Raw genomic sequence first — 60948 nt, 5'->3', positions numbered from 1 at the left:
TCAGCTGAAAAAATTTTTTTCCCCTCATTAGGCTCCTTGCTAATTTTCCTGCTAATTTCTGAAATTACTGGGGAGGTCAAAATGGATTGGTGAATGGGTTTTGGAAAAATGTCATAAAATATGTAAATGTGAGAGGTGATTAATTCTCAATGAAACAGTAGGAGCATAAACTACAGAAGCTACAGATAAACACAAACTACTCCATGATGTATATATAGACATATCTATTTAAATGAAATGGTTGTCATGTGTTGCTTTGTCAAATTCAAGCTCCAAAAGTTTTATGATGGATAATTTCCTTCCTCAGGATGAAAATTTATAGGAATTCAGAGGAAAATATTTTCGTGATCATACTGAAAATTTAGCGTCAGATGCGTTTAGCATCATGCTGTGAGTGCTGTTAGTCAAAGCATAAACAGCCTTTGGGCCGGATGTGGCTTTCTTCAAGTAGGCTGGCTCTTTGACGGGGGGGATTCATTCTGTAACAGGCGGAGAGAGGGATCAAGGCAGGATGAAGAGGTTATTTGTGCTTGTGCTGTCTCTCACCTTACTGATTTTCTTCTCAGGTGAGCATTAACTCCTGAAACCTATTTCTATGCTGACAAGATAAACTGGAATAAGTCTATTTTATATTTTTAAAGTATTTTTTCAAAATTTCAAATAATATGTAATGTATAATAATTCAATGCTTCTTTTTTATTTTTCTTCCTCAGAGCAGGCTCCTGGAATTGGTATAATTAGGGATAAATTATTTTTTTAATCTTTAAACATATTGAACACTAATTCTCAAAAATGCTGATAAATCTTCAAGGATACCATCTTTTAGAGTTTATCTGAGATCATCAGAATTTGATATACTTTCTTTTTTCCTTTTTTTTTTTTTGGCCACGCCGCGTGGCTTGTGGGATTTTAGTTCCCCAACCAGGGATTGAACTCGGGCCCACTGCAGTGAAAGCAGGAGTCCTAATCACTGGACCGCCAGAGAATTCCCTTGATATACTTTTATTATAATAGTATCTTTTAGAGTTTGTGTGTGATTATCAAAACTTGACTTAACTTTAATTATAATATTTTCTTTGAGGGATCGTGGGTGCTTATCAAGTTTAATATAATCTTATTGTCATGGGGGAATTTTCTAATAACAACTTAAACTTGATTTAGTGTATTGAGGATTTAAAAGAATCCCACCAAAGCAACCCTGAGGGACAATAAACACACTGACCAGAGAACTGAAGAAAATATGTTTAAAGAAACATGTTCATTAAATTAACGGCCACTTTTAGAGGAATGAGCCATGGCGGCAGCAGGTAAATATGCTTCAGTTGTGCAGTGTTTACTCTGAGTTAACCATATTAGAAACAATTAAAAATTCCCCTCTGAGCCCTCTGGAATGCCACGTCCTTTGGGACAGGTCCCTTTGAAAGAACTTTTGTGCGTTGACCCAAATTGGACTTGCAAATGCTTCGCCTTGGACGGTGAGATGGAGCATGGATGCGTGTGTCTGAGAGTCCCTAAGGTCCCTTCCTGACTTTTTCAGGGGCCTCCCCGATTCTGACGGAAAAGCGGGCCAAACAGGTCCTGAGATCCCGGCGCCAGGACAGGCCGAGCAAACCCGGGTTCCCTGATGAACCCATGTGGGTGAGTTCTGGGCTCTGGCTCTTTGAAGGGAGAGAGAGATCATTTGAATGCTTGTTCATTATGAAACCAAATGAGATGCTGGTCCCAGCCCAGCATGGGTGCTGGATGAAGGTTCTGTAGAGTCTCAGGTGTAAGGTGATCTCACCTTCTTATTCACGCCTTTTCTTCTCCGGAGGTGCCAGCTCTGCTCCCCTACTGTTCGAACAGTATTTAAAGTGGAAACAGTGGGGCCGATGGTGGGAGTCCAGAATCCCGTGTGGGCGGCTGGGTGGCTCCCCTGAACGGGTTGCTAGGGAGCTGTGCCCTGAGGCTGGTGCCAACCCCATCTTCTCCCTCTTCCCTTGGGTGCCGGGCAAGCTGGACCAGCATCCCCGGCTAGTGATGCTCTGTCTGGGTAGGCGGAATCTCTGCCCCTGCTGCCACCAGGCTCCACCCTCACCTCGTGCCTCTGAGTTTGGTCTTTGGCCTCAGCTCTGCCCTGTAGGTTTGTGGAATCCACCTGATCTTTCTGAACCAGGGCACCCTCCCCTGCCTTCATTCTGTGACTTGTGGTGGGTGCTACTAGACCCTGCCACCCTGGCCTCAGGCCAGTTCGGGCCCGGCTTGTCTCTCCCTCCCATGACGGAAGTGCTGACATTCCTGGTATTCTTACCCCACTCAGGTGAAGGTAAGTAGCAGGGACCCAGGCAGAGTCAGCATGTCTGTGAAGCCGTGTCTGTGGTCAAGGCTGGTCTCCCACCTGTGCCCACATCAGCTGGGCCGCATGCCCACCCTCTGTTCATTGCGTCTCTGTGTTGAGGCCCAGAGGATGTGCAGCAGTACTGGCCTTTGCTCCCTGCAGAATTGTGGGGATAGTTGGATTAGTTCATTTCAAAGTCTCTCAGTATGATGCCGGGTCGCACGGTGGTGAAGAGTACTGGCTGTGGGCAGACTGTCCCGGTTTGAATCTCCCCATTTTCAAACTATATAACTTTGAAGAAGTCTCCTCACATTTCTGTACCTCAGTACTCTCGACTATGAAAAGGGGGTAAACAATATTATTACTTATATTTCTATAATATTATTATAAGAGCATGAAACAGCTACTTTATGAGAATAAAGTAATTCATAGTAAGGCACTTAAAATAGTACTCAGCAAGCAGTAACAACTCCTTTGAGTATTAAGTAGCGGGGACAGGGGGAGGGGGGGCGAGGCTGCAGACAGTCACCTGGGTTTCTGCTCAGAGTTGGTGGCAGACACAGAAGAATCAGCAAATCACTGTTTCACAGAATGGCTTAGAAACGAGCAAGCGATTCAGGCTGTTAAGGGTGGACGTGGCTTTGTTCTCCTTGGTAGGAGAAGTCACAGGTGGCTGGAATCTCCACACACAGGTGGAAGGGGGCTGGGAGGTGGGCCGGCGCAAGAGCAGGAAGGGTTCGGGTACGTTGGACTTTACCTTGTGTTCAGTAGAGGACAATCAAAGGATGTCTCGAATGGGGGAGTGCACAGTCGGGTTTTAGACAGATGGTTTGAGATGCATTTAGAAGAGGCCCAGGATTGAAGTCTGAGCACACCAGGGCTCAGAGGTGAGCAGAGACAGAGGATCCTGAGGGGATGAGAAGGAATGTGAGGGGATATTGGGGGAAACCAAGCCTCCAGCACAGGGGATGAGGGTTGGGAAGGGGCGGGGTGGATGGTGAGGGAGCCAATGGGGAGCAGGATGCCTGGCTCAAGGGTCCCTGGGGAGCTCCAACTGGCTCTTTGCTCTTTTGGGGTGATGTCTGGAGGGGCCGTTCCAGAGGCTCTTCCTCGGGGGCCCTGGAGGCTGTGGGAGGCTGGTTCAAGGGGCTCTGAAGCAGCAAGGCCCCTCCAGGTGCTCAGGAGACAGGCTCTGCTCAGCTCCAGAGTTGGCTGGGTGTTTTCTCTGCCAGCATCTGGCCCTGGCTGTGCTGAGCTCTGGTTGCGGAACGGCGGCCTGGGCAGGGACTGGAGTGGTTTAGGCATCAGGCAGCATGTGGGTGTGGGTGTTACGGCTCCGCTTCCGCCCCCAGCTTCCTTCCTCCCCCCATGCCAGCTACACACCGTGCTACACTTTATCCCCAAACGCTGCTTGGTGTGGTCCTTCCCTGCCCAGAACTTCCAAGAGCTCCTTCTCTGACCATTTCCCTCTTCCTGGCTCCTGGTCATCACCTGCCTTCATCTGTGACAACCCTCTGCTTGCCTCTGGCGTTGCTATTTTACTGAATATCTGGCTTTTTGGGTTTTGTTGGTTTTGGTCATCTTTTATAGGCTTAACCACCACTGACTCATCTTAGCTGCCTTGAACCTGCCTGGTCTAGTTTCTGTGATTCTCTCTAGACTCACCCACCATTTCCCACCCATCCCGTGTATGGTACAGTCCTGTATGTCCGTCACAAAGACACTGACCTGTGTCCAGAATCCTCAGCCACTCCGTCAAGTTTGGAAAAATGCCTGTGTGACCTACAATTGAAATGTGAACATAAATATACAATAAGTTATTTGGCGGCTAGTCTATACCTATAGTTCTCATCCAGGGGTGATTTTGCTCCCCCGCCCCGGGGACATCTGGCAATGTCTGGAGACGTTTTTGGTTGTCACACCTGGTGGGAGGAGGGTTTGCTATTGGCATCTAATGGGTTAAGGTCAGGAATGCTGCTAAACATCCTACAATGCACAGGGCAGCTCTCACAACAAAAATGATCTGGCCTGAAATGTAATAGTGCCAGGGGTGAGGAACACTGTCTATGATGATGGACAGCCTCTTTCTCTTTTACTGCGTGTGTCACTCTGCGTGTCTCTCGCACTGTCATACATCCACCCACACGCAGTACTGGCTGAACCAACACATAGTTTCTGGAATCACATTTTTCTTAGGAGCATGTTTCTTAACCTTGGCCACATGCTGGAACCAAATGGGGAGGTTAAAAATCTGATGCCTGGGTCCCCCTCACAGAGGGGTGCCCTGCGGTGTGGCCTAGGCATGGGGGGGGGGCGAGGGCCCCCTAGGTGGCATCAATGTGCAACCGAAGCTGAGAACCAATGGGCCAAGCCTTCTGGGGGAGACCCGCCGTGGGTAACAGCAGCTCCCGTGGTCCGGTTGGGAATGCATTTAGCTGAGTGTTGAACTGAGGGTCTGGAGAGTAGATGGGATAGTTGTTCAGATGCAGGACAGAGAGAGAGAGAGTGAGAGGGTCAGGTGGTCGATCAGAGAGCACTCCTTGCTGACCAAGATGGGCACTTAATTATACTTTACCTCGACTGTGCCCTGCTGAGCACCAGGCACTGAGGACATAGACTAGACGTTCTTCGTTCGTTTGAGATGCTTGTGTCCACTGCATGGCGACGGACGAGCCAGAGCATTCCAGCCTGTTTCCAGTCCTCTAACAAGGTTATCTGGCACACGGGGTCTGAGGAGAGGGCCTTCAAGCTCCACCCGGAAGGAGGAGAGAGGCTGGTCAGGCTTCTTGGAGGAGGCGCCACCAAGCTGAGGCTTGAAGGATGCGGAGTTTGCAGGTAGTACAGCGGTGGGCGAGGTGGGAAGAGAGTTCCCCCCTCAGTGTGATTCCAGGCGGTGTTCTGCACAAACTGGCTGTGGACTTTGGGCTTTAGAACGAGGATGAGTCCCTTCCTTTTCCAGGAACCCAGTTTTCTCTGTAAAATGCAGAGTTTGGCCCAGAGTCTGACTGGAAGGTTCATCCCAGGTCTCATGTAGAATATGAGGGTCTGGCTAGAGCTTCAGGACGACCGGGTTCTTGGTGCCAGTCAGCAACTGGGAGGAAGAGCCCTGGCAGCCGGCTGTGGACTTGGTGAGGGCCAGAGGGGTTTATCTGGAGGCCCTGGAGGGGCTTGTGTGGGCGTCCTTCTCAAACACCAGGGCCTCCCCTCCTCCTGCTGCCATGCACCCGGCCTCCTGCCCTTGCTGTCTGACCTGGTTCCCCCTTGTGGCTTGTTGTTGACTTTTCCTTTTAAGGGATTTACTGAGAGCAAGATGAATAATACGAATCACTTGTTATATAAAAAGAAGCAATTTAAAAAAATTGCAGTATTTTTTATTGAAGTACAGTTGATTTACAATGTTGTGTTAATTGCTGCTGTACAGCAAAGTGACTCATTTATATATATATATAACTCATTTATATATATATATTCTTTTTCATATTCTTTTCCATTATGGTTTATCACAGGATATTGAATGTAGTTCCCTGTTCTATACAGTAGGACCCTGTTTCGATTCACCCCTTTTATCTGAGCGGCTGACAGATGTCACAGCCATCCCAGCCTGCATCACTGCTGAATGTAAGCGTTGGACGCAGTGACCCCACGTTTGTCAGCAGGTCACCAGGAGGCCATGAGGTGGGACCTCTGGCCAAGGGAACCACCCTTCCCTGCTTTTTACCTCTTGCCGAGACCACCTTCTACTCTCCTTTCTTTGTGCAAACCATCTGCTTACATATCCCTTTGCTAGAGATGGACACACCATCCTGTGTGTTCAGGATGGTACATATTGCGTGTATGTGTGGATTGTGTGTGTGAGTGTGTGTGAAGGTTTGTGTGTGACTGTGCATGTATGAGGATATATATGTATGTGAGGGTGTGTGTGTGAGGATATGTATGTGTGTGTGACTGTACATGTGTGAGGGTGTGTGTGTGTGTGTGTATGTGAGCGTTTTGTGTATGGGTGTGTGTATGATTCTGTGTGTGCATGTGTGTTTTGGAAAAGGCCTTGCAGGATAATTTTTTCAGAAGCTCTGGATTCCAGTTTCCTCTCTTTTGACCTTCACTTGAGTGTCTGGGATTTATGGGATGATGGGTGACGGGCACAGAAGGTCCTCTCGGGGCCAGGTTGGAAGGACCTGGCTGTCATAGTGGAGGGGACTTTCATTCTGTACTCAGTGGGAGCCACCAAAGGACTTGAAGTGGGGGAATGATGTGATTAGGGCTGGCGTGCAGGAGCCGTTTAGAGGCTCAGGACACAGCCTCTTGAACGCTGGCCTTCAGTTACCATTATACATGGGACATGGGAAATTACATTTTTGGACATGTTATTGTACCTCCTTCCCATGGCAGCCTGGAGACAGACAGGTGGGCTGGGATGGATGAGTAGAGGTAGTGATCTCTGGGAATGCGTGTGCCCTCGGGAGCTGAGCTTTGCGACTCCACTAACTCAAAATTACCGAGGGATGACCGGGTGGGTTATTTCATTTCGCTTCTCCCCTCTGAGGGACTGAGCGGAAGAAAACCCTTTCAGAGAGGGGAGAGGCCATTGACGAGAGTAAATGGATGGTGCTTTGGGGAGGTATTAAGAATTCAAAATGAAAGCACACATGAAGATTTGCTGTAGTCTCTCCTCAGGAGTATCTATAAAACAATGTTATATTCTTGACACTTGGCTTTAATATTGGCAGATGTTGGCTTCTGCGGGATGATAGGTGTTTCGGAAACAGGTTCAGACAAGCTGTGCCCACACATGCAAGGGGCTGGACCGTTTTGACAGCTTATATCCTGCCTATTCATGGCAACAACCGTTCTTTTTTTTTTTTTTTTTTTTAAACATCTTTATTGAAGTATAATTGCCTTACAATAGTGTGTTAGCTTCTGCTTTATAACACAGTGAATCAGTTATACATATACAATATGTTCCCATTTCTCTTCCCTCTTGCATCTCCCTCCCTCCCACCCTCCCCATCCCACCCCTCTAGGTGGTCACAAAGCACCGAGCTGATCTCCCTGTGCTATGCGGCTGCTTCCCACTAGCTATCTATTTTACATTTGGTAGTGTATATATGTCCATGACACTCTCTCACCCTGTCACATCTCACCCCACCCCCTCCCCATATCCTCAAGTCCATTCTCTAGTAGGTCTGTGTCTTTATTCCCGTCTTGCCACTAGGTTCTTCATGGCCTTTTTTTTTTTCCCCTTAGATTCCGTATATATGTGTTAGCATACTGTATGTGTTTTTCTCTTTCTGACTTACTTCACTCTGTATGACAGACTCTAACTCCATCCACCTCACTACAAATACCTCCATTTCATTTCTTTTTATGGCTGAGTGATATTCCGTTGTATATATGTGCCACATCTTCTTTATCCATTCGTCTGTCGATAGACACTTAGGTTGCTCCCAGGTCCTGGCTATTGTAAATAGAGCTGCAATGAACATTGTGGTACATGACGCTTTTTGACCTATGGTTTTCTCAGGGTATGTGCCCAGTAGTGGGAGTGCTGGGTCGTATCAACCGTTCTTTTTTGACGGTGTGGTGGGTAACGCATTGAAAAGATCGCTGCTGTGCCCTGCATTGTGGGGAGGGCTGGCTTCCACCCCCGAGGAGTGGGAACACCTTGCTGGCACCCTTGATGGAGAAAGGTGGGGCCTCAGTGAGGATGGGGGGAGAGAGGAAGAGGAGACCCGGCTCCGGGGAAGAAAGCAGGAGGGGTTCTGAGTGCATGGAGGCAGCCGGGGAGGAAGAGGATGAAAGGCCCAGAGCTGGGGGATGTGAGCAAGGGTCAGAGAGAGGGGGCAGGTGGGGAGGTAGAGAGGGCCCAGACCTGACAGATTCCCTGTGGCAGGAAATAGCTAACACATTTATTTTATGGCAACGCCTTGACATTGAGTTAGAACTTGTTCTCAGCTCTGTGCTGTGACTACCCTCTGCGGCCTCCAAACCGTAGGAAAAGTCTGCTGTGCACAGCAACCTTGTGTTAGTGGTTCTTTGGGGGAATGACAGATGGCAGGTGTGTGCTGAAGGGGGCTGACGAAAGAGGAAGGTAATCGCTCAGATCTGGACGCTGCAGTGGTGGAGAAACACGAGTCCCAGATCTTCAGAGATTTTGGGGAATTGGGTTCTAGATGTCACAGGAGTGGGATGGGCACTCCAGGAAGCCTGGGATTCATGTGGGGACACCCCATCTGGAGACATCCGGGTCTCAGCTGAATTCATTTACTACTCTAGGACTTAGGACTTCAGTTTGTGAAGACATCATGTTAGAAGAGCTTGTAACAAAGCCTCAAGATCCTAATGGAGGAGAAACAATCTGAGAATCTGATGAAGACAGGGCTGTGTGAGAAGAAGGGCTGGGCTTGTGGTTAGAGGGAAGAAGCTAGGAAAAAGAATCCTGAGCTTTCCCTGGAATGTGTCCTCAGTCATGACTGTGCTTCTGTTGATTTTCAGGGATTAGGGCTGAACTCTTGCAACTCAAAAAGTGGTCCCCAGCCCGGCCGCTGGGCTTCACTTGGGAGCCCAGAGCCTCAGGCTCCTCGCCACACCTGAAGGCGGATCTGGACCCCAAGGCTGGGTGACCGAGGTGCACATTTAAGTTTAAGAAGTGCTGTCCCAGAGAAGTGGCTCTTAGCCTCCGCTCCCGGCGTCCTGGGGACTGAGAACCAGCCTGCGCTTGTTTTGTTTTGACACAAGGATCCCTCTCCCTTCCTCTGGACGCTCTGCTCACGTGGATTCCTGTTTTCCAGGACCCCTGGCTCCTGGTTTCTCCTCCTGCTTTGTAGTTTTTGCTGCTCAGTTTCCTTTGCTGGGTTCTTAGCCCTTGACGGTCCTTTAAATGTCAGAGCATCCCAGGACTCTGCTCTCTGCCTTTTCTAGTCCCCGAGCTTAAATATCACCTCTGTGCTGATGGCTACACATTCGTGTCTGTAGCCTGGACTCTGTCTGTGAGCTCCCTCACACAACTGTCCACTTGGCTGTTTGCACTGGAACATTTAACCAGCACCTCGGACTTAACAGCCTCGAGAGGAATTCCAGATTGTTGCCTTACACCAGCCCTGCCCTTGCCTTCCACGTTGGGGTAAGGGGGACCACCTCCTCCTAGTTGCAGGGGCCCCAGATCCAGAATCTGACCACTTCTCACCCTCCCCTGCCACCACCCCAGTCCCTAGAGTGGACTGAGCAATACTCTCTTACCCTGCCTCCCTCTTCCTCTCTAGATCCCTCTGCATCTGTTCTCAGCAGAGCAGCAATAGTCAGTTCTTTTTTTTGTTTAAATTAATTAATTAATTAATTAATTAATTAATTAATTTATGGCTGTGTTGGGTCTTCGTTTCTGTGCGAGGGCTTTCTCCAGTTGCGGCAAGCGGGGGCCACTCTTCATCGCAGTGCGCGGGCCTCTCACTATCATGGCCTCTCTTGCTGCGGAGCACAGGCTCCAGATGCGCAGGCTCAGTAGTTGTGGCTCACGGGCCTAGTTGCTCCGCGGCATGTGGGATCTTCCCAGACCAGGGCTCGAACCCGTGTCCCCTGCATTAGCAGGCAGATTCTCAACCACTGCGCCACCAGGGAAGTCCAATAGTCAGTTCTTAAAAACGTAAACCGGATCCCATCTTTCTCCTGCTCAAAACCTTCCAATGACCTCCTGCCTTACTCCAAAAACATCCATGGTCCTATAGTGGCCTACGAGGCCCTAGAGGTCTGTCCACTCCCTCTCTCCCTCCTTGGCCTCTACCTGCATCTCATCCCCGCCCCCCCACCCCTGCCGCCGTTCCAGCCATGCTGGCCTCCTCATTGCGCCTTGAATGTGTCAGGCTTGCTTGTCCCTTCACTGATGTAGTTCAGGCTATGTGGAAAGCAGTGTTGCGTTTATTCTGTAACTTGCTTTTTTTCACTCAATAATACGTCTTGTTCTAGCTCATTTTAAATTGAAGCATAGGGTAAATGTATTATGTTATGGTCCGAACGTTTGTGTCCCCCCCCGACCCCAAATTCATATGTTGAAATCTTAACTCGCAAGTGATGGTATTAAGGAGTGGGGCCTTTGGGAGGTACTTAGGCCATGAAGGCTCTGCTCTCGTGGATTGTAAGTGGGATTAGCACCCTTATAAAAGAGGCGCCCCCAAAGCTCTCTAGTCCCACCAGCCACGTGAAGATATAACGAGAAGTCTGTGACCTGAAAGAGAGCCCTCACCCACCCGTACTGGTACCCTGATCTTGTACTTCCACCTTCTCAGCTGTGAGAAATAAATTTCTGCTGTTTATAAGCTGCCCAGTTTGTGGTATTTCAGGTTATAGCAGCCCGAATGGACTGAGACATATTACAACTTATTTATTTAGCCCTTTCTGGAACAATGGCCATTTTACTTATTTCCAATGATGAAGATCCTTGTACACATGTGTGTTTTGCAGAGTTCAGTGATAAGAAATGAAATTTCTGAGTCAGAGGGTCTACGTACTTCCAGTTGAAATGGGTACTGCCAAATTGTCAAACTGACTTAGCAATTCGCACCAGTAGTGTGTATAAGAACACCTAGATCCCTGTACTCTTGTCAACACTTGATATTATGAAAGTTTTGTGTGGACAACTTTCAAAATGGAAAGAAATCCTATCTCCTCTTCTATCTTCATATGTATATGGAGACATGTTGCCAAACAATAATGACATTATTTTCTCCATGATAAAATTTGGGACAAATTTATACTTTTTATTTTCATGCTTTTTGCTATTACTTAGTATATTAGTTTCTTAAGGCTGCCATGACAAAGTACCACAAACTGGATTGCTTGAAACAATAGAAATCTATTTATTTATTTATCTATCAATTAATTAATTAATTAATTAATTAATTTTTAATGGTCGTGCTAGGCAGTGTGTGGGATCTTAGTTTCCCCACCAGGGATTGAACCTGCACCTGCTGCAGTGGAAGTGCAGAGTCTTAACTACTGGACCACCAAGGAAGTCCAACAATAGAAATTTATTCTCTCACAGTTTGGGAGGCTAGAAGTTTGAAATCAAGGAGCTGGCAAGGTTGATTCCTTCTGGGAGCTTGGAGGGAGAATCTGTCCCATGCTTCTCTCCTAGCTTCTGGTGTTTGCTGGCAATCTTTGGCATTTCTTGGCTTGTAGCTACATTACTCCAATCTCTGCATCTGTCTTTACATGGCCTTCTTCCCTGTGTGTCCCTGTGTCCAAATTTCCTTTTTCTAAGGATGCTAGTCTTTGGATTTAGGGCCTACCCTACTCCAGTGTGACCTTGTTTCCAAATAAGACCACATTCACAGGATTCAGGTGGACATGAAATTTTGGGGGACATTATTCAATTCAGGACATTCAGTTTTTTATTTTTAATAAATGTATGTGTAGTTTTCACCAAAAACAACAGAGGAGAGGGTTTAAGAGTGGGGCAGCAGAGTGCTGAGTCTGAATCCCAGCTCACCACTTACTGGCTATCACATCCTGGCCAGGTTGCTTAAACTCTGTAAGTCTCAGTTTTCTTATCTATAAAATGGGATATGATAATCAAACCTACCTCAGAGACTTACTGTGAGAGAAGGCATGCAAAGCACAGTGCCTGAGTGATGACATTGGCTCTCATTCTTCTTGTTTTTTACAAAGCAGCAGCTGAATAAATACTTTTTAAAATATAACAAAACAAAAACCTCTTTGGCTCCCCACTGCTTATACGATAAGGGCCAAGTATCTTGGCCTGGGAGACAGACCAGCCCTAAGCCACCATTGTGTCCCATTTCCTGCCACTTGTCCAAGGCCATTTATGCTCCAACCACCTGGAACTTCTCATTGTTTTTCAAAATAAACCATCCTCTCCCTGGTCTCAGCATCCTTTCACAAATGATTCCCTTTGCCTGCAGAGCTATTCTCCATTATTTATGCCTGGTACCCTCCTCTTCATTCTCAATGTCACTTTTTCTATCTCCCCTGAGTTGGTCCTGCCCTCCTAGTACTCACTCACAAAACAATACTGTATATAGGTACATCTATATGTATGTAAATTTCTAGAGAAAGGTCTAGAAATATGATCAGTTGACTCTTAATTGTGTCATCTCATTCAGGAGGTTAAGATTGCAGGTACTGATCTAGGAACTTTATATTTGACGTTTAAATTTTAAACAGTAACAATATGTTCATGTGTTACTTGTGTAATTACAAATAAAAATTTAAGCCATTTATATTTATTATACAAAACTTGGAAACCAAGAAAGGGTCAAAAGAAGAAAAAAAAAAATCAGGTGTAGTCTTACTCTCTCTCCCCAAAGACAGCATTGCCATTTTTGATGTATTTCTTTTTAGTCTTTTTGTGTGTATTTTTAAAAAGTATAATCACACTCTACAATTTTGTATCCTGGTTTTTCTCTTAATATTATAACATACACATTTCCTCACATTATTAGAAACTCTTTATAACCATAATGATAGTGAATTACCCTCTTTTGTTAGTTAGATCATTTCCACTATTTTTTTAAATTTAATTTTTATTTTATGTTGGGGTATATTTGATTTACAATGTTGTGTTAGTTTCAGGTGTATAGCAAAGTGATTCAGTTATACATATATCCATTCTTTTCAGATTCTTTTCCCATATAGGTTATTACAGAAGAGTAGAGTTCCCTGTGCTATACAGTAGGTCCTTGTTGGTTATCTATTTTATATATAGTAGTGTGTATATGTTAATTCCAAACTCCTAATTTATCCTTCCCCCCGCCTTTCCCCTTTGGTAACCATAAGTTTCTTTTCAAAGTCTGTGAGTCTGTTTCTGTTCTGTAAATAAATTCGTTTGTATCATCTTATGAGATTCCACATATAAATGATATTATATAATATTTGTCTTTGACTTACTTCACTTAGTATGATAATCTCTAGGTCCATCCATGTTGCTGCAAATGACATTATTTCATTCTTTTTTGTATGGCTGAGTAATATTCCATTGTATATATGTACCACATCTTTATCCATTCCTCTGTCGATGGACATTTAGGTTGCTTCCATGTCTTGGCTATTGTAAATAGTGCTGCAATGAACATTGGGGTGCATGTATCTTTTCGAATTATGGTTTTCACCAGAAATATGCCCGGGAGTGGGATTGCTGGGTCATATGGTAGCTCTATTTTTAGTTTTTTAAGGAAGCTCCATACTGTTCTCCATAGTGGTTGTACCAATTTACATTCCAACTTACGATGTAGGAAGGTTCCCTTTCCCACTATTTTTTCTATTATAAACAACACTCTAAAATTTTGTTCTTAAAGTGCTTTTAATATTTTGAATTATTTGCTAAGGATATGTTCCCAGAAAATAAATTATTGGATCCAAGGATATGAATACAGTATTTTTAAACCTTTTAGTATATATTACCACATTGCTTTCTAAAAGTTTTAAAAAATAATTTATGTCTTGTCATCCAAGAGAATGTTCCAGTAGAGGTTTTAAGGTAAAGATAATGGGAGCATGATATGATATCTTAAATTGGATATGAGTTGGCCATTTCTGGGGCAGAGTGGATGCAGTAAGGGAGGATTAGGGACGTGTGGTTGTCTGTGTGGACACCTTGGTGCCACTCATTGGCATTAGAAACCTAGGAGAAGAAGCAGGTTGTCTGGAATGATGGTGTGTTTGAAGTTCTTCTCTGACAGCACCTGCCTTGGTACTTGTTTCTTCTGCTCTTGTCTACCTGGTTAACTCTTACTCATTTGTAGAGATGCACCTGAAATGATGCCTGTTTTGAGAGGCCTTCCTGATGCCCCTACCCTCCCACCATGAATTAGAGCATCCCTCTGGCCTAGCACTCACAGCACAAAATTGCTATTTCTTACTTAAAAAAAAAAATCTCTCTCTCCTACTAGACTGCTCTAAACTGCTTGAGCAGATGGACTGTTTGTTTCACTTCTGGGTCCCCAGCACCAAGCACAGAATTTGACATTTACTAAATGCTCATTATACTTGTTTCCATTCCTTTCTTTGCTTCTCTCCAGGGGAGAAATTTTGTAGGACATTACTCTACCATAGAACCTGGAGGTTTTCAAAGAAATCTTCTATTGCCTCGCTTAAATTCATTAAATTTCTCTTAGTCGTCCCAAATTTTAGGGAAAAAATTATTGCCAACTGCTGGGGTGAACCATGGAAATTCTCTAAAAAAGATGACATCCGAGCTAAAATTATGTCCTTTGTGATTGTATTCGTAAGCACTTGTGTGCCCTGGGAATATGCTTTCCATTTTGGCCTGTGTTCCTTTAAGGAATGTTCTTGTGGGGCAAGTATAAATCATATTAGCTTTATTGTAAATAGTCTTTGTAAAATATGCTTTCATATTTAGCCCCTTGACGAATGTATGTAGTAACTCCATTACCCTTTTGTTCCCTGTGATCTCCAAAACCAGTTCAGAGCGACTGAGATACAAATTGTGCACATCACTGATTTGCCTTCTTTTAGGGCTAAGCCTTCTAAGTGGCCCAGAGCAGTTAAGTTCTGAGCCACCCTTCTGCCTATATGATTATCTTGCTTTTACTAATGAGCAAAATAGTTCATCCAAATGTCGATGGACCTTTAATTTCATGCAAATGTCACGGGAAGGATTTTGCCTTCTTGGAAAAAGATCCCACCTTGATAGATTAACTGTCTACTTTATGATTCTCAGCTTGGATCAGGTTCCAGTGGGTATTTAATTTCATTATGACACCTCTCCTGTGCCATCATAAAGGACCCCGTCCAATTTCTGCTCTAAATCTTGAGAAATTATTTACTTAAATCATTCCAGTTGGCATTGGACACAAAATGCAGATATTAGTTTTTGTTTTGCTTTAATTTTTTTCCCCTTGAAAAAAGGAATCTAAAAAAAAATGAAAACTTATTTTTCATCTACCCCTTCTTTCTTGATCCAGGAACATTTGAGATTATCATTAATGCTGGGTCATTTCTAACTTAGCCAACACAATTGTTGAATTTGTGGTTTTCAGCAGATTTGCAGTTTGGCTTTTCATCTTTGACTAATGATTGCTTTTAGGCCTTTGTGGCGTATTCATTTCCCTAACATTTTAAATAAATAGTGAAATGTCATGGAAACCAGGGCTTGTTTCTTTCTCTCTCTATGTGTGTGTCTGTTTTGGTTGTTTTTCTTCAACAGTGATTTCAGCCTCTATTTAGGAGTGTGAAATACATATTACTCTTTGATGCTTTTTATGTGCATTTGGCCTGGGCCATTATAATGAGCAGATTGACGCAGATGCCCAGGAGCCTCCCAAGGAGGATTTAGTAAGATTATGGAGAAAGAAGAGTCATTTCATTTATTCATCACTTGTTTGTACATTTCTCCTGTGAGTTTTATTGAGGCCCTACTATGTGCCAAGCACTAAACCGTATACTAGGTATTCCTTGGACAGTCTCATCAAAAAGCCAGTTGGGTATTTGGCTGAGACGGACAGGGATTAAATGAATAAGGTTGCCAATGAGCATATAATTATAAGTGGTGTATAAATGTTGTATATCAGTGGTGACATTCTTTCTTATCACCACCAATCTCATTGGAAAAGTCTTTAACTATTGGGAAGCTGTCAGGTTCATGATCACACATATAAGTTTTCCAGAGTTCTAATTTCCCCTTGAAAGCTCAAATTTTATCATTTTGTAACAAGCACTGTCAGTTTTCCTGGAAGTGATAAGCTCACTTCATTCACTTTTGGGAAGATGTCTGCCAAACACACGCATAAAACACACTTAGTTCAACTCTTGACACCAACAGTCCCCCAGGTGCTTTTCCTTGAGAAAATCATTGTACTTTGTCATGCAGCAGAAGTGCTGCCTGCATGTTTCCTGTTGGTCATTTTCTTCGGCTTCACCAGGGCATGCTTCAGTGAAACTGGCATTTTGAGAATGTTTTATTTGTATTTATTTATTTTAACTTTGACTGTGTGATGAAGGATACGTCGACCACTAGGATAGTTGGGTGCTGCTGCCTTGACTTCTGCCAAGGCGTCAGTTTTACCCACCAATGCACACAGTGTGAAGGCAAATGTCTTAGTATTACTCGAAAAATAGTTTTGACATCATGGACCCCCGAGGGGAGCACAGACCATGCTTTGAGGACCACAGCATTTTTTTTCATTCAACAAACGTTTATTGAAAGTTTCCTGTGGACCAGTTCCTGGGAGAGATGCTCCATCTACAACCTCAAGGCATGCTCACATCTTCCATATCTAATAGTAACCAAAATTAACTGAGGAGGGCTTAATAAAGTGACTTTTTACAAAGGTGTGGCAGGATGAAGGTGAACTAACAAGAAATGATAAAGGATGCAGGGCTAAGACTCCTGAGGCATGAGGGCGGAAGGGAAGAGTGTGGTTCCCAGACCCGGAATGGCAGCCCTCTAGGAGCTGGGTCTTCAGGGGAGGGATGCAGCCAACCTGCCGAGACTCCTCGGGGACGTTGCAGGGGAGTACATACCCTCACCTCTCCCCTCCTACCTGTAGTCCGCTGCTGGCGCCTCCTATACGCCAAACCCAACCGGAAACCCCAGGACAAAAGACTCTGTGGTTGCAGTTCATCTAGGTCAGCCTCTTCGTGCAAAAGGCCAGGTGAAGGAGGGGAGAGAGTGGGTTTAGAAGTGAACATGGAGACTACATATTTGGTACAGAGCTTTATTTGTATCATTTCCTTTAATCCTGGCAACCCAGTGAGATAAGTGCTAGGGCCATCCCCACATTGCAGATGGACAAACTGAGGCTGGAGAGGTAAAGCAATAGTATTGGCAGGGTTTTGATTGGAACCAGACCCTGATCCAGACCCAGACCCGAACCTCTTAGCCTCTCCACCACACCGCCCTGGCAAACAGGCAGGCAAGAAGATGGCAACGTGGGTTTCCTTCAGTGAGCTGCTTACACGGAACAGTTGAATAAGTAAAGCTGTATGCTGAGAAGTCTTTGTCCCTTATTTACAAGACGCCACACTGCCTTCCTGTTCCTCCCAATGACTATTCTTCTGGCCAAAGATTCCTCAGACAGAGAAGACAGGGCAGGGTTCAGCCCCAAACTCACAAACATGTCCAGCAAGCTGCTGGGTAATCCTTGTTGGATCCCATAAGGAGCCCTCCCATCATCCACCCCTTCCCCAGCTGCCCTGGAGACTCCGCGCCCAGGACACAGGGTGCATTTTGATGAGTTAAATGAAAACAACGATAATCAAAACAGTGTTAAACTGCATGAGTCCTGGGGGAAGGAAAAAACATTTCAGGAAAATTGGACACCTCATAATTCATTCCTTTGCACAGTCATTAAATTGAAAAAGAAAGTTATATTTAAAATAGGATGTAGACTTCCTAGAGGTTTTTCTTGAAACTTAAAAACTCTAAGTTCTAGACTAGACCGTCTGTTAAGGCTTCATTAATGCCATAGGAGGGTTTTCATGATTTAGGATTTTTATATCTATACATACCAAAATAATCTTATATTACCACATATGACTACTCTCGCCCAAGGTGAAATGCCACTTCTCTGATTAATGGCCTGCAGCTTTGGATTACCCATATGTGTTTATGTGGACTGTTCCATGCACACTTTGCAATGATTCCCATCCCATAATCTCAGCACCAAGGCTTATTTCAGGGCAATATCGACAACATACATCCTACAAATTAAAAGTCATTTTTATCTCTTCTGGGGGAAAACATAAAGTTCACATGCCAATATGTGAGCCAAGACACATGGCACCTCCACTAAAAAATCTGATGTGGCCCAATTAAGTCCCTACTGTCAGAGCGTGGTCACTGCTAAACAGAGTAACCAGGGCTATGCCAGGAGAAGTCCAGAGAGCTATGGGGTCACAGGGAATCTGAGAAGGCTGCCTGGAGGAAGAAGCATCTAAGTTGAGGGCTGAAAAGTCAGATGGGAGTGAGACAGGAAAAAGAGAAGGCACAGGGGTGTTCCAGGCAGAGAAAACAGCACGAGATTAGAGAGCAGAGCAAGTGTAGCCAATCCAGGGCAAGATGGAGTGCAAAGGGCTGATGGTGGGAGAAGAGGAAATGGGTGAGGCTGGATCATTGGGAGCCCCACAAAACACTTAAGGAACTGGAATTTCTCCTGAGCCCAGTGGAAGCCATTCAAGTATTTTAAGTGAGGAAATAACATGGGTAGATTTTAAAAGATGTCACTTTGCAACAGGATAAAGAGATAGACAAACAAAACAGAACAAACAAGGATTTTTCACTCTCTTCTTTATAACTTTTTATTGTTACATAATTTCAAAACAGTAATATGTTTCACTGCTGTGATAAAAAAAACAATAAAGCCATTTTCATTTTTCATGTTTTAAAAACCTACCCTGGCAAAAGACCTGAACAGATACTTCACCAAAGAAGAACACAGATCACAAACAAGCATATGAAAAGATGCTCCATATCATATGTCATCAGGGAAATGCAAATTAAAACAGCAATGAGATACCACTACACACCTATTAGAATGGCCCAGATCCGGAACACTGACATGATCAAATACTGGTGAGGATTTGGAGCAACAGGAACTCTCATTCACTGCTGTTAGGAATACAAAATAGTACAGCCACTTTCAAAGAGAGCCTGACAATTTCTTACAACACTAAGCGTCCTCTTACCATATGACCCAGCAATCATGCTCCTTAGTATTTACCCAAATGAGTTGAAAACTTATGTTCAATACAACAACCTGCACACAGACGTTTATAGCAGCTTTATTCATTATTGCCAAAACTTGGAAGCAACCAAGATGCCCTTCAGAGGTAAATGGATAGATAAACTGTGGTGCATCCAGACAGTGGAATATTATTTAACACTAAAAAGAAATGAGCTATCAAGCCATGAAAAGACGTGGAAGAAACTTAAATGCATATTACTAAGTGAAAGAAGCTAATCTGAAAAGGCTACATACAGTATAATTCCAATGATATGATGTTCTGGAAAAGGCAAACCTATGGAGACAGTAAAAAGATCAGTCATTGCAAGGGTTAGAGGGGAGGAAGGGATGAATAGGCAGAGCACAGAGGATTGTAAGGCAGTGAAAATATTCTGTATGATACTATAATGATGGATACATTATACATTTGTCCAAACCCATAGCATATACAACACCAAGAGTGACCCCAATGTAAACTATAGACTTCGGGTGATGACGCTGTGTCAACATAGGTTCATCTCTTGTAACAAATGCACCACTCTAGGGCAAGATGTTGATAATGGGGGAGATTGTGTGTTTGTGGGGACAGGGGGTATATGGGAAATTGCTGTACTTTCTGCTCCATTTTGCTGTGAACCTAAAAGTGCTCTGAAAAATAAAGTCTATTAAAAAGAAAATAGAAAAAAAACCCACCCTGGCTGTGGGGTGGAATGTAGAGGAAGGAGGTAAGACGAGAGACAGGGAGAACCCTCCAGATGCAGTGGCAGGGATCTAGCAGGAGGGCGGGGACTGAGATTGGGCAGGGGCAATGTGGATGGGGAGATGGGGTCCAAGAGCATCCAGGGGATTTAGGGGTTGCTTGGCTGGTGGGGGTGGAGAGTGGGGAAGAGGAGGGAGCCCAGGAGCAGGCTGGAACTCTGCTTTCCCAGCCATGTGGGGTCACGGCCAGACGCGTGGAGAACTACTGCTGGTGGTCTGGGCAGTGCCCATGGACCCCTTCTCTGTTTGCATCAGGGGATGGAGAGGCAAGGTATGGAGGGAAAGAAGAGAATTTGTAAGTGATTAAGACAAGAGAAGTTAACACTTCACTCTTATTTAAGAAGCATCCTATTGATTTATCCTTTTTCTGGTGTATCATTTATATGGGATAATGCAATGAGAAACAATACACAGAAAACTCACAGCCTGAACTGGCTTTGGTGAAGATCAAGCCACGTTGGGAAGAGAAGGTTTACCCTGAACCTGGAAGTGACGCTCCTGTTGATCGAGGGCAGGGCAAGAGCACACTGAGGGAGAGGAGGGGGCGAGACAATAACTGCATGCAAAGGAACGATTGCTCCTCCTCCAGCTGGATTAGTGTAGTCAGTGGTCGATGGTCAACGGATGCACAGCCCAAGAAGCTGGCTCCTTTGCAGCAAACATCAGTAACAGCTATCATTTCCGCTCTTTACTTGCTTCTAAGGGCAACAGCACACCCCTCGTATGCCACCATCCTGGTACAGCTGCTGGTTTTCTCCACCTTGTCCCCCGTCCATCCTCCACCTGGCTCTGCCCGGCTCCGGAGGTGGACCCCCAGAAACTGCATCGCCTGGATCCCTGGTCGGCTGGCTTCTGCATGGGCTTGGCAGGAGATGGAGGGCAAGAGGAGAGAGAGGATGGGGTATTTGTCTCCTGCTCTTTCCCTGCTTTACAGAGGCTGAGCCCTTCCCCCGGGCCCTGCAGGTCTAGGCACGGCCATGGGGCTTTTCTCTATTGCTAGTCCCTGGGTACTGGAATGTGCTTTGGTGGTTCCCTTAACCCTGTTTACATGGTTGTGAATGATTCCTTCATTAAACTTCCTTTAGGTGAACCATCTGAAGGAGAAATTGTGGTTCTAGAGAAGCTCAGAGACCAACAAAGCTTTGTTGTCAGTGACAACCATGGACCAGGGCAGGAGGGGGCCCTCTCTGCTGTTGTGAAGAATGGCGGGAGGTGGTAGATCCCACGAGGAGGTGTCCTCACGTGCTGGTTACGGTGACATTATCCAGAGCCACAGACCAAGCCCAAGGGGTAGTTGGTCATCACCTTTTCCCTCCTTGCAGGAAGGCAGTGCTGGCGAAGGCCTCTGAAGAGCTGTGGCCCTTTCAGGGCTGCATTTGGGCAGATCACTCTGTTAGGTTGGAGCAGAAATGGTGGGGGGATGTGGGACGTGGTGTGGGTGGAACGGGAGGTAGAGTGACGGATGGAGGGGTGAGGAAGCTGGGACAGCCTGGGTGGCCACGGTGGAGACCCGACCTGCAGAAGTGGCAGAGACGGAGGGAGTCATCTGAGAACTTCTCCGGAGATAGGCTCAGGGTCCTCACGCTCAGTCTCAGGATGAGCCTGAGGGAGACATGATGGTCCACGTCTGGCTCGGGTTCCTGAGTCGGAGATGCTGGTCACAGAGATAGGCAGCACCGGACAATCAGCTGCTCTCTGTTGTGGACACACCAACACACAGAGCCAGTTACATTTCATAGACATGGAATCATACATGTGGTCCTTTGTGACTGGCCTTTTGCACGTAACATAATGTTTTCGAGGTTCATCTGGGCTGTAGCATGCATCATTCCTCGTAATGGCCATATATATTCCCCTTGTATGGGGATACATTACATTTTATTTATCCATTCATCTGCTGATGGACATTTGGGTTGTTTCCACTTTTTGGCTCTGATGAATAATGCAGCTGTGAACAGCTGTGTACACGTTTCTGTGTGAACATATGCTTTCACTTCTCTTGTATACACAATTGCGGGGTCAAATGTTTACTCTGTTTAGCATCTTAAGGAACTCCTAGGCTGTTTTTACAAAATGCCCCTTTATCCCTAGTAACTTTTTTTTGGCTTTAAAGTTTATTCTGTTTGATAATAGTATAGCAACTCCAGCTTTCTTACAGTTATCCCTTGCCTTTTAAAAAAGATGATTTTATCACAAATGTGTGCTGCCATAAATAAATAAATAAATATATTATTTAGTTATGCATGTTTTGAGCTTTATTAAAATGGTGTCACACTATAAACACTCTCTTCCTGGACTTACTCTTTCCACTCGTTATGCTTTTCTGAGACTCATCTATGTTGTTGTATGTAGCTATAATTAACTTTTTCATTGCTGTATAATATTCCATGTTGTGACCCTACCATAATTTATTTATCCATCCTCCTGTCAATGGATATTTAACACGTTTCCAGATGTTTCCAGAATTTTGCTACTACAAATTTATTGCTGCTGTGAACATTCGTATCTGCTCTTGTTCTCAAAGTGACCAGCAGCATTCGCAGCTGGGAACTTGTTAGAAATGCAAATTCTGGAGCCCTATCCCAGACTCACTGAATCAGAAACTCTGAAGGTGGGGCCCCAGCAATCTGTAGGTTTTAGCAAGTCTTCTGGGTGATTCTGATGCCTGATGAAATTTGAGAATCATTGCTCTAGGATATAAACAAGAGTGAAATTTCGGGATTGCAGGCAACCGCTTGTTTTCCGAAGTGGTTGTTCCATGTAACTCTCCATCAGCAGTGTCTATGAGTTCCCATGGATACACACCCTCTCAGCACTTAGGGCTGGTGGCGGTTTCTCCTCCCTGGCTGTGCTGCCCTGTCTCAGAACCACAGCTGTACCCGGCACATGGGCAGCTCGACCATCAACCGTGAATAAAAGCTTCTCTTCGACGTGGGTTTGTTTTGACAGGAGTACATGCACCATCTGCTCCGCCTGGAGCACCGCGCTGAGGAGCAGTTCCTGGAACACTGGCTGAACCCGCACTGCAAGCCCCACTGCGACAGGAACGTGGTCCATCCTGTGTAAGCAGCTCGGACCAGCCCCCGGTACGCTCCTTCTCCCAGGCCTTCTGTTTCAGGGAGACGGCGGTGGGGAGTGCAGGCATGGCTCGGGGGCCTTTGACAGCATGGTGTTAGGGGAACCAGCGGGTGAGCTGGTTATGGGCTGGGGAATGGGAAGAGCAAGGCAGGAGAGGTTGGTGGGAGCCCGCTTGAGAGGACCACTGGGGACGCGCACGGGGGCCTGACTCCTGCTGAGTCACCAAGAGATCCCAAGTACGGGAAGGATGTGACCCTATTTGCCATCCAGAAGGGGTTCCTCTGGGATACAAATCTGGAGAAACATGGCTTGTTGAGACTTGGGTCTCTCCAGGTGGGGTCAAGCATCCATGGGCTTGACTGGTGACATCCATCACAACCGTCACCATTGTCACCAGGATCAGCGACTTCTTTACTGCCTCCCCACAGACTTCCAGACTGGGACTCTGCCCAGCCTGTCCCATCTTCCCTCTTCTTCTGGCTTTGCCCTTTCAGTCCCCCTGACCTGCATGGTCCAGCATTCCCAGCACAGCCCACCTCTGCACCTCTGTTCCTGCGGAGGCTGTTTGCTGCTTCGCTCACAGTGTGTCTGTGTCCATCTCCTCGTCCCCTTTCCAATTCTTGCTAGATTACATAACAAAATCCCTTCAGAGGTTAAGCCTAGTGAGTTTCATTTCTCCTCTGTAATTTGTATGTATTAAGCAGGACAGGATATAACTGGGTACTTGATCATTTGTTGTTAAGAGAAATCTTGTTTCCTTGTTGTTTATTTTGTGCTGCTGTGAATTGACACAAGAACACTCCCTTTAGAAGATTGCTCTTTATAATTTTCAGGGTGCTATCGCATAAAATCTCTCATTTGATCCTCTTAACAGCCCTGTGTCATTGCAGGGCGTGTGTTTTAACTCTGTTTCATAGGGGACCTAACTGAGCGTGATTAAGCTACTAAGTCATGCTGGGCAGTAGTTGGTATGCCTGTCTTCTGACAACTCCAAATCCTGCAAGCTTTCCACAGGCTGTACTGCTGGAACCTGGGGGTGTGTGTCTGTGTTGGGGATGGGGGCGGGCACGGTCCTCGTGAGGGGCTTTAACAAACAGTGAGAGGAGCATCTCCTAGGAATGGAACAGGAGTTCTGCTTTTGAGGGCTAGGGGCTGGGTTGACATCCTGCTCTGGTCCCCACTGCCTCTGGATGCCTGTTCTAGGTCAGAGCTTCTCCCACCCCTGGCACCAGGGACCTTTTTCCTCCAGCACCAGAAGCCCGCTCTTGGCTTCTTTCAGAACACAGCACTGCGGAGTACTTAAGAGCTCAGACTCTGGAGTTGGGTGGACTTGGGTTTGGTGCTCTGTGTTCCTGCTCTGTGACTTTGGACAAGTCACCTAACCTCTCTGAGTCTCCATTTCTATATCTGTAAACTGGGGTAGTGATAATATCTACAGAGCCTGGAGCATAGTGACTGGCTTCATGAGCAGAGGTGCTTGTCACCATGGTGCAGGCCAGGTGAGGGGAGAGGCTTCCTGGACGCTGGTGGTGGCGGGGCGGGGTTGCTCCTAACAAACAGAGGATTCCACGGAGGCCTTGCTCCAGGCAACATCCATTTCGACCAGGAAGACCAGGCCGTAGTGGCTGGAGGGATGGGTCAACTTGGAATTTGGAGTCAGATAGCATTCAGATTGTGACTCCACTTCGGAAAAGATTCCTAACTTCTGTCTCGGTTTCCTCACCTGTAACATGTAAGAGTTCCTCCCTCATAAAGCTGTTCTGAGCATCAAAAAAGTCAGTGCATGGAAAACAGCACTGCCCTGGCACATGCTAGGAAGTGGTCAGGAAATGACAGCTTGATAGCTATTTCCTCCTCCTCCCCCTCCCCCCTTCCCCTCCTCTCCCCCCTGTCTTTCCCCCCCTTCTTCTTCTTTTTTATCAACATCATCATCACATTAACATTATTTTCTTGTTCTTTTCCAGCAAGCATTTTGATAAACAACGGCCCGGATACTATTGAAACAAGATGAGGCTCCTTTCGTTTCTTTTTTCAGCTGTGGAATGGACGTCTTCAGGTTTTGTGAATTGTGGGCACAGCAAAGGTTGCCTTGGGGATTGATGGCAGATATTTATGCTGCTTCATTTGACTAACCTGCACAACTCATTAAAACCAATCGCTTAAACTATAGGCCCCCCCTCCCTCCCCCGCAATGGCCTTCCTACCGCTGTGGAAGGGTGAGAAGAAGGAGAATCTTTCCTGGGGCTGGTGGAGCTGGGACCTCCGGAACAGGAGAGGGGTTAGCGAGGAAGCCTTGTTCAGCTAAGTAAGCACACCACTTGGGGCGGCTGGGGTTTTGGACATTGCTTTTTTTTTTTCTTTCTCTCCTTTTCTGCTCTAATAAACACTGGTATTAAGCCTGCTTTCCATGGTGTCTCCTTTCCTTTCCTACGAGAAGCAGAGGTTTTTCTTCCTTGTTTATCTTTGTGACTCCAGGATCAGAAAATTTACTGTTCTTTGAATAGATGAATGGATAAAAATGCAAACACCCAGCAATTTTTCACAAGAGCCATCTCTTTTGGTAAAGAGATTATTTACCTAAGGCCAGCTCTGGAAATAGAGCCATAACTTAGTACCAGCTCTACACCCTGGTCTTCTAGCCAAGGGGACACTTCTTGTGGAAAGTGGGTTGCAGCTTCTGTATCCTAGTGCCCCTCACCTGCCCACAAACCCCAGAATCAGAGATTGGACTATCAAAGACCAACAAAAGCAGAAATTGGGAGGGCAAGGGAAAGTGGACCAGGTGGTCCTAGGGAGAATGTGACATCCTCAAAAAGGATAAGGAGAGATGCTCATCCGCCCTGGGCTACAGAGGAGGGTCTGTGCCAGGGGAGCCGGGAGGGCTTGTCCAGGAGAAAGTTACTGAGCTTCTCAACAATGATGATACTAACATTTATTTTATCTCTATTATGGGCTGAATCCTGCACTAAGATTTTTACATACAGCACCTCATTTAATCATCACATTGCGGACAAAATAATGTTGCCTGCCATTTCAGTAAACAGTGAATGTTGCCGGCCATCAAGCCATCAGCCACTGAACTGCCCTTGGACCATGCGTCCTGAGGGGAATTCAGGATGGAGAAAAACAGGATACTGACCCTAGATAGTGAAGATGCATATCTAAGGAATACTTTCAATGAGCCCAGACTTGCAACTTCCCAAACATCGAAAAGCACTAAAATCATTAACTTGAGATGTCTGGTTTTTTGTGATTAGCAGTAATCTTTCAATGTTCAACTACTTGTGTGTTTGCTTTTTTTTTCCCAGCAAAAACTCCTGTGTATAAGGCTCCTCCCTCACCTCTTTAGAGCAGTTCTCAGAGCTGTCTGGGAGGCTGTCTCCCAGGCCATAGTCCTCAGGAAGGTCCCCGAATAAAACTTAAAATATTTAGGCAGTGCGTTTTTCCTCAGTCGACAACACCTACTCTGTGCAGTAGCTGTGGTTATTATTCCCACTTTATAGATGAGAAAACTGAGGTTTACAGAATTTAGTTAGTGTATTAGTTTTCTACCTCGGCTGTAACGAATGACCAGAAACTTAAAACAACACACGTTTATTATCTTACATTCTGGAGGTCAGAAGTCCCACCTGAGTCTCATGGGGCTAAAGTCAGAGTGTCAGCCTCTCTGCAGGCTCTCGGGGTGAATCTGTTTCTTTGCCTTTTCCAGCTTCTAGAGGCTGCCTGCCTCTCTCATCTTGTGCCTTCCTTCCTCCGTCTCCAAGGCCAGTAATAATGAGTTGAGTTCTTCTCACACCATATCATTCTGACCAGCTCTCCTGCCTTCCTCTTCCACTTTTAAGGACCTTTGTGATTACATTGGGCCCATTCAGATAACCCAGGACAAACTTCCTATCTTAAGGTTAGTTGATTAGTAACCTTGATTCCCCATTGCCACTCAAGGTAACATATTTACAGGTTCCAGGGATGAAGATGTGGACATCTTTAGGGGAGGCGTTATTCTGCCTACCACGGGCTACCAGAGCTGGAATCTGACCCTAGGAAGCCCCTCACTACTCTGGTCCCCCCAACCATTCTGCACCTCTGCCCTTAAACCTGAAATCCATCTGCCTTAAGTGGTTAGGTCGTTTTCTCACCTGAGCTCCTTGAGTGCTCAGGATGTGACTTTAATGGGACACTATTGCACCTCCCATCTAGCAGGGGCATCGTTTGAGTGCCAGACCCATTCCATGGACTCTGAAATTTAATACAGGGACTTGTATGGGGCGTAGTGGCAGACAGAACCGTCCTGCTCAGGCCACCACACCACCTGTGTCTCAGGGTGTTTTCCAAGAAGTAGGAGCTGCACATGTGTGTGGGGGACAGGATGCAAGGTAATGACACTGATAGGTTCCAGAGAAGAGCAGGAATGAAGCAGAATTAAAAATAAAGCAGACCCACTGGGAGCCAGGGTCTCACATTCCAGCAGAGAAGGAGGGGCCTCCTTGAGTTTCTAGGAAACTTGGACACAGCTCACATCTCAGGGGCAAACACTCCTTTTATGATCAGAGGGCATTCTTCTTCTATCAGATAGACCCTGATTTTCAACCTCCTTCCCTGGACACACATTGCTGGCTGTGCTTACTTTACCTGGTGCACACTTCCCAGAGGCCACAGACAAAGGGGCTAGAGCTCTGTGTTCACAGTGAGCTCACTCCACTGTCACCTCCCCCCCTCACAGCAGCTTCTCAGATGGAAGGTGAGTGAGAGCGAGGGCACCTCAGGACGAACTTGACAGCAGCAGAAAACAGGCTTGGAGCCAGACTGCATTCCAATCCTGGTTTCACCAACTGACTAGCTGTGTGCCCTTGGGCAAATTGATTAACCTCTCTGGGCCTCAACTCCCTTATCTGTAAAATGGGAATAATAATAATAATACTTAGTTCAAAATGTTGTGATTATTCTTTTATTGAGTAGCACTCCATAAAAGTAGCCATTACTATAAAAAAAAATTCTTGGGCATTATTTTATCAATCAAGATAAATTCTCACTCTCTATTTACATTTTAAAACTTCTTATTTAGAGAAGAGGTAGAGAGTGGTTGGGGGAATCCAGAATACAGAAGGGCTGTGTCCCTACTTGAGAAAGAGTTGCCATCTTTACATTATTGAAACTTCCTATCTCTGAATAAGGTCTATCTCTCCACTTATTTAGGCCATTTTTTAGCGTTCATTGTTACAATTTTATAATTTTCTTTCTAAAGATTGTGTTCTGTGAGCATTATTTCTGGAGGCCTTGCAGGACTCTTAAAATTATAATTGGAATTTTCTATTTATTTATTTATTTTTGGCTGCATTGCGTCTTCATTGCTGCGTACGGGCTTTCGCTAGTTGCGGTGAGCAGGGGCTACTCTTAGTTGCGGTGTGCGGGCTTCTCATTGCAGTGGCTTCTCTTGTTGCGGAGAGTGGGCTTTAGGTGTGTGGACTTAAGTAGTTGCAGCACGTGGACCTTAGAGTGTGTAAGCTTCAGTAGTTGTGGGGTACAGGCTTAGTTGCTCCGCGGCATGTGGGATCTTCCAGGACCAGAGATCGAACCCGTGTGCCCTGCATTGGCAGGCGGATTCTTAACCATTGCGCCACCAGGGAAGTCCTGGAATTTTCTTAAAATTACATTTTCTAGGGAATTCCCTGTCAGTCCAGTGGTTAAGACTCTGCACTTTCACTGCTGAGGGTGCAGGTTCAATCCCTGGTCGGGGAACTAAGATCTTGTAAGCTGCCATGCAGCGCAGCTGAAAAAAATTAAAAAATAAATAAATTTTAAAATTACATATTCTAGTTGGTTATTCCGCTGTGTATAGGAATAATATTGATTTTTATATATTGATTGTGTCCAGCTACCTTTCTGATATCTCTTATTAATTCTAATAATTTGGGGATTTGAGAGGGTTACTATGTATGACATTTGCTCCTCTCCCAAGTTTAGAACAAATTGAGAAGTAAATGCAGGAGTCAGATGGACAGAGGTACAAGCTATCACCTTTATTACTCATAAGGTTCTTTGGAAAATAGGGGTTAAATCTCTGGCTACAATAGGCTCTTTAATACCCCATTCTGAAACAGGAGGGAAGGAGGCAGGGCACAACGTTTAAAAGAATGACATAGCCCAAGGACATGACATAAACTGATGAGAACCAAATAGGTCCAAGATGGTGGAAGATTTGACTTCCAGCAGACTTTGAGCCTCATTATACGGTCAAGCCTCATTATACGTAATACATTAGCGTCCGCTAAGTGACATACCGACCAGCGTCACGACAGTTCTGAGGCCAACCATCAAAGATCAAAAAGTGGGCGTTGGTCCAATTCCTGGACACCTCCGTCCCTTCCCCAAAATAGCTGGAATAAGCCTCCCGCTCATTAGCCTATGAAATTACCCACCCCTATAAAAACTGACAACCCCAAACCCTGGGGCTGCTCTCGCCTTCTGAGATGGCCCACACTCTCTCTGGGAAGTGTGTTTCTCTCTAAATCAATCCACTTCTTACCTATCACTTTGTCTCTCACTGAATTCTTTCTGCCATGAGGCATCAAGAACCTGAGCTTCATTAAGTCCTGAGACCAGGTGTGTGATATCAGTTAAAAGAGGGTGCGTTCAAGTCCCAATCTGAGTTACACAGTTTCAATTCCATAATTAAATGTACCCAGTTGCAGACAGAGCTGGAAAACTGCAGGCCCTGCCGTTGTAAATATCATGGAGTAGAGGAGCAGAGGATGAGAGTTTCCTGCGGGCAGGCTGGTTCCCCAGGTGAGTAGAAAGGAGGGTACTGGGCTGTGCGGGCTCAGCTCCTTCTCCAAACTTGATAAATTAGTCTTTTAGGGTGGGTGAGGGAGCAAATAGAGGCCAGGGGTGTTATTCTAATGGAGCTACCACCATGAAGAAACAGGAAACAAATGTCCCTCACATATTGTAGGTTCCATCACATTTTCTATGTAGAAAATCTTATTGTCCATGACAATACTGTTTCTTCTTTTACAAGAGGTATAACCCTTATTAGTTTTTCCTGTCTTATCACTGTACCTAGGACTTCTAGAACAGTGTTGAACAGAGGTCATAATAGTGTCTTCTTGCCTCATACCTATCTTTAAAGGGAATAAATATGATTGCTGTAGCCTTTTGGTAGAAAGCTATTTTTGGGCTAGGGAAGTTCCCGTCCATTCTTAGTTTGAAAAAAAATTATAAAGGGGTATTTAATTTTTTGAATGCTCTTTTGCATTAATTGAAATAAATATACTGCGAGTTCCTTGGTTGCCTAGTGGTTAGAGTTCCAGGCTTTCACTGCTGTGGCCTGGGTTCAATCCCTTGTGCAGGGAACTGAGATCCTGCAAGCCAAGTGGCATGGGCAAAAAAAAAAAAAGACCGTATTATTTGTAACAATATTAATGTGATAATAATAGATTTTTCTAATGTTAAACCATCCTTAAATTCCTGAGCTAATACAGCTTGTCAGGGAAGATTTCCTAGAGGGAGAGCCTTCATTGATTGTGAAGTAATTAGCTGGACAAAGGAGATGGAGGTGGAGAAGAAAGGGAGGGAAGGGTAAGGGCCAGAGTTGTTGCAGGCAGGGGCAGCAGCAGGTGCAAAGGCCCTCAGGTGGGGAAGGAGCCACTTTGTTGTAGGAGCTTCCTGAAAGCCAGTGTGGCCTCACCTCTGAGGAGTGAGCGGAGAGTGTCTGAGACGAGGTGGTAAGTAGTAAGTCTCCTCCAGTACGTTACCCTCTGCACCAAACCTGTAAACTCACCTGATAGAAAACAAGTCTCTGCCTCAGAGAGTTTTCAACTGATTAAAACTGACAACAGGGCTTCCCTGGTGGTGCAGTGGTTAAGAATCTGCCTGCCAATGCAGGGCACACGGGTTCGAGCCCTGGTCCGGGAAGATCCCACGTGCTGCAGAGCAACTAAGCCCGTGCGCCACAACTACTGAGCCTGTGCTCTAGAGCCCACGAGCCACAACTACTGAGCCCACGCGCCGCATCTACGGAAGCCCCCGTGCTCTAGAGCCCGTGCTCTGCAACAAGAGAAGCCACCCAATGAGAAGCCCGCACACCGCAACGAAGAGTAGCCCCCACTCGCCGCAACTAGAGAAAGCCCGTGCGCAGCAGTGAAGACCCAACACAGCCAAAAATAATAAATAAATAAAAATAAATTAAAAAAAAAACTGACAACATTTTTTGTGTGGTTCAGTTTAGGTAGTTTAAATCTCTCTTGTTTCTCTTTTAATTAGATGTTGGCCCTGCTTTTCCTCTCTCCTGGTCATGTCAAGGATCCTCTTCTCTTCTCTTTGGTGGTTTAATGGGCAGCAGAGAGAAGTTGTTCTCAAAGTGTGGCCCTAAATGCAACAGACTTCTGTGTATTAATTTTGTAACCTGCAACTTTACCAAATTCATTGATGAGCTCTAGTAGTTTTCTGGTAGCATCTTTAGGATTTTCTATGTATAGTATCATGTCATCTGCAAACAGTGACAGTTTAACTTCTTTTCCAGTTTGGATTCCTTTTATTTCTTTTTCTTCTCTGACTGCTGTAGCTAGGACTTCCAGAACTATGTTGAATAAAAGTGTCGAGAGCTTGAATAAAAGCATCGAGAGCGGACCTTCTTATCTTGTTCCTGATCTTAGAGGAAATGCTTTCAGCTTTTCACCATTGAGTATGATGTTAGCTGTAGGTTTGTCGTATATGGCCTTTATTACATTGAGGTATGTTGAGGCCAGTAGGGAACTTGTCAGATATGCAAACTCTCAGGCCCCGGGGGCTTGAGGCCCTGCAGTCTGGTTTTAGTGAGCCCTCCAGGTGATTCTGTGACCCGAGAGGTTGAGAACCACTGAGTTAGAGCTTCCTGATGCTATGAGAAGAACCCAAGACTGAGAGCTGGGAGGCCTGGGCTCTGGTCTTCTTTATTCATTTCTCCAATAAATATGTTCTGAGTACCTACTGTGTGTCGTGCACTGTTCTAAGCCCTGGAGACCCAGAAATGAACAAGACAGACAAGGTTGAATTTTTAAAAAAAATTTTAAAATTCATACATATATTAATATAAACCACCATTTCATCCATTATAAAGTATACAATTTAATGGCATTTAGTACATTCACAATGCTGTGCAATCAATTATTGTGCAATCTAGTTCCAGAACATTTTATCACCCCAAAATGAGACTCCATGACCATTAGGCAGTCAATCCCTGTTTGTCCCTCTCATCATCCCCTAGCAACCACCAGTCTGCTCTCTGACTCTATGAATTTACCTATTCTGGACATTTCATGTAAATTGAATGATGCAGTATGTGGCCTTGTGTGTCTGTCATTTTTCACTTAGTATATGTTTCTAAAAGTCATCCATGTTGTAGCTTATGTCAGCACTTCATGCCTTTTTGTGGCTGAATAATATTCCATTGGATGGATACACCACATTTTGTTCACCCATTCATCACTTGATTGACCATTTTGGCCATTTCCACTTTTCAGCTATTGTGAATAGTGCTGCTATGAACATTTGTGTACAAATTTTTGTTTGAGTCTCTGTTTTCAATTTCTTTGGGTGTATACTTAAAAGTAGAATTGCAGGGTGATATGGTAATTCTATGATTAACTTTTTGAGGAACCACCAAACTGTTTTCTATAGTGGCTGCACCACTTTACATTCCCACTAGCAATGTATGGGGGTTCCAGTTTCTCCACATCCTTGTCAACACTTGTTATCTTCTGTTTTATTATAGCCTTCCTAGTAGGTGTGCAGAGGTATCTTACTATGGTTTTGATTTGCATTTCCCTAATGACTAATGAAGCATCTGTTCATATGCTTATTGGCCATTTGTATATTTTCTTTGGAGAAATATCTATTTAAGTCCTTTACTCATTTAAAAAATTCAATTGTTTGTCTGTTTGTTGTTGTCGTTGTTGTTTTTGGCTGTGCCACGGGGATTGCAGGATCTTAGTTCCCCGACCAGGGACTGAACCCTGGGCCACAGCAGTGAAAGCATGAAAGTGCCGAGTCCTAACCACTGAACCACCAGGGAATTCCCTTGTCTTTTTGTTATTGAAGGGCTGATGTCTTTGTAGTGGCTAAGAGCAGTGTTTACTAGAGGTGGAATCTTGGACAAGTTACCGAACCTCCCCTGCCTCAGTTTCCTCTTCTGTAAAATAGGAATAATAATAGAATCTACAGTAAAGGATAGTGTGAAGAGTAAATGACCTACTGTGTGCAGAGTTCTTGAAACTTTGCTGGCACACGGTAGGTTTGTGCCATGTAATTGATAGCCCGTATTATACAAGAGATGAGACTAATGATAGTAACTAAACACGAAATTATCAGAGATGAGTAACTGCTGGGAAGAAAACAAAACAGTGATGCAATAGAGAGTGACTGGAAGGCTATTTTAGGCTGGGTGGACAAGGAAGGCTTTTCAGAGGAGGTGACACTTGATCTGACACCGGAATGACACAAGGAGCCAACTGCGGGAAGATCCACGTACAGGAAGAGCATTTCAGGCTGAGGGAATGGCTGGGGCAAGACGAGAACAAGTTGGCCAGTTCAAAAAACTGCATGAGAGAAGGACGGGGCTGCCAAGGTGGGCGCTGGGCTTTCCCTGAATGGGGGTCCTGGCTGATGGTGACAGCATGAGGGGGCATGAGTTTTGGAGTCAGGAAGCCTAGGTGTCCAGGTCTCTATGTATTAGCTGGGACACTGGGGACAAGTTACTTAGCCCATTTGGAAAAGCCCTCCGTTTTCTCATGTTAAATGTGAGGCTGGTTATATTTATCTCATGGGCCTGCTGTGAAGCTCAAATGAGATAAAATTCAGAAGGGGGAGGGGGACACACACTTTAGATGATATTAATCACAGGTGTGTGAAGCAGTGGGTGCTCAATTGCAGTCTAGCTAATCCCCTTGTATTGGCCCAAAACAGCATGGGCGGTTTTGAAAATACCTTTTTGTGGTGTTGGTAATGGAAACATGACCTGTGCTTTTCTACCTCAGCATTGTGGTTCATGCAGCCCTCTTAGCCTCCCTCCTACCTTTCTTGAAGCTTCCTTCAAGGTCTTTGAACCTTCTTTCAAGGTCCAGTCCAGCTGAGCTTTTATCGAGCACCCCTCCCCACCATGTGCCAGGCCTGGGGCTCTGCAGGTAAATGGCATGGTCTGTGACTTCAAGGAGTGTCCATGCCACCTCCTCTACAAGGCTTCTTCCTGCTGCAGCAGTTAGAAGCACTGCACGCTCTCCTGCACGGCTGCAGCACTTTATCCTCAGGGGATAAAGGAGGTCAGGGGAAGAGCTTGGATTTGGAGTCCTGGTCTCCTCCTTACCAGTATCCAGGGTACAAGGAGCCCCGCCACGGTCGAGAGCGCTCTGAAGCTAGACTGTGGGGCTGAATCCAGGTCCACCACTCATTAGTAACTTAACCTCTCTGTGCCTCAGTTTCCTCATCTGTGAAATGGAGATAATAGTACTTACTTCATAGGATCGTGATAAAGATTCAATCTAGTTAATTGTAATACAGATAAAGCACTAGATGAATGCCTGGCAGGTAAGTGTTATGTAAATATTTGCTTATTAAAATAAATAAAATGAGTAAAACATTAGCATTGTGACATGGGCAAGCCACTGGACAGCCAGAGCCTCAGTTTCCAAATCTGTCCATTGGGGCTACTGTGAGGCTCCAGTGGGATAATATATGCACAGTGCCTGGCACAAGGCAGCCCCTCCACAGAGCTGGCTCCCTTCCTCCCTCCCAGTCCTGGGTCCTGCTGGGGCCCTTTCTGCCTTTCCAGCAACCGCTCAGGACCAGAGAAACAGAAACAGGCCTTATCTGTAGCCCAGAGCCTGCACTGTGAAGGTTCTTAGGAAATGTATGCTCTATGGAATTGGAAAAGGAGAGAAGAAATTGGACATGGTGTGTGTATGTGTCTGTGTGTGTCTGTCTGTGCCTGCGCTGGGGCAGGCGGTGGGCACACAGCGCTGGCCACCCCGCAGCCCACACAATGCTGCCGGGAGGAAAGAGCGGTTTCATCCAGCCCAGGGCAAGGGCGGGGCGCCGGGGCTGCGAGGGCCGGGCCGGCCACTAGGGGTCAGTGTGTCTCCGCCGCAGGCCGCTTACCTGACTGGGGCAGGCGCCCACTGACAGTTCCTGACAGTTTGTAACATCTCCTGCCTAACGTTAAAAAAAAAAAAAAAAAAAAAAATTAATTAATTAATGTATCTTTCTCTGTAGCAGAGAAGGGAGCCCAGACAACCGAAATAACAAGCCTCTCTTTGCAGGAAAATGCAGGAGGTGGTTAAACCGTCCCGTCCTTCGCATTCCTGGGCTGAAGGAATAAGAATCCAATTGTGGTTTCTGCTCTGGTTATCTTGGTGCCGCCGAGGGTGCCATGGGGGAAAATCTGCTGAATTCTTCCTTTTCTATTTTCTGCCTCGCCGAGGAGGAGGGCGTTAATGCCGGCTGGCAGTTACTTGAAACTGAGATGGATGGTAATGGGGTGTGTTAACAAACAAGGGCAGGAAATAAAGTGTCATATTTTCTGGAGGGCGAACCGCTCCCCGGAGACAGAGCGGCAGGATTCTAGTGAGGAGACACTCTGAAGAAAAAAAAAAACAACAACACAAAACTCTGCATAATCTGCTCTCTCTCTGTCTCTCTCTCCTTCCCTTTTTGGTGCCTCTTTGGTGAGACATAAATTCTGTCTTATCCCGGGGCCGGCTAACAGGCAAATAACTGGGCACCAAAACAAACAACAAAAAAAACCCAAACTTAGATTCCTGCTTCAGTGTTTAGTTATTTCTTTGTCTCGGGCTGAGTCTGGAGATAAAGAAGACTTCAGGACGTGGATGTAGACTTCACCACATCAGAGCTGCCTGCCTGGAACCCCAGTCCCTGTGTGATGGTGACCCCCGCCTCCTCAAGCCCACTGACCCCACTGTTGGATGCTGTGAAGCTGACCCCTTACTGGTGCTCTTGCAAATGTAGGAAACAACCTGGCCCCATTCCCTGCATCTGTGTCGCCCTCCTGCGTGGCACCTTCTTGATTCCCCTGCAAGAACCCAAGGCTCTCACCAGCCTTGTGTCCCCCTCCCCCGCTGTCCCTTGTGTAGAACCGTATCACAGCCTCTCTGAACAATGTGCTCTTTGAAGGCCTGGCTGCCATCTCCTTCTTTGTGTGCCTAGCACCTGGCGTGGTGCCTGGTACACTGTTAGGAGGTGCTTGATATATGTTTGTGAACGAATAACTGGTGATGTCCTGAACCCCCCGGCTAGAAATAACAGGACCAATGTTTATTGAAGACGTTCCCTGTCCTAAATGCTTTGCATGTTTTCTCTCATACAATCCTTACACCATCCCTGGGAGACAGGAACTAGCATGTTGTTATCACCAGCATTTCCATTTTACAGATTTGGAAGTTGAGCCTCGCAAGAGTAAACTGCAGACTTGCCCACCGCCATGGAACCTGGTAACCTCAGAGCAGGGATGTACCTGGTGATCAGTGCTTTAGGACCTCTGCCTACTTGGATGGCCCACTCCCTGGCCCCTGGACCCCTGGCATGGCACTTCACACTAGCTAACTTGTTCTATTATAGAGGCGTGCACTCCTTGAAGCCAGGGCTGTGCTTGCAGCTTCTCTGTAGCCCTCAAGAGAGAAAAGACCAATCAGGGCAGGGGCTGGAGTCTTCTGGAAGCGGGTCCCTGGGTTTGGCTTTGGTTTAGACTGAATGGATCCCCATGGGTCCTGACTACTCTGAACTCTGGAGCCACACTGCCTGGGTTCAGATTCCAGCTCTGCCACTTACTAACGGGCCCCATCCCTTAACCTCTCTGGGCCTTGCTTTCCCCATTCGCAAAAAGTGCATAATAGCAGCACCCGCCGCATAGAGCTATTGTGGGGATTGAATGAGTGGGTGTATTTGTGTTGAGGGTGCTGGGCAGTAACATCTACTGCATGTTAGTTGTTCTCGTTTGAGACACGGACACAGAATCTGCACTTTTTGCTGCCACTTCTGAACTGTATGCTTGTCCCTATACTGGTCATCAAATGTCTGTGGGCCTTACAATGCCCTTTTTTCATAGAAAAGGTAGTCACTCCGTTAAAAACAAACAATACACCAACAAACTTGTGCCTTTGAGATCACAGGGGAAGGCGAACATTTGGTCTTCCGCCTTAGCCCTCCCCTTCATGTCACATATTAACATATAAATCAACAGGGGATACCCATATAAGGTCTGGTATTCAATACATTCAGCTTATGGCTGCTTTGGGTGGACATACGTTCACAATTAATGAAGCCAGCCGGCTTCTCCGGATGGATATAAATACTCTAGGAAGAGAAAGCCAAGACCAAAGGCTTAGGACACCCCGTGCCGGCAGCAGCAGCTCAGGCTCTTCCTGTGCGTGATGCAGCATGACTCCATCCTTAGTCCTTCCGGAGGGCTGGGTGAACCCACCACAGACACATTTTTGTCAGTGTTCCCAGTGGTGTCACCAGATCCCATGTTCTCTAAGACTAGAATGCATGCTATTAAGTCTTCTTCAGAAAGGGCACAGAGAGGCATGTGGGTGTGGACCCAGACCACTGGGGAGTGACTCTCATGGATATCACTCAGTCTCCAAATATCTATGGAGCACTTGCTATGCCCTTGGGCACAGTACTAGGTGTGGCGATACCAGTGGGTCCCTGTCTCCAAGGAACAGGCAGCCTAATGGGCCACAGCTAATGGACAGGAAATGCTGTTATGTTGAGCACTGGGAAGGAGGAGGCCAGGGTGCTCTGGGGTTTATATGGGGGTGAGGGGGCCCTACTTTGGCCTGGGGATCAGGAAGGTTTCCCAGAGGAGTGCTAAGCTGAGTTGTGAGGAATGTGCTAGGCAGAGAGAGGGCCTGTTCCTAGCTTGTTCAACACCCTGACATTGAGGAGAAGGTGGAGGAAGTGTGTGGGGCTGGAGTGAAGAGGCTCCCAGGGCAGGGAGCACGTGCGGAGGTAAGCCTGCACATGTAGGAGGGCAGAGCACACGGTGCCTTAATAGCCACCTTAAGGACTTGAGGATTCATTGCTATCCAGCTAGGTTCTTTTTGCCCTACAGACAGCAAGCTGAGACACCGAGGCTTGCAGCAAAGAGGGTTTATTTGCAAGGCAGCCAAGTGAGGAGATGAGAGAACAAATCTCAAACCCACCACCCTAAAGGCAAGGGGTTTGGGGTATTTATGGGATAACAAATGAAGAAGCAGGGTGCTCTAAGGCATGGGGAACGTGGGGAAAGGTGATTGGAAGAAGGTGTAATAATGTGGTTCTGTGCAGGTATATCTAGGCTACAGGGCTCTGCATGTTCTGAGGGTGGAGTTTTCGGGCCTCTGATGTCGCAAGGTCACTGAGTGAATACTCACGCATGCCCAGTTGAATGGTCGGTGGTCCTATCCAGCCTTAACCAGCTCAGCTCAAACTAGATGCAGCTGACTCCAAGTTCCTGGAAAGCAACTTTGGCAAACATCTTATTGTTTAGGTTATGTGCTTTTTGGAGGACATACAAGTCTTAAAATGACCTTGATTAGTGAAGGCAGGTGAAATGGATTTAAGCCACGGTTTCAGCCCCCCTTGATTATTCCTCAACCTTGAGGAAGAGAGGCAACAATTGCTTTGGCTACTTCCTGCTGATAAGGGGCGTAGACCTAACAAGGGCTTGAGGACTGAGAAGGCATAACTAGAAGAGAACAGTCATTCTGGTAATGTAACAAGTGATTTAAATTGCCTTCTGAAGAGTTTAACCTTACCAAAGTCACCGCTGCCATACTGCAGACAAAGATGATCACCTTAATTTCTTCCTCACAGCTTCCTTCTGAAAAGGATCTTGAGATCTGTTAGGCATTCCCCTGCCCACTCAGAGAAGTCAATGTCGGGGCTCCAAAGAGCCAAGGTTTGGATGATCTTGGTTGCAGTTTTTCTTCTGCAGCATGGTTTCCATATCTCACTGCGTTCCTCATAAGGTCCAGTCCAGCGAGGATGGATCTGGTCTGTGGATGTTTAATCTTCCAAGATTTCAGCCTAGAGGTTCATTGTTTCCTCCTTTAAGAGTTTCCTTCTTTGGTGTATTCTTCTGGAATGGTTGCAGGCTATTCTTTTCAGGATTGGAACAATTGAGTCTGTAATGCGCAAGCCTGTTCTGGAGGTACTTTGTGTCCATTTGTCCAGGTGCAGAGGTGACCCTTTTGCTGAGTCCCTTGTTGAGGTCCTCAGTTTGGCCCTTCTCTTCCCTGTGTTAGGACAGCAGCCAGCAGAGTGGCCTGTTTCATTCTCTGTTGTTCCCTTTTCTCCTGAACCTGGTCTCTGCCATTAAAAACTTTAAAGGCAATTTCAACAAGTTGAGACATAGGCATCGCTAAACTCCCTTCTGTTACCAGGGTTGCCACCAGACCCTTGCTCAAAACCCATCAACCCCCTCCCTTGAACAGGAACTAACTTATATCTTTAAGCTACAAAGTCTAGACACAAAGTAAGGAAGCTATAGGAAGAGAAAAACAAAAACCAGATAGAACCAGCTGAAACCAAGATGGTAACGAATCTGATCCCCAACAGACCCTGAGTCTCATTCTACGCTGATTTTACTACATTAGCATAATGAATGACACACCTACTAGTGGCCATGACTGGAAATCACAGACCATAAAGGGGTGACACCCCACTTCCAGGAAAGCCCTGCCTCTCTCCCAGAAAACTAATGCTTATGCCTCCCCATCATTAGCCTCACTCCTCCTCCCACTGTTCTTACTCCTTAAAAGCAAATCCCTCTCACTTAAGGGGAGAAGTTGATTTGTGAACTAAGTTCCTATGTCACCATTCTCTGGCCATTGCATAAAGCTTGTGCTGCTTCCATCTCAGCTTCAGTTTTGTTTTTGGTTGCATGAACACGAATGGAAAAAGAACCTTCCCAGCCAAGGCAGAGGGCCTTGGCGGGACTAGGGCCCAAGCAGGGTCCATACCACGTATTTCAGTAACACTTCTACCTTTTGCAGTTTCTTCTGTATATTGGGGGCACTCTGACCAGTAAGTCATATTAACTATCTTTAAATTCTCTGGGGCCATAGGTCTATATCTGTATACTGCCTAAGGGCTTTAAAGACCCTTTCTAGAAATTCCAAAGGATCCTCATTTGGTTTCTGTTTTACCTCCTGTATTCTATTAAGGCTTCTTTGTTTTGGTTCCCCTCTTCACAATCCTGCAAGAATGCACTCTTAGTAGTGTTCAACTTTTAGCCTATCCCTAGAATTCACATCCCAATTAGGATCCACTGCTGGTACAGCTACCCTTGCTGTCTCCCATACCAGCTTGCCAGGTACTGTGTGAAGCCGATCTACCTTCTCCATAGCTTTATCCAGCACTGTTATATGTTATTCTGAAGTGAAGAGGATATTTAATAAATTTTGAACATCTGTCCAGGTTGGGGTGTGGGTTGCAAAAAAAAAATCGATGAAAAGATTTTCCATTCTCTTTGGATCATCTCTATAAGACGGCATATTGCTCTTCCAGTTAAATTAATTGGAAGTTGATCTGAGTCCACTCCCTTTTCTCAACCCCATCAACTGCCCAGTCTCAGCATTTACAACCCTAATGGGGACTTGCCTTAATGAATCTTGCCCCCCCCCCCCCCCCCCCCACATAACTAGGTTACTGGCATCTGCATGTTCCGAGGGTGGAGTTTTCAGGCCTCTGATGTCAAAAGGTCACTCAGTGTAGATACTCGTGCATGCCCAGGTGAAGTGTTGGTGGTCCTAACCAGTCTTAACCAGCTCAGTTCCAATTAGAGCAGGGTAGCTCCCTGGCCAAATTGAGTGGCCTAGTGGGTATGAGAGGGGGAGACCATTCTTATTTCTTGACCCTCAGAGACTGAGGTGGCCAGGCCTGAGGCTGTGGCTCAGGTGCTGGCAACGAAAGAGCAGCAACACCATTGTATGTGGGTGGAGGAGGAGCAGTCAGAGTGTTCAGCTGAATCAACAGTAAGTTGAGAAAGTTGTCCTCCTTTTCATTAGAGTCAAGCAAAACAAATTTCTTTGCCTTCCTTTGCTGTTGGACTATAAGGTTACATCTTCCTTTTTTTAAAATTAATTAATTAATTATTTTTGGGCTGCATTCGGTCTTTGTTGCTCCATGCGGGCTTTCTCTAGTTGCGGTGAGCAGGGGCTACTCTTCATTGTGGTGCATAGGCTTCTCACTGTGGTGGCTTCTCTTGTTGCGGAGTATGGGCTCTAGGAGCGCGGGCTTCATTAGTTGTGGCTTGTGGGCTCTACAGCGCAGGCTCAGTAGTTGTGGTGCATGGGCTTAGTTGCTCCACAGCATGTGGGATCTTCCCAGACCAGGGCTCAAACCTGTGTCCCCTGCACTGGCAGGCAGATTCCTAACCACTGCACCACCATGGAAGTCCAAGGTTACATCTTCTTTGGACAGGTTTATTTTGATACAGTAACATAAGACTGTACATAGGATATTACATCACATTTTTCTTCCCGTTTATAAAATAAATCTAGTTGCAGAATTATATGGTAATTTAAGGACCCATTTTCAGGTCATCTTGCTCCTGAGTCTAAAGGATATTGTGACCACACAGTGTTACAGAAAAAAATCATCTTTTTCTTTACCATGGATTCATAACTTGAAAGTCATCCAATTAAAAGAATACAGCCTAGAGGGCTGCAAGAAGGAATTGGATTAGCATATCCCATATTGAAGGGGTTTTGCTTCCAGGTGGTAGCAGCAATGAAAACTTTCTAAGGGTCCTTGCTATAGTCACCAAGAAGCTCAATCCCGGGCTTCCCTGGTGGCACAGTGGTTGAGAATCTGCCTGCCAATGCAGGGGACATGGGTTCGAGCCCTGGTCTGGGAAGATCCCACATGCCGCGGAGCAACTAGGCCCGTGAGCCACAACTACTTAGCCTGCGCGACTGGAGCCTGTGCTCCACAACAAGAGAGGCTGCGATAGTGAGAGGCCCATGCACCGTGATGAAGAGTGGCCCCTGCTCGCCGCAACTAGAGAAAGCCCTAGCACAGAAACGAAGACCCAACACAGCCATAAATAAATAAATAAATAAATAAATAAATAAATAAATAAAAAGAAGCTCAATCCCCAATAGCCAATTCTTTACAATTAAGACAATCAGACACAGACAAACGAGACCAACACAAACAAAACCAGAACTAGAGCCCTGGACCTTTAACTCAAGTATGGAGTGCCTCAGTAGTGGTAACTTTTCATGTTGCCTGCCAAAATTCTGCCAGGTGGGCCTCCAACCTGCCATTTGGTCAGGATTGCAAAGACAATCTAGGCGTAGGTGATTTCTTTAACAAAATTACTCTTCCAAAAAAGTCTTCCGAACCTCAAAACCCTGAAACCCCAAAACCATCTCTTTGCTGGTTGGTGGCATCTCACCAGGAAATCCAAGGGATGGTCCCTGGAACAGATGGACCAGGCAGCTGCTTGGACTCAGCCACAGGTTCTCAATACCAGCAAGAGGCTGACAAACCACAGACAAAATGTCTGGTCTTACCTCCTGGCTGGCTTGCCAAATGCTGGGACTCCGAGGTTTGCAGCAAAGGGAGGGTTTATTTGCCAGGCAGCCCAGCGAGGAGATGATAGAGCAAATCTCAAATCCACCTCCCTGAAGGCAAGAGGCCCAGGGTTTTTCTGGGTTAATGAATAAAGAAGCAGGGTGCTCTAAGGCATGGGGAGCATGGGGAAAGGTGATTGGAAGAATGTGTTATAATGTGGTTCTGTGCAGGCATTACTAGGTTACTGGCATCTGCATGTTCCAAGGGTGGAGTTTTCAGGCCCCTGATGTCAAAAGGTCACTCAGTGTAGTTACTCGTGCATGCCCAGGTGAAGGGTCGGTGGTCCTAACCAGTCTTAACCAGCTCAGCTCCAACTAGAGCAGCTGACTCCAAGTTCCTAGAAAACAACTCTGGCAAACATCTTATTGTTTAGGCTATGTGATGCTTGGAGGACTTTGCAAGTCTTAAAACGACCTTGATTAGTGAAGGCAGGTGAAATGGATTTCAGGCCACGGTTTCTATTACAAGGGCAATAGGGTACAGTTGAAGGATTTAAACAAGAAAAATAAGGTGGTAAGACTTACATTTAAAAAGTTGCTTATAGCTGTGTTGTGGATTGGAGAGGATTAGAGAGAAGCAAAGGTGATCTTGGGAGACCAATTAGGAGATTCCATATTTGGCTGGGGGAGAGATGTGGGTGGGTGGCCTGCAGTGGGGTGGGAGGGGTGGGATGGAGAAGATCAATTCTACAAACATTTAGGTGATAAAATTAATAGGACTGGATTTGGGGTGACAAAGGAGAAAGAGGAATCACAGAAGACTCCCAGGTTTTGTGTTTGAGCAAAGGAGTGGATGGTGGAGGAGAAGTGGGCTTGGGGCAGAGCAGACTGTAGGTTCAGCTTGGACAGGTTGAGTCTGAGGTCCTGGTGAGACGTTGAAGTGGGGGCTATTGGGTAGGGCCTGGAGTCTGAAGTGCAGCAGATAGGATGGGCTGGTGTTAAAGATTGGGAGTCATTGGCCATCATAGGTGACATTTAAAGCCACAGAGTGGATGAGGTGGCCCAGCCAAATAATCATGTCAGTGCTGGAATGGAGAAAGTGAACGGTGCTCATGGAATTGGAGGAGTGGAGAAGGGGAGACTACAGATAGCAGGGCTGGGCTCTCCTGCAGCACGATCTGGCATTTGTCTCGGTAACCAATCTCAGGTGGCAAACCATTTTTGGTACTATTATGGCTTTGGAAGAAGTAGCAGTGACATAGGCCCTTTCAACCACATGATGAGAATTTACAGTCATTTCTTAATCTGTTTTGGGGACTTGCCTAAACATTGTTGGGATTTAAAAGTCATGGGTCCTTTGCTGCTGCTTTGCTTTGCTGAAATTCTTCCCAAGTTGATCTTGTTGCACAAGGACCTCTCTTGAGTGCTCTTTCTGTCTCTTGCGGTCCTTGCCCTAGGAAAGGTGGGATTCCTGATAAAAGAAGGGCTGGAGAGGGGTCCTCTCTCAGCTTGTGGCCTGTCTGACTTGCTATTAACTAGTGGTAAAAGTTGCTTTGGAGGGAAGGGTGCCTCTCAAAGATTTGAACAATTAAATGCATGACCCAGCCCTTGCCCTCTCACCTTTATGCTCTCTCTGATTCTGTCTTTCCCAGTGTATTTGATGTCCTCCACTGGTGGCGTGGGAGATGATTTTAGATGGTAGATGGACATGACATTAAATAAGATAAAATCACAGAGTGATAAATTTACTTTATTTTCAATCCTGTTTATGGAAAGGAGAAAAATCCCAGGATGTTTTAAATTCTTACTAATCTTTCCTTTTAGCAAAGAGTGAGCAGGTACCTGGGACCAGACAGAAGCTTTAGTCAGCTCTACTAGCTAGTGTCATTCGCTTTATTTTCATTGATATTTATTTTCCCTTCTCTTTATGGCCCACGATGCAGGTTTGCTTTCACAGTTGTAGTGCTATTCCTGCATATTTCCAGCTCTCTGCTTTGTGGGGTTATTTGTCACCTCAGCTAACCTGGCCTATCCTGATTGCTGCAGTAATGATGTAAAATATTCTTTTGAAATAAGTGTATTTGAGTAAGTTCACAGTTGGAACACAGTTATGGCACAATATCTGAAGGTGATAACATGCGTGGCAAAGTTTCAAGAATGATGGATGAGATTACAGATTTTTTTAAAAAAATTAATTAATTTATGGCTGTGTTGGGTCTTCGTTTCTGTGCGAGGGCTTTCTCCAGTTGTGGCAAGCGGGGGCCACTCTTCATCGCGGTGCGCAGGCCTCTCACTATCATGGCCTCTCTTGCTGCGGAGCACAGGTTCCAGATGCGCAGGTTCAGTAATTGTGGCTCACGGGCCCAGTTGCTCCGCGGCATGTGGGATCCTCCCAGCCCAGGGCTCGAACCCGTGTACCCTGCATTGGCAGGCAGAGTCTCAACCACTGCGCCACCAGGGAAGCCCCAGAATTTTTTAAGGGGCTGACCTAATTAGTGTGATTGGTTGTCCTGGTTTTCCTGGGATTGTGTGTCTGGGATGTGGGACTTTCAGTTTGAGAACCGAGAAAGTCCCAGGCAAACTGAGATGAGTTTGTCAGATTGATTCTAAGCGAAACTAACTGATTGTCTTCACTCACTGGTCTTAATCAAAGTGGGGTGGCTGGTGTACTCATCAGTCGCCAGAGGCCTTGGGTCAGATGAGGGAGTCAGTGAGTCTTTGTCAAGTCTCCCCTACCCAAAGTGGTTTAACTCCCTCCCATCAGACAGATGAGGAAACCAAAGAGGTGGAGAGTGACGGATTTGTTCCCAGTTGCACAGATTGTAAGTGGCAGAGTGGAGAGTAGAACCACATCTCCTGACTGTCAGTTCCAGTTCGTTTTCCTCCTTCTGGATCCCCAGCGAGAGCTCTTTGCTCTATTCTGCCCTTCCCTTCCCAGTCTCTGTTTTCTTTCAGATGCCTCCATAATTACGTTAAAACAATGAACAATTAGATGGCATTTAAGTGTGAGACACTGTCCTAAGAGCTTTCTATTAATATACTAAATTAATCAGTATTCTAGATTATAATTAATTTGTAACATAATAAACATTAATATTATATATGATATATATCAATCATAATTAATATATATTGATCTTCACAACAATCCTATGAGGGTAGGTACTCTTATTATCCCCTTTTTCACCCATGAGGAGATGGAGGCATTTGCCCAAGGTCATCAACTAGTATGTGGCAGGGGCAGGATTTAGAACCCAGGCTATCTGGCTCAAGAGTCCATGTGTGTAACCGCCAAGCTCCGCAGTGCTCTGTGTGGCTGTCCTTTACCAACGTGGCCCACCGCAGGGAAGGGGGGTGAGCCCCCAGATGGTGGGCCATGTTTATGAAGAAAGGGTTCAGTGTAGGCATCGTGAGATCTGTGTTTGAATCCTGGCTCCAGCATTCACTTGGAATACTTGTGCTGTGCTTTCATTGTGTGTAAAATAGGAAAGTGACAGTAATAATAAATATCATATCTGTTTCTCTTTTCTCTGCTAGGTTGTCATAAAGATCACATACAAGTAAGTAAGTCTATGGGACAGGATTTTGTGAACAGTAAAGCACAAGACAGATATAGTTAGTTTTTGTAAAACAGACAATGACATAAAGAGATGCTTGTTAAAGGCACGATAATGATGGGAAAGCCCAACGTGGAAAGGCAGTGGGTGGGCTAATTACAAAGGTCCGATTGGAAGTCTGGATGGCGGTAACATAACTAGTGATTGCTCAATCACATGTGCTGAATGGACAAATGAGTGATGAAAGTTGGAAATGAGAACCCCGAAAGAAACTGTGGTTTAAAAGCATACGGGCCTGGTGAAAAAAAAAAAAAAAAGAGAGAAAAGGAAAAAAAAAGAAAGGAAAAGACTTGTGTCATATTGCTGTGGTCAGCTCCACTTTACAGGTGAGGATTCCAGGTTGTGGAGAGACCAGCGACTTGCACAGCATCACCCTGCATCTCCCGGGGACTCCTCCCAGCCCTGCCCTGACCAGCCGCAGACTCCGGGCAGGTCTGTGCCCTCTTTGCACCTCATTTCCTCCTTTCACGTTCAGGGTGGCGAGGATTAGATGCATTAACCTGGCGGAGTGATCAGCCTGGTGCCTGGCACCTGGGAATCCCTCAGTCAATATTAGCTATTATTATTAGTGGTGGAATCTGCTTTTTAAATTGAATGCACAGTTGCTACCTGGAAGATATTGATTGTATTTCTCCATCTCCACTGAGATTCTGGAAATTGGTTGGTTAGGAGTCATGAAATCTCCCTCTGATTTCAGAACCCCTGTGGTCCTCTCTGGAGGCAGAGGGGTGCCTTTCAAGACCCCTCGCAGCCTGTCTTTGATCCTAGCTCCTCCTCTGCATCTGAGTCTCTCTTTCAGCCAATCCTTTACCACCTCAGTGCTTTAGTGAAGGGCTACCAGGTACAGGAATGAGTGTTCCCCCAGATCCCTTGCTGCTTCCCTTCAAAAACGAAATGCTCGGTGCTAACAAAGTGTCTTGCAAGTGACCAGAGACACAGAACGCCCGGCTGCCTGCCTGAGCGCTGGTTTCCCGTTCTGGGGGCAATGGCAGGCCGTCCCGCCCTCCCCCTCCCCTTCCCTCCCCCCTTCCCCTCCCTGCCCCCCTCCGTGTTATCTATGGGGATTGGAAAACATTATCAAAACAGGCCCCATCTGTTCCTGAAGTCGTGGAAGAATACTCGTGTGATAAATTTACAGGGTCACTGGAAGACCCTCTAATTTTCTGGGAAATGACAAGGCGTCTGTGGCCACGTTGTGTAAAATTTCCTCTTTTATCCCAAGTTACATGCCATGGACTATTTACTCGGAGTCTGAGGGTATATTTACCATTCAGGCAACATCATAAGCCGTCAAAGAAATCTACTCAGAGTAGGATGTGTTGGGTGTCTCGCCTTTCTAAAAATGACACTCGGCTCTTTTTTTTTTCTTTTTTTTAAAAATAAATCTTTTTAGGCACTATGTTCTCAGTGTAAATAATTCAGGAAGGACACTGGTAGGGAGTCAAAGTTCAAGTCAGGGCAGATGTCCTGCACGGAAACAAGACTCAACCCAGCAGCTTTGCCAAGAAAGGAAGCTGGCTAGATATTGGATTCCCTCTGCGTGCTCTTCCAAAGCAGGTTATTGATCAGCTAAGTGAGCATCTCGTGTGTTCGAAGCCTGAGTGTATCATTCAGAGCCAGCTTTGGACAGCCACGCAGAATAGAGAACTTGCCTCCAAAGCCAGTAGCTGAAGGGATGATTTGGGGAGAGATTGAAGAATATGTTTTTCCAAGTTTAGAACCCACTCACATTTCATGGGTTCTGACATTAATATTGAACTTGACCATAAAGTTCTGTCAAAATCCAATTTCCTGATTCAAAACAAGATGCTCAGGGAGTCTGCAAAGGTGTCTTGGAAGTGCTCGGTCTCTTACAAAACAGCCCGTTTGAGGATTCAAGTGTGAAGGAACCAGGACCACGCTGATTCCATTTCCCTTGAAATCCATGCGGTTTTTAGAATGAAGCAGTGGTGGGGTGGTGGTGGGCGTGTGGAGATAGGAAAGAGCTCTGGAAAAAGTGCATTTGAGGTTTTGCTGACCTGAAGACATTTGAAAATTAGTTTGAATCCTTCTGTCAGGTCCTGACAGTCCATGAATCTCGCAGACTTTGTTTTTGCTCTGGTAACAGATCCCCAAGAGGACTTGTTGCAGAACAGAGTGGGTGTGAGGCCACTACCCTCGCCCCACCCCCACCAGGGACACAAGGACAGCCATCCTGGGGCTCTGCTGCCTGTCTTCATCACAAGACCATGTCCCCAGGAGTGGCTCTGTCTGGTCTCATACCTACTCCTCGGTGGGGTGGGCGGGCAGACTGCTGCCTTGTAATGACCTTGGCCCTGCGCTTGAGGCTCCCATAGCCTCCAGGTTGGGGTTGAGTGACCCCATATATCTCAGCCCCTATAATTTTTCTGAATCCTCTTATCATCTTATCACTTCTCAGCTTCAGATCTCTCAGCAGCAGCTCTGCAGCTAGAGCTTCAAGTCCACAGTCCTCAGCTCTGCCCCCCGCCGCCTCATGGCCTTGCCCTGCCTGCCTGCCTCTCCCGTGTCACCTTGCTCCTCACACCTGATCCTCCAGCCCTGCCGAACCACTTGTGTTGACCCTAAATCACCAGGCCCCCTCTGGCTTCCTTGTCCCTGTCATTTGTTCTGTTTGGAATATTCTCTTCCGATCTGCCTCTTCATCCCGGAGCCTTTCCCAGGACCCAGCCGTCTTCTGTAACACCTTGTACGGTCACCCTGCACTTGCCCCGTTGTAGAGCTCACCACTCTCTGTATCGTCGTGGTCCCTTTCTGTGAATTCGAGCACATTATCTTCACCAGGTTCTGGGGAGCCGGCTGTCCCTGGGGGATGTGTCAGGGTAGGGAGCGAGGACTGGATGATACTCCCAGGGGGCTGTGCAGTGGGGAGGGGTCCATGCTAATAGTTGGGCTTTGGGGAAGTGGAGGATTATGGGTGGCAAACCAGCAAGATGGTGGAAGGCTGTAGAGTGTAAGACATAATCCTGTACCATAACTCTTCAGGTCCATATATAATAAAGTCACCAAATCCATAAGATCATCACTGGAATTGTATTTCTTATGGAAAAATAGTAAAGGGGCTTAGGGCTTTGTCCCAACTGTCTCAAGGCCATACTGGGATGACACTTATGAACAAGAATGGAGACAGGATCAGGAGGAAGAAAGTAAGAATTTGCATAAATTATGGGGAAGGAGTCTGGATTCATATAGGTTATGAAATTGGTTTTGCACTATGGGTTACACTTGTTTGTCTTTCCATTGGACTGTGAGCTTCCTGAGGGTGGGAGGTGTGGCTTATTCATCTCTGGATGCCCGGTGCCTAACTTAATACCTGGTGTACAGCACACAGGGCTCAGTGAATATTTGTTGGATGGATGGATGGATGGAAGGATGAATGGAAGGACTAAAGGAAGGAAGGATGGATGGATGGATGGATGGATAGTTTTTCCAAGGATGCAGACAGACTAGTCATCTGCCTTAGATGCCTTTTCTTATCCTGCCCCGCTCCCTTCATTAGTTGGCTACCTTGAACTCACCCTTCATAACACAGCATCTGGGGCAGAGGGAGTAGTACAAGCAAAGGCCTGGAAGTCAGAGGGAGCGAGGCCCAGTTGGGAAATTGCAGGAAGGTGTGTGTGGTTGGGAAGCACATTTTGAATGAGGGAGCAAGGGTGGGTGGTGCAGCTGGAGAATTTTAATCAGGGATCAGACTACAAAAGGACTCCACCTTTGGCCTTTTTCCTGAGAGCAACGGGACCTGTTGAAGGGTTTCATGCAACATCATGAACAATTGCAATCCACTTTGCTGTCTACATCACTTTTCAAACAATGCTTAGAACTACCCTGCCAGGAACACAGCCCAGAGCAGAGCTGCAACCCAGAGCAGAAGTGAGTCATCCCTATTTTACCAGGAAGCATCCTGGACCTGGAAGCAGAAGGCCTGGGTTTCTTTTGAGGCTTACTCTTTTTTTATTTTTTAAATTCTTTGACTTTTTTTTTTTCTTTAAATTTTTATTTATTTATTTATTTATTTATTTTTGGCTGTGTTGGGTCTTCGCCTCTGTGCGAGGGCTCTCTCTAGTTGCGGTGAGCGGGGGCCACTCCTCATTGCGGTGCGCGGGCCTCTCATTATCGCAGCCTCTCTTGTTGCGGAGCACAGGCTCCAGACGTGCAGGCTCAGTAGTTGTGGCTCACGGGCCCAGTTGCTCCGCGGCATGTGGGATCTTCCCAGACCAGGGCTCGAACCGGTGTCCCCTGCATTGGCAGGCAGATTCTCAACCACTGCGCCACCTGGGAAGCCCGAGGTTTACTCTTTTCGGTACCAGCTGAGTGACATTGACAGGGTCACTTTCCCTTGTTCCTCGGTTTCCTCACCTGTAAAATGAATAAAATAGAATTTACCCAGGACTGGCTTCATGGACGTGCAGCTTGTGCAGGAACACAGGACCCCAACCTTATAGTGATCTTGATCTCGGTTTAATGCTCTGCTACCACTGTCATGACATTCTTCTTAAGTTTTGAACAAAGAGGCCCATATTTTCATTTGCACTTGGCCTCACAAATTATGTAGTTGGTCCTCAATCTACCTCACAAGGATGGTGTGGAATAAAATAAGATCCAGTATGTGAAAGTGCTTTAAAGACAATAAAGCACTAAACAAATATAAGGCCTTATTGATATTATCCACAGTGATGTGATTATTCTAAGTTTACCCATCCTCCTGTGTGCCAGGTGCTGGGGACCCAAAGATAATCAAACCTAGTCACTGTCTTCAAGGAACTCTGGGTTATTCAGTAAACAGCAGAGCTGGGACTTGAACCCCTGTCTTCAATATCCAGTCCAGGGCTCTTCTACAATAAACCGTTGCTAACATACCCGTTTGCTCCACGTTCTATTAGAGCATTAGTGCCCAGGGCATCTTCCCTATCCTCATGGTGCCTGGAACAGTGTTATATACATACAAGGTGCCTGGTAAATGTTTGTTGAATAAATTAATACATTTGAGAGAATGACATGTTTATGTTCCAAGCACCCCTGCTTAAATGTCCTATTATTTTCAGGATAAAACCCAGACCCCTTATCTTTGCACATGGCCCTCTGTGGTCTGGCCCCTACCTCCATCTCCATCCTCCTCTACTGATGGGCCCCTCTCCTCTGTGGCCACTTCAGCTTCATTTTGGTCACTCACACCCACCATGCTCTGCCGTCCCAGGACCTTGGCACCTGCTGTTCCTTCTGCTGGAACACTGTTCTTTGCTCTTATCAATTGCCTGGTTACCCCAGCTCATGGTTCACATTGCTTCCCAAGCTTGACTTTCTCTGCGAGGCCTGCTCTGACCTCACCAACCAGACCTCCCTCTTCCTGATGGTCTCTCAAAACACTGTGACCTGCCCTGTGCTTTCTGCAGTCACAACCGTGGACTTCTCAGTGTGGTTATGGCCATTGTGACCCATCTTGTGCGCTGAGCCCAACCACATGTGGCTTTGTCCCCTGCGGTGTTCCCAGTGATTGGTGCAGTGCCTGTCACAGAGTAGGTGCTCAGTAAATGTTTGGTGAGTGTGTGAACAAGCATGCAGTGTTTGCGAGGTTTGTGCCTGGGTATTCTCTCCAGCACAACAGACCTGGGCTATATGATAAGCATAGAGCAATGAATGTGCAACGGGGCCGCTTCCACACACCAGATGCTGTGCTAAGCCCTCCAGATGTACCATCTCATACTATTCCCACAGTATATCCACTTCACAGATGCAGAGATTGAGGCTCAGGAAGGTTAAATGACATCCCCAAGGTCACAAATCTTGTAAGGGACAGTCTGAACCTGAGGCCAGTGCTGGCTAACACAGATGTCTGGGCTCTCTTTTACCACCTCCTGTAGCTCTTGCTTTTTCCCCAACCTGCCTCTCTCCAGCGAAGTGTCCTGTAGGCCTGTGCTGCCCACATGTGAGCCGTGACATGTGACACACGGAACAAACATGGAGAAGACTGTCACAGGCGCAGGGACCAGTCTCCGCTCTATTCTTAATCGCTGTGTCACCCTGAGTAAGTCAGGTTTGCTGTGTGAGCCTTGGATTTTCCAGCTGTAAAGCTGGGAATTGGACCCATGAGCTCTACGTTTCTTCCCCGTGCTAATTCTGGATCTACGTGGTTCTTTCTAGCTCTGCCCCTCCCCGTGCCCCACCCATGCTGCCCTTCTTCCTGCTCCCTGAACACATCAAGCTCCTTCCTACCCCCACAGCTCTGGTACCTGCCAGGCCCTCTGCCTGGACCATCCTCCTCTGATCTTCATGGGGCTGGCTGGCTCCTTGGCACAAAAGTTTCAGGTTAAGTGTCACAGAGAGGACTTTCCCACCCACCTGAGCTAATGTTGGGGCCCCATGCCAGTCACTCCATTGCCTGGTTGGCTGCATAGCACTTGTCACCACTTGAAATTGTATCATCTATCTATCATCTATCATCTATCTATCTATCATCTATCTATCTATCTATCATCTATCATCTATCTATCTATCTATCAATCTATCATCTATCATCTATCTATCATCTATCTATCTATCAATCTATCATCTATCATCTATCTATCATCTATCTATCATCTATCTATCTATCATCTATCTATCATCTATCTATCTATCTATCTATCTATCTATCTATCATCTATCTATCTATCATCTATCTATCTATCTATCAATCTATCATCTATCATCTATCTATCATCTATCTATCTATCAATCTATCATCTATCATCTATCTATCATCTATCTATCATCTATCTATCTATCATCTATCTATCATCTATCTATCATCTATCTATCTATCATCTATCTATCATCTATCTATCTATCTATCTATCATCTATCATCTATCTATCTATCATCTATCTATCATCTATCTATCTATCATCTATCATCTATCTATCTATCTATCATCTATCTATCTATCTATCATCTATCATCTATCTATCATCTATCTATCTATCTATCATCTATCTATCTATCTATCATCTATCTATCATCTATCTATCTATCTATCTATCATCTATCTATCATCTATCTATCTATCATCTATCTATCATCTATCTATCTATCATCTATCATCTATCTATCTATCTATCTATCTATCATCTATCTATCTATCTATCTATCTATCATCTATCTATCATCTATCTATCTATCATCTATCTATCATCTATCTATCTATCATCTATCATCTATCTATCTATCTATCATCTATCTATCTATCTATCATCTATCATCTATCTATCATCTATCTATCATCTATCTATCTATCTATCATCTATCTATCATCTATCTATCATCTATCTATCTATCTATCATCTATCTATCATCTATCTATCTATCTATCATCTATCTATCATCTATCTATCTATCTATCATCTATCTATCTATCTATCATCTATCTATCTATCTATCTATCATCTATCTATCTATCTATCTATCATCTATCTATCTATCTATCTATCATCTATCTATCATCTATCTATCTATCTATCTATCATCTATCTATCTATCATCTATCTATCATCTATCTATCTATCTATCTATCATCTATCTATCTATCTATCTATCATCTATCTATCTATCATCTATCATCTATCTATCTATCATCTATCATCTATCTATCTATCTATCATCTATCTATCTATCTATCTATCTATCATCTATCATCTATCTATCATCTATCTATCTATCTATCTATCATCTATCTATCATCTATCTATCTATCATCTATCTATCATCTATCTATCTATCATCTATCTATCTATCATCTATCTATCTATCTATCATCTATCTATCATCTATCATCTATCTATCATCTATCTATCATCTATCTATCTATCATCTATCTATCATCTATCTATCTATCTATCATCTATCTATCTATCTATCTATCATCTATCTATCTATCAATCTATCATCTATCATCTATCTATCATCTATCTATCATCTATCTATCTATCATCTATCTATCATCTATCTATCATCTATCTATCTATCATCTATCTATCATCTATCTATCTATCTATCTATCATCTATCATCTATCTATCTATCATCTATCTATCATCTATCTATCTATCATCTATCATCTATCTATCTATCTATCATCTATCTATCTATCTATCATCTATCATCTATCTATCATCTATCTATCTATCTATCATCTATCTATCATCTATCTATCTATCTATCATCTATCTATCATCTATCTATCATCTATCTATCTATCTATCATCTATCTATCATCTATCTATCTATCTATCATCTATCTATCATCTATCTATCATCTATCTATCTATCTATCATCTATCTATCATCTATCTATCTATCATCTATCATCTATCTATCTATCTATCATCTATCTATCTATCTATCATCTATCATCTATCTATCATCTATCTATCATCTATCTATCTATCTATCATCTATCTATCATCTATCTATCATCTATCTATCTATCTATCATCTATCTATCATCTATCTATCTATCTATCATCTATCTATCATCTATCTATCTATCTATCATCTATCTATCTATCTATCATCTATCTATCTATCTATCTATCATCTATCTATCTATCTATCTATCATCTATCTATCTATCTATCTATCATCTATCTATCATCTATCTATCTATCTATCTATCATCTATCTATCTATCATCTATCTATCATCTATCTATCTATCTATCTATCATCTATCTATCTATCTATCTATCATCTATCTATCTATCATCTATCATCTATCTATCTATCATCTATCATCTATCTATCTATCTATCATCTATCTATCTATCTATCTATCTATCATCTATCATCTATCTATCATCTATCTATCTATCTATCTATCATCTATCTATCATCTATCTATCTATCTATCTATCATCTATCTATCTATCTATCAATCTATCATCTATCTATCTATCTATCTATCTATCTATCATCTATCAATCTATCATCTATCATCTATCTATCTATCTATCTATCTATCTATCTATCTATCATCTATCTATCTATCATCTATCTATCAATCAATCTATCTATCTATCTATCTATCATCTATCTATCTATCATCTATCTATATCTATATCTATATGCACACACACACATATATACATATATACATTTTAATCTATTTATAATAAATATAAAAGTTCTCTCTCTATATCTACCTATCTACCTATCTACCTATCTGTGTACGTATCTATGTATCTATCTGACTGTCTATCTAGCTAGCTATGGTTGTTTCTTTGCTTGTGAGTCTCCCGTCACTACGATGTGAGGCCCATGGGAGCAGGGCAGTGGGTTGTCTCATTCATGGCTACATTTTTAGCTCTTGAGAGGAGCACAGTGAATATTTACTGAAAGCATTGAACGATCAGTTGAATGAATGAATGAGTGAATAGTTCTGTGCTCTCTAAAGCACCAAGGGTAGGGATACAGCAGGGAGAGAAGGTCAGGTAAGATCGGGGCCACTTGGTGCCATCATCAGAAGCCCAGCACCAACCCCATAGCTCACGGAGTGATGTGCCCAGTACATAGTCATTACATACAAGAATTCATTTAACCAGATTGGTTGTGGCATCTGCCCTGGTATGGCAATTGTAGTGCTTGCAAATCCAATAAGAATTGTCCTGGAGAAACATCACAAATGACCTCCTAACCCCACCCCTCCTTCTCTTTCTTCAACCAGAGAATGTCAGTGTCCAGTTGCCAGGAGAGCTGTCTGAGTCTGACCATGTCCCTTAGGGAGCTTGTATTCAAATTTTGGGGGCATTTCCAAAGCTCTCAGATGCTGATAAAAAATCTGTAGCTCTCCATGGGCTCTGAGGATTCACATCTACTGTTTTAGAAACTGTTCCACAACATGGAGAAAATGTACTCCCTGCCCCACTTTTCGCCCACTCCCAACCCGCCACTCCCCGCCCCCCACCTCCCATCCCCCCCGCTTCCCACCCTCCACTCCTCACCCACTACCATCCTGGTTTACCATTTGATACTTTAGAGTTGCCCAGGGACTGGAGAGAAATGGATTTTATTTTACATCCTACAGCTGTACTAGAGAAACCCCACATATTTAAAATGGTAAAATGGCTTTCAGGCTAAGAGTATTTCTTATACAGTATTTGAAAATCTGGAGCCTGCTACCCAGTTGACCTATCTCTGAAAAATAAAATAAAAAAGTAAAATGTGAAGGCTTCATCCTAAACCTGTCACTCGCAACTACTTAAGAGCAATTTAGGCAGAATACAACAGTTGCTGTCCTGATCTGCTTTCTGGACTCAACTATCCACCCAGAAAGGCAGGAGAAACCTCAGTTCTTAGATTGGAAAGTGCTTCCTGGGATGAGATGAAGGGACTTGAGAATTCATCACATCTCTCTGCCTGCCCCTGGGTTGGCCCGCAATCCACTGCCCCAAAGAAACAAGAATCTAAAAACTTTGAGAGAAGGCGATTTCACAGTCTCTCTAGGAGTCCTCTTTCATGGTTCAATAGGCCCTTACAGTCAGGAAGTCGTTTCTTGGTCTGACGTACGGTTCTTATGCTGCATTAGACCGTGTTGATCTGAAAGAGTCTGGGTTTCCTGGATGGCACCTCTTTTGGGCTTTCCTGGGGCCCGTGAAGGTAAATGAGCTGTCTTTAAAGGCACATTTTAGAGGAAATCTGTCTTCCACTGTCTAATGGCTGGAGTGCTCCTGCTGCTGGAGCCTTTGATGATTTCCTTGCTTGCCAAGGATGCCTGCCCCGCAGCAGGGAGGCCGCCCGAGTTCCGCAGCGTCCTGGGGATGGTCTCTGAGGCGAGGTTTAGATGAGGCTCGCTGTGCTATATTCTAATCCTTAACCCTCCTCGGGGGCCAGCGCTGAGAATGTTCTTAATTTCGTTCTTTAATTGCTTTACTAACCTACTGGCTCCATCTCGTTCTTCATGCCCCTCTTTCGGATACCCCAGCTGCCCTCAGGCTATGCTCTATGGCACCATCGCAGACTGAAGGCCCTTTCCCTTTCTCTAACCACTCTGACCACCGTCGGTTCTCCTTCCCAGTTTTTTTTTTTTTTAAAGGAACGCTATTTATTTATTTATTTATTTTGGCTGTGTTGGGTCTTCGTTTCTGTGTGAGGTCTTTCTCTAGTTGCGGCAAGCCGGGGCATCATCGTGGTGCGCGGGCCTCTCACTGTCGTGGCCTCTCTTGTTGCGGAGCACAAGCTCCAGATGTGCAGGCTCAGTAGTTGTGGCTCACGGGCCTAGTTGCTCCGTGGCATGTGGGATCTTCCTAGACCAGGGCTCGAACTGGTGTCCCCTGCATTGGCAGGCAGTTTCTCAACCACTGCGCCACCAGGGGGAAGCCCTCCTTCCCAGTTTTGAATGAAGCTTCTAGACCTGCAGCCTTGCATTGCCACTACAGGTAGCCGACCGGCGACAGATATTTGCGAATGGAGATATTAATGAATGAGTGGGATAGTGCATGACCGTGTACCCGACTAGACATGTTGGCATTTGGGGGTTTTAGTTGCTTCTCTGTTTAGCAATGGGTTCTCTCCCTCCCACTCTATCTGAGATCACGAAGCACATTTAGCAAGTAGAGAAGATGCCAGAAACCCAGGACAGGGGAGCCCCAGCTGTGAATCCGGGAAAGAGTTTGACCATATTTTGGCTTCGGCACTCAGCCATGAACCAGGCAGGACCCAGGCAGAGGAGACAAAACGGCCTCTTGTATTGGTGGCATCCATTCCAAGGTGCTTTGGGATCCAGTAAACTCTTCTGTCCACAATTCTCATCTGCCTCAAGCCTAACAGAGCCAGACTGAGGAGGGTAGTGTGGAGGTCAAGGTCCTCTGAATTGAAAGGTCAGCTCACTTTCCTGGAATTCCTAAGGAGGGCTATGCTATAAATATGTTGTCTGCATCTCCCTGTCCTCTCCCGACAAAGCAGGCCCTGGAGCTGGGAAGCCTGGCTTCTAGAATGAAGCGTAATAATGTAAACTGTGGGATTGGAGGGGTCAACACTGCTTTACAAAGCCATGAGTAAGCAGTGAGTTTGGTCACTGGTTGTCCCGGGAAGCTTGTCTCTTTAATATTTTCTATTATTAACATAATAACTCTCCCTCTTCGTCACACACCCTGACTCTCCAAATCAGAGGGGACACTACAGCCTCTCGGGCATGCTCTCCCCTAAGCCTCAAGTGGGAGCACCAGGGATCTGGGCTCTCCAACACCCTCAAAGAATAAACGTCCACGTCAGCCCTCAGCTCTCAGACCAAATAACACCCCCAAGGTCACCACAGTACAGATAGTGAGCCAGCGAATTAGCAAGTCAGGGAGCTAGTGAAATGATACATCTTCTACCTGCTCTCCAGTTATGGGAGCGAATTAATTTGTGGTTCTCCTCAGCTTTTTGCAGCTTGAAAAACAAAATAAAATACAGTTAGATAAGTCTTGAGTTTCCCTCTCTTGGAAGGTGCTTTAAACTCCTTCTTTTTCCCCCACTCTGACTTCCTCTCTCTTCCAGGAAACAGGATGCTGCCCTTAGGCTATGATGCCCTTTCTTGAAGTTCACATGAGCGCCTCCTTTTTAATTTCAAGGTCATTGTTGAGTTCGCAGGTCTGCAGGAAGTTGCCTTCATTGTGGGCAGTTTTCTCTATCTGAATTTTACCCTGCTTATCGTACTTGATGGTGCCCAGGAAAAAAGGTGGTCTTGCCTAACAAACTAGCATATGTCTTTTAATGGTGCACCTCATCATCTTTTCCTTTATGCCTTGGCCACCAGGAAGCTCAGTGAAACTTTTTGCTCAATTGCACTAGTTTTCCTTAGTTTAAGCTTTTTGATTCTGACTCTGATTTTGGTTCATCTGCCTGAGTTTTAACCATCCTCTACTATTTGTTGAAGATTTGCCTTCAAGTCCACGGGAGTCCAGGAGAGGTTCAGACAACTTGGGGGTGGGTGGGTACCTGGGGAGCTTCTTAATAAGCTGTTGACTGAGGGAATTTGAAGAAGTCCTGCAGCGTTGGGCAGAATCATGAAGGAGAGAAGACAAGTCAGAACCAGAAAGATAAGGCAATGTTTTGTCTTTCAGCAGGGCTGGAGCCTGGGTGTGGCCCAAAGTATGAGGTCCCTTTCAAGTGGAATATTCAGGACTTGCTTATACATTCATTCATTTATTCCTTCTTCCATCCATCCATCATCCATCCATCTATCAATTCACTTATCATTCCGTTTATTAAGAACGTATTCCATTTTCCAGGCACTGGAAACACAGCAAATAACTCTGAAAAAGTTCTCTGTCCTTATGGAACTTACATTCTGTTGAAGGTGGACAGACAATAAACAGTAGCAAAAAATACATGAAATATGTCATGGGGAGACAAATAAGACAGGAGTGGAAGGGTTACAACTTTATGTAGGGTGGCCTGGGACAAAGGGGGGCATTGAAATTAATGGAAAATATATGCCAGGGAAGCCCACTTACATGGTATCAGGCATAAGCCATAAGAGTTGACATGGTCCAGTCAGTCCCTTCTAGAAGTAGAAGGGATGCTACAGAGATAACAGATATTATAAAGAGATTTCTACACCTCCCTTAAGCACGTGTCTGAACTTGCACACAATTGAAACTTGCTCTCCATCTGCTCCTCTGTCTCCTCCACTAAGCTGCAGCTTTTCTGCGTGAGGGGAGTGTCAGGTGCAGCCTTTCAGCTAGACAAAAAGACTCCTGGAAAAATTAAAAGTGTGTGTGTGCGTGTGCATGTGTGAAGAGAGATATAGAGAGAGAGGAGAGAGAGAGAGACTCCAAAAGAATTATGGATGTAGCTTTCGGTGCTTAGAGTTGACTAGAATAAAATTCACAGAAAACATAAAAGTTTTTGAGAAAGCTTATTGTCAAAACTGCTACCAGACTGATCTAAAAGAAAATGAGGCAGCTGGAGATGTGAGTACATTTCTGGGTCCCTACCTGTCTTCAGGCAGGATGCCAACTGGAGAGCTGCTCGCCAGTAAGAAGGACACCTTCCCCAGTGAACACTTCATCAGTGGTCCAGGCTGATGGACAGGGAGGCCCTCCCAAGGGCCGAGCCAGGGGCCTCGGGGAAGAGAGGGGGGGGGGAGCTAGTCTGAGGGCATAGGACAGGGATCAAATCAAGGGACATTCCTTACTCCCAGGTTACTCCCTGTCAAATGGGAATGTTTTTGCAGTGATTCTGACCCTGTTTTGCCATTGTATGTTAGGTGTATATGGGAAAAACAACTTGTCTTTTTGCTTTTCAGGTCTGTGGATCAAGAGGAGCCTCATTGAGATCTGATGTAGATCATGAGTTTCTTTATTTCCAGCTCAGTGTTAGAATTGGATAAGATTTTTGGAGTGTCTTTGGGATGGAGTGAGTGTATTTTGCATGTGGGAAAGGAACGAATATTTGTGACCAAAAGGGCACAAGGAGGGCATTGTCTGTAAATATTTGCTCTCTCCCCTTTCTGTCCGTCTCCGTGGGGCAAGTATACTTTCCTGCCCTTGCTTTGGGCTTCATCATTTTATTTGTTTTGGCAAATGAAGATTACTGGATATGACAGGAGCAGGGGCTTGAAAGGTGCTTGTGCTGTTGAGCTCGCTGTCTTGCTTCTGCAGTGGCCACGAGAAAAACATGACACGGACCCAGGAGGATAGCAGTTATGCAGAGCTGCCCTGGGCAACCCGAAGACCTGTAGCCTGAAGCAAAGCCACCCCCACTGACTCTCAGGCATAGGGTGAGAAATACTTCCTGTTGTATGCCACTGTGATATCTGTGTTTGTTATACAGCAGTAGCTGACTGAGACAACCCACAATATCAACCTGGAGCCCCATGGCTTCCTGAAATATGGGAAGTGAACAAATAAGTGCCTAACAAATTGGGAGTAGGGCTTTGCCAACAGAAAAAAGAAATGATAGCATC

The 60948-nt window shown here is 45.3% G+C and overlaps 1 protein-coding gene across 1 annotated transcript; it reads left to right on the top strand.

The window, feature by feature from the left end:
- The first annotated feature begins 496 nt into the window (after positions 1-496).
- On the top strand, positions 497-25247 carry C20H17orf67 (chromosome 20 C17orf67 homolog). The gene is made up of 4 exons (XM_059907871.1): positions 497-566; positions 1538-1638; positions 22717-22853; positions 24810-25247. The coding sequence occupies exons 1-3, from the start codon at positions 512-514 to the stop codon at positions 22831-22833; spliced, it is 273 nt and encodes a 90-aa protein (XP_059763854.1). The 5' UTR covers positions 497-511; the 3' UTR covers positions 22834-22853; positions 24810-25247.
- Positions 25248-60948: the final 35701 nt, after the last annotated feature.

Source organism: Balaenoptera ricei, chromosome 20 (genome assembly GCF_028023285.1).
Source record: "Balaenoptera ricei isolate mBalRic1 chromosome 20, mBalRic1.hap2, whole genome shotgun sequence".
Lineage (NCBI taxonomy): Eukaryota > Metazoa > Chordata > Mammalia > Artiodactyla > Balaenopteridae > Balaenoptera > Balaenoptera ricei.
The sequence above is the reverse complement of the archived record's forward strand: the minus strand, read 5'-3'. Positions and strand labels throughout refer to the sequence as shown.

Excerpts from the sequence above, each read along its gene's own strand:
- C20H17orf67 (XM_059907871.1), top strand. The coding sequence starts at position 512 with ATGAAGAGGTTATTTGTGCTTGTGCTGTCTCTCACCTTACTGATTTTC. Across the intron at positions 567-1,537 it reads CTTACTGATTTTCTTCTCAG|GGGCCTCCCCGATTCTGACG; the intron begins GTGAGCATTAAC and ends TGACTTTTTCAG. Across the intron at positions 1,639-22,716 it reads TCCCTGATGAACCCATGTGG|GAGTACATGCACCATCTGCT; the intron begins GTGAGTTCTGGG and ends TTGTTTTGACAG.